General features: G+C 39.2%; 6 protein-coding genes across 10 annotated transcripts in view; 3 read left to right on the top strand and 3 right to left on the bottom strand.

Moving 5' to 3' along the window:
* The window catches only part of acsl3b (acyl-CoA synthetase long chain family member 3b), a 26093-nt gene extending 21762 nt beyond the window's left edge, over window positions 1-4331 (top strand). For all 3 annotated transcript variants that reach the window (XM_028473153.1, XM_028473154.1, XM_028473156.1), the window contains 3 exons: window positions 517-631; window positions 717-874; window positions 969-4331. In XM_028473153.1, coding sequence (XP_028328954.1) covers window positions 517-631; window positions 717-874; window positions 969-1126 — 431 coding nt within the window. In that variant the 3' untranslated portion in view covers window positions 1127-4331. The remainder of the gene's footprint in view (window positions 1-516; window positions 632-716; window positions 875-968) is intronic.
* Window positions 4332-15812: 11481 nt separating this feature from the next.
* On the top strand, window positions 15813-19023 carry scg2b (secretogranin II b). Its single transcript, XM_028472872.1, has 2 exons — window positions 15813-15967; window positions 16451-19023. The coding sequence occupies exon 2, from the start codon at window positions 16471-16473 to the stop codon at window positions 18229-18231; it is 1761 nt and encodes a 586-aa protein (XP_028328673.1). The 5' UTR covers window positions 15813-15967; window positions 16451-16470; the 3' UTR covers window positions 18232-19023.
* Window positions 19024-19269: 246 nt separating this feature from the next.
* Window positions 19270-26657, bottom strand: ap1s3b (adaptor related protein complex 1 subunit sigma 3b). 2 transcript variants are annotated; one of them, XM_028472875.1, is made up of 6 exons: window positions 26499-26657; window positions 22502-22680; window positions 22262-22370; window positions 20463-20600; window positions 19825-19885; window positions 19272-19638 (listed from the first exon to the last, which is right to left on the bottom strand). In XM_028472875.1, the coding sequence occupies exons 1-5, from the start codon at window positions 26499-26501 to the stop codon at window positions 19844-19846; spliced, it is 471 nt and encodes a 156-aa protein (XP_028328676.1). In that variant the 5' UTR covers window positions 26502-26657; the 3' UTR covers window positions 19272-19638; window positions 19825-19843. The 2 variants fall into 2 exon arrangements, with proteins under 2 accessions (XP_028328675.1, XP_028328676.1); XM_028472874.1 differs by lacking the exons at window positions 19825-19885; window positions 26499-26657 and having other exon boundaries at window positions 19270-19638; window positions 22502-22701.
* A 2038-nt stretch (window positions 26658-28695) lies between these two features.
* Window positions 28696-39162, top strand: LOC114479109 (dehydrogenase/reductase SDR family member 12-like). 2 transcript variants are annotated; one of them, XM_028472585.1, is made up of 10 exons: window positions 28696-28821; window positions 31070-31203; window positions 31276-31358; window positions 31443-31538; window positions 32577-32658; window positions 32747-32808; window positions 32911-33015; window positions 37068-37158; window positions 37233-37370; window positions 37448-39162. In XM_028472585.1, the coding sequence occupies exons 1-10, from the start codon at window positions 28766-28768 to the stop codon at window positions 37585-37587; spliced, it is 987 nt and encodes a 328-aa protein (XP_028328386.1). In that variant the 5' UTR covers window positions 28696-28765; the 3' UTR covers window positions 37588-39162. The 2 variants fall into 2 exon arrangements, with proteins under 2 accessions (XP_028328386.1, XP_028328387.1); XM_028472586.1 differs by lacking the exon at window positions 31070-31203 and having other exon boundaries at window positions 28714-28821.
* LOC114479108 (cullin-3-like) lies at window positions 38791-52187 on the bottom strand. The gene is made up of 16 exons (XM_028472583.1): window positions 51899-52187; window positions 47676-47873; window positions 47467-47580; window positions 47079-47239; window positions 46854-46968; window positions 46541-46769; window positions 46292-46440; window positions 46037-46213; window positions 45783-45953; window positions 45560-45667; window positions 45334-45458; window positions 45133-45229; window positions 44919-45053; window positions 40561-40747; window positions 40255-40400; window positions 38791-40164 (listed from the first exon to the last, which is right to left on the bottom strand). The coding sequence occupies exons 1-16, from the start codon at window positions 51953-51955 to the stop codon at window positions 40033-40035; spliced, it is 2301 nt and encodes a 766-aa protein (XP_028328384.1). The 5' UTR covers window positions 51956-52187; the 3' UTR covers window positions 38791-40032.
* A 14227-nt stretch (window positions 52188-66414) lies between these two features.
* Window positions 66415-71291, bottom strand: part of LOC114479688 (mitochondrial ubiquitin ligase activator of nfkb 1-A-like) — an 8184-nt gene continuing 3307 nt past the window's right edge. The window contains exons 3-6 of the mRNA XM_028473506.1: window positions 68677-68764; window positions 68471-68591; window positions 66989-67220; window positions 66415-66909 (exon numbers count right to left, since the gene is read on the bottom strand). Coding sequence (XP_028329307.1) covers window positions 66418-66909; window positions 66989-67220; window positions 68471-68591; window positions 68677-68764 — 933 coding nt within the window. The 3' untranslated portion in view covers window positions 66415-66417. The remainder of the gene's footprint in view (window positions 66910-66988; window positions 67221-68470; window positions 68592-68676; window positions 68765-71291) is intronic.

The raw sequence follows: 71291 nt of genomic DNA, 5'->3' as shown, positions 1-71291 counted from the left end.
AACAAAACTAACGGACTCATGACTCAGCAAAACCTCTTTCAGATTAAAAGGCATCACCCGTCAAGCCAAATGCCGTCAAGTGACACGGCCTTAGGCTTCAAAATAAAAGTAATCAGACTCAATGCCCTCAGTACGTAATGTAACACACGTGGCGTTTTATTTTGAAGGAAACAAGTATAGTTAAACAACATAGTTAAATGAAATGTTAATGTATTCTAACCTTTAAAATTAAATGGAAAATAACAACTTTCAACCTGCTCTCGTATCTGAAGCAGCATGTATCCATGACGTGTATTTCCGGTTTCTTAAAAACATAAGGTTATGCCGTGTCATTTGACAGCGTTTCATCCGGCGGAGGTTTTGCTGAGTCATGAGTCTCTTTGGTCTGATAAATGACAGAGGTTCTCCTGATAACCTGATTCCTCACTCTGAGACATGAGGATGTTCTCAAATGTACACCGTGCTAACCAGTGTAAAGTTGAAGTGTTGAAATTGATGCCTGATCCTATTTTACAGATCGTAAGAAAGACTTGGTGAAGTTGCAGGCAGGTGAATATGTCTCTCTGGGTAAAGTGGAAGCTGTCCTGAAGAACTGCCCTCTTGTTGATAACATCTGTGCCTACGCCAACAGGTATGAGGTACTCCAGGTGTCACTGAACGGGTTCATCCTGGCACGCGTTTCTCTGAAGCCACTTGTGTCCCTGTGCGTTTTGCAGTGATCAGTCGTATGTGATCAGCTTTGTCGTGCCTGATCACAAGCAGCTAACAGTGCTAGCAGAGCAGTTGCGGGTAAACGGCTCGTGGGAAGAGATTTGCAACAACCCACAGATGGAGAAAGAGGTTCTTCGCATCATTACTGAGGCTGCGATCTCTGGTATAGTGTAGCATTCAGTGCCTCTTGTGAGCACACACACACACATCTTTGTATGTGAAAGGCTGACGTGTGATTATCACTCCTTCCCCAACAGCAAAACTGGAGCGATTTGAGATTCCCAAGAAGATCCGACTGAGTGCAGAGCCCTGGACACCAGAGACAGGACTGGTCACGGACGCATTCAAACTGAAGCGGAAGGAGCTGAAGACTCACTACCAGGAGGACATTGAGAGGATGTACGGTGGAAAATAACACCTGAGAACATTCCATAAAGCACACACACACACATACATACACACATACACATGATAGTGGGTCTGACTCAACTACCAGGACTCTTTGCTGAGGAGTTGTTTTTTAGATACAGGTAACCCATGCTCACATTACCGCACACACACAAAGGTTAAAGCAGAGGAAGATCTATTGAAATGGTCTTAATGCTAGCTATGAAGAAGAAGAACAAGAGGAAGAATTAAAGATCCCTCAGAGCCAGCCAGGTACACAAGGTGTGATGCACAAACCCAGTTCGCTTTGATTGATTCAGGCCCTACTGAGGCAGGACACCCAGTGGGACCTTTGCATGACTCAGTGTAACACCCCCCACCCACAGGTCATCTACAGGTTCAGCCTTGGTGCAGATGTTTAACACAGATGTCTGGCATGAGTCAACAATCAGCTGAGAATCTTTGCAGGGATCTTTGTATGTTTTACATTTGTGTTGCAGATTCTTCATGTTTGGTTTTTATCAAATTTAAAACCATTTTTTTCATTGTTTGTTTTGTTCTGTTAGATGTTTTTTCTATTATTATTATTCCATTGAGTGAGGACTTGTTGCAAAAGCCATGTGAGATTGAGCACTAAAGGGTTTGGTTACATTTCATTCTGTTGCTTTATGCCAATTTATTCCAAAGGTGTTTCCACCTTGTTTCTATTGTTGGTTTTTGTTACTCTAAACATTTCTATGTGTTTAGAGGCTTTTTTTTTTTACTTCATGTGTTGCTTATTTCTTTTTCCTGTGTTCCACAGTTTGTGCACGAGTGTGTTTGTTTACTGAGTTGAATGAATAGTTCCCTGTGCGTGAACGTTGGTGGTAAAATAGCGTTTTTGGGTTGGGTTTCTCTGGGATTGGTGAACACACAGCGAGTCTAGAACATTCTTCAGCCGTGACTAATGCACCACACAATTAGGGTTGGGCAATATGGACCAACACTCATGTCTCGTTTTTTTTTCTCAAAATGGTTATAACATATAAATCTGGATAATTTTAATTCAAATTAAGGGTTAAATATGCTGATTCAAAAAGCCACACAGGCTCATTTATTAACAAACAGCTGTGCATAATTTGGCACTTTCAGCTTTTTCTCCTCTAGGGCAGTGGTTCTCAAACTTCTATGGCTCCAGTGCCCCCTTCTCTTATTTCTGAATTCGAGTACCCTCATTGTCCCACGATATTTTGCTTAAACTTATTAAAAGCAACCATAGAGCGTAATGATGGAATGAACGATTAAATACACACATTTTAAATAAACTCATTTTGTAAATAAGTGGAATGAAACCCTATTTAGTGCAGTGGTTCACAACCGTTTTTGGAATTGTTGATCACAGATATATTTTTTTACTGCATTTCATTTGAACTAGATTTATATTTCACACAGTGAAAGTATAAAAATACAGTTTACAGTTTTTTTTTTTTTTAAAGAACAATTTAAAAAACAATCTTAAATGTGTTGAAATTCAGGTGACCACACATGGGGTCCCGACCCTGAGGTTGAAAAACATCTTTAATGGCTAGATTTACTTCAATAGTTTTTATCATTTCCAGACATCTGAAGCCTGGTGACCAAGACTGACACTATTTGTTAATTTCTCTCTCGCTCGCTCTCTCTCTCTTTCTACCCCCTATAGTGTCATCGCGTGCCCCCATTTGAGAACCACCGCTCTAAGGGACAGGTCTGGGTTAGGCCTCGCTCAGAAATCCATCTGACTGCTTTTCATGCTGTTCAGAGAAGTAGAGAAAGCAGCGACTCCTAAAACATGTATTTTGATAGAAAATAAGCTATAAAATATATATATATCGATATTGGCAATATTTCAATTTTCTATATCGCCAAAATAGAAAACTCATATCTTGAATCTCGATATATCGCCCAGTCCTACGCACAATATTTTCAAGAGAATCTGGTTTGTTACAGAAAGAAAGTTACATTATTGACTCTTTATGCATGGCTGTTACTTTTCATTCCAACTGTACCTTTTCTTATTTTTTACTCATAACTCTAAAATGAATGTGCAATATTTATACTCAAATTTTAAACTTAAGTATGTAAAAAGGAAATAATTGCACAGAATGCAGCCCCCGTCATGGTTATTAGTGTCTAGGCTTGTGCTACAGTGCGTTATGACAGGCCAGTAGGAAAACATGGTAGTGAAACACTGATTGGGAAGTGTACCTGTAGCTGTTTGTTCGACATATTGTACTGGACATGTAAATGTAAAAACAAGACTGTAAAGTTGAATAAGTGATAGGCAGCATTGTAGGAAATGTATGAGGAGAGTTGTACGACTGGGACAGAACTCTACACTATGTTTTAGATGAAAACGCACCAGGTTCAGACGGGAACATTTCTACAGACTGGTTGTACATGTGTTGTGTATATTAAGGGTTTGTCCCTCTCATGAGGTTTTGGCGTCTGCCGACTCATGTAAAATATACATGAATTGAAGTATATTTTCCAAAAGACAATCTCTGTATGGCTCCGGCGTGAGTGAGTTTAATTCCTCAGCGTTAAGATTCACTGGATGAAATGGTGAAAGATGGTTAAAAGGGTGACGTCTTTCTTACGTTGTATTTCCTGCTTTCTCTGCTTTGCTTGTCCAAGGACACATTGCATTATTCTAGGTACTCCTAACGCCGCCTCCCAACAGGGGCTTTATCTTATAACGCAGGGGGTTTCTTTTAGCTAGGTAGTGAAAACGGACCACCTTCTTAATTCCTTTTGTTTTTGAAATAAGTCTTATTCTGTTATTTTTGGTAAAAATGTCTTATTGTACACTCTGCTGCTTTTACTTTGCCTGACGAAAGGCGACTTGTTGCCCTTTGACAAGTGAGCTGTCTTCAGGGGTCTTTAAGAATGTGAAACACTCCCCCAGGTCTCATGAGAAACACTCCCTGTTTTTGTTTTCACAATATTGTTAAATTAAAAAAAAAAGGAAAAGGTTCCAAAATCAAACTTCCTTATAATCAATAGCTGTACAGGTTTTAAGCCTCGTGTTTATATATTTAATTATTCTTTCGTATTGATCAGTTTCTTTGGGGAGGGGCTTGGATCTCCTCGTTGTATCGTGTGATGAAGTGGCTTTGCAAGCTGAGCTACTGCAAGTGTTTCCATCCTTTATTTATTTGTGATCTGGCCTTGGAAATGATGTCATGAAATAAACAGACTTGTGTTGTAACCTTTGCAGCGTCGGTGTGTTTTGATGCATGAAAAACATTCAGACTCGATGACGGACAGATGATCAACAGATTGATCCAAATCTTCTGTGGGGTCAGAGTTTCCATGGCAACGAATGACTGTGATACCATGTGTGTGGTGTTTCAACACACTGAACAAGCTGTTCTCTGCACCAACCTTCATTCAGAATAAATGTTAGGTTTTTTTTCCCCTTAGTTGAATAATTACAAGGTAAAAGCAGATCTGAAAGATATTTCATGAAAGAAAGACTTGCTGCTTCTTGCAATGTGCTTTCAACTCTGAAAAACATAATTTCTTTAATTAGAAATTAGCCTTAATGATCAAATAGGATTAGCATTTCTTTTGCATTAAACCAGTGTTTAGATATTCCCTTTTTAAAAAAATTCAAAGAAGTTTTTTTTCATCCTAAGGCCTTAAAGTGATACACAACTCATCACAAGAATGCACTTCAGAATAAATAATGGCTGTATTAATCATAATATAAATAGTTGGTAACACTTTATATTAGGGAACACCTATTAACCAGTTGCTTATTAGCTGCAAATTAGTAACATATTGACTCTTAATTAGTCAATATTAAGGACTTATTAATGCCTTATTCTGCATGGCCTTATTATACAACCAGTAAGCCATTTAACTAAGAGTTTTCCCTCAATAACCTCAGAATTATTACTTATTACTTGTATATGAATCACGAGGGTTAATGTTAACCCTAACCCTGTTTGTACTGCTAGATTAAGGCATTAATAAGTACCTAATAGTGACAAAGAGTCAATATGTTATTAATGCTAATAAGCAACTATTTAATGGTTAATAGGTGTTCCCTAATGTAAAGTGTTACCGAATAGTCTTTGGAGTCTTACCAGCTTTTTCCCTTCAAATGCACGTCATGTCCTTTTATATGTGGGTATTTCATGTTGTCATCACGTCAAATCTCGATTATTTTATTTCTAATGAAGTCTGACCAGATCAAGACAATTCTTGGTTAAATCTGCTGATGCAAAAAGCCACACGGGCTCATTTATTAACAAACAGCTGCACAATTTGTTCCACTTTTGGCTTTTTCACCTCTAAGGGACAGCATGTGTGAGTGAGTTCTGTAGCGTGAGGTCTGGGTTAGGATGCACTCAAGGAATCTATCAAACTGAGATTTACATGCTGTTATAATTATAAATGACCCCCAACCCTGGTCATTACCATGAATAAGGTGTTGTTGTCTAACTTATGACACCTTTGGAGCTATGTTGGCATTTTTTTGGGTTAGGTGGAGAGACCTAACGGGGTTGGGTAGAGTTAGAGTTAGGGTAACTAACTTAATGACAAGGGATGTCCCGATAAAACTTTTTCACTTCCGATATGATACCGATATCACATCCGTGCATATCGGCCGATACCGATCTTGATCCGATACAATATCAGTACAAATCATGCGTACTTTTATTGCTTATTTTGTAGTGTGGAATGTTAGAAAAGGCTTGATCAAGTGATGTTACTCAAACACAGAACAATAGTCATTTTATGGGAGCGCTTATCTGTGATTTTAGATGCAGTCCGATAAAATCCGATATTCGTTTTGAGGCTGATATCGTACCGATATCCGATATCAATATCGGATAGGGACACCTCTATTAATGACAACAGTATAAAACTTCAAGTCAGTGCTAGCATGATGTCTACTGTCTCACCTTACAGTCTGCAATCTCCCTCTACATAACCTAAAACAATTAGCATCAAATATATTCTAGAGCCAACATGGAACAGCTAAACAGTTTTAATATTCAGTCAGTGAACGTTTAGGAAGTGGGGGTGCTAGGGGTGCTGCAGCACCCCCTAGTGGCGAGGGATTTATTTATTTATTTTTTAAACGCAGCCTTTTTTTTTATTTTTTATTTTTAACTGGTATGTTTTATGATACAACATGAACTACTGCACATGAATTATACTTTGTGCACTGCTGGTTAATCAATCATTATTATCTTTTTTATTCTTCTGTTTTCCTTACTAGAAACAGTTACAGAATAAATGCCATAGACCATAGACAAAATGTACAAATCTTATACATTATAATACAGTGTGTGTGTGTGTGTGTGTGTGTGTGTGTGTGTGTGCATACATACATACAGTGCATATACAAAATAAATGAATGAAATAATAATAACAATAATAATGCGTTTTAAAAAATATAGCCAATTAAGAATATTTTGCACAAAATATACAAAATATGAAATATTTTGGGAAATGATTTTACACATGTAGGCTATTATGTGTATTTTGAACTCAATTATCTTCTGCTACTTGACGAAGGCGATTTCCCGCTCGCTACATGCAGCAACATACTGCCATGTCAGCAGCAGACTAGAACATTTACAGTTTAATGACAGAAACAAGGAGGAAATATGTCATTGATTCAAGACGAGGGAGCCGACTCGTATGGATCTGCACCACCAATAAAGTATAACTTATAAAGTATAACAAATATTGTACCCTTTCTTACCGACAACGTCCATCCCTGTATGCCTTTGCATCTATAATGAGTTTGGAGTAGCTTTTCTGTGGTTTATCCATTGCAGTGTTTACCTCCCAGTGCCGCCAACATGGCCGTGCATACGGGTTACTGCCCAGAACGTGACGTCGGTGAAAACCCTCTATAGAGGCGCGTGACGTAACATAGATGGTGCGGTGACTCAGGTTCATGTCAGCTGACCAAATCAGTTATAGCATTACTGTGACGTGTTACTAATAGCACATACAGTACTGTATATTCAGTGTTATAGACCCTGTGTGCACTGAAGTGTATATGACAATTAAGTAGTGAATCTCAATCCATTTATTTATTTTTCAAATGTATTTTAAATAGGTCTAGAGGCTCGTACGTTTTTTCTCCAAATTAACAACCATTTACTTTTCGCAGCACCCCCTGTTCTAAATTACTTCCAGCGGCCCTGCCTTGGGTAGCCGTATAAGGACCTGCGTGCGTCAACGAAGGACGTGGGAGAATTGTTGAGTATCTGGAGAAACTTAATAAAGAATGAATGAAATCAAGTGACTTGGCCTTGAGCTGCACAGAGGAAACCAGCGAGTGATGCCGCTGCAGCATTACACTAAAATGAAAGAGAGAAAACTTGAACAACACAGAGTGTGGCTTATCTTTCTCTCCTCTCCGTCGTTCCAGCCTTGTGGGACGAGTGAATGAGTCAGAGGCGTAACAGCCGACTGATTCTGACGCAGGAATCAAGAATGTCTAACACAAAGACAACAAAACTACAGCAAGGGCGCCATCCATACTGCACAAAAAGCTGTTTCCCCTCTATGTCTTTCCTTCTGCTCTTTAACTTAATATTCTAACTTGTTTCTTCATTTCTTCCAGTCAAACAGTAACTGAAATGTGCACAATGAAAGTATCTGTGGTTTAAACTCCACCCACTGATGTGAACCAATAAATCATACTGGAGTTTACCCACAGATGAGAAAGATGAGCTGCCTCAACCCTCTGGAGTGTTGGTGGGCTGCGTTATGAAGAAATGGAAATAATTATGTCTGAGGCTCAGAGATGTTGGCACAGAGTGTATAAATGACTCTAGAGTCAGGAGTGACTGGATATTTGTTTCTGGGTGTGGATTAGGGGTGAACAAAGAACAGGTGAAAATACTCTTACTCTGGCATGAGAGAAAAGTGTTTCAATGGCAATTAAAGCCATTATCTTACAGGTTCTGCAGGTCATATAATTAGAATATCATAAAAAAAAGTTGATTAATTTAAGTAATTCCATTAAAATAGTGAAATTTGTATAATGTATACATTCCTTTCACATAGATAGACATATTTCAGGTGTTTATTGTTTTTAATGTTGATGATTATAACTGACAACTATTGAAAAACCAAAATTGAGTCTCAGAAAATTTGAATATTGTGGAGAGGTTCAATATTGAAGACACCTGGCGCACCTGCAAAGGCCTTTAAATGGTCTCCAGTCTAGTTCTGTAGGCTACACAATCATGGGGAAAACTGCTGACCTGACAGTTGTCCAAAAGACGACCATTGACACCTTACACATGGAGGGCAAGACACAAAAGGCCATGGCTAAAGAGGCTGGCTGTTCACAGAGCTCTATGTCCAAGCACATTAATAGAGAGGCGAAGAGAAAGAAAAGATGTGGTAGAAAAAAGTGTACAAGCAATAGGAATAACCACACCCTGGAGAGAATTGTGAAACAAAACCCATTCAAAAATGTGGGGGAGATTCACAAAGAGTGGTCTGTAGCTGGAGTCAGTGCTTCAAGAACCACCACGTACAGACGTATGCAAGACATGGGTTTCAGCTGTCGCATTCCTAGTGTTTAGCCTCTCTTGAACTAGAGACAGCGTCAGAAGCGTCTCGCCAGGGCTAAAGACAAAAAGGACTGGAAAGCTATGTTCTCTGATGAAAGTACATTTAGCATGTCCTTTGGAAATCAAGGTCCCAGAGTTTGGGATATACAAGTATACAAGTATACAAATATACAAGTTTCACTTTGCACCCTCTGCACCATTAGCAGCATTAGCATGATAGAGCAGAAAGGGTATACATCAAATATATATTGAACTTGATGTATGGCTATTACCAGAAAGCCAGAAACCATTAAACGTGCAATATATGGAAGAATAAAAATACTTAACATTGCCAAACAATATTGAAACTAATACCTGAACACAACTGATTATGCATTGTATGATTAGAGCAAATATATTAATTTAATAGTTTTAGTAGATCAGGTGTGTCAATATGGACCAGCTTGACCTTAAGTGGGTGGTAGATTTTAGCTGGGGAAAAAAGAACATTTTAACACTTTAAAATTTATTGTGCCCTATTTTTTTATTATCAGTTCAATTCACTTCAAAATTTCTTGAATTTGTTACCTTTTTTTTTTTTTTTTGTGACAAATTGCACGATTTGTCAAAAAATTGAGCGTTTTTTCCACAATTTTTAATGAATAATGACTGCATTTATGTGATATAGACAAAGGAAAAATGCAAGCCCCTAAATCATTTGTGGAGTTGGTGAATTTGAGATTTTTACAACTGGATTATTTGGTAATTTACACAATAATCCATGTTTTCTGTCATTTTCGCTTTCTCCTGCGGGCCAAATTGGATGATCTAAAGCAACGATTCTTAACTGGTGGGTCGGGATGCAAAAGTTGGTCGTGGACAGCTGGTCAACAATAAATAAATACTTAATGTCCCTTGTGTTGGATTTGTCTTTTATTTTGAACGAAACGTTTTCTTTTGGCAGGCATGCTGTGAATTGCATGTTGCACAAGAAAATATATAGATTTATGTTTTTAGAAAAGATTATATATGTGTGTCTTCAACAGCTATTTTTGAAAAACTAAATTTAGTTGGTTGAATACTTAAAAAAAAGTAGGTTGCGATTTAATGACCGTGGCAAAATGTGGGTCCGGGTGAGACCAGTTGAGAACCCCTCTCTAAAGCCCCTGGGCCTTGAGTTTGTGCCGTATAAGTGATGAGAGGAAGCACATGCTGCATTTTACAGTTTTCTATTACAAAGTCAGTGGTTGTATAGGACTGTTATTCTAGATTAGCGATATATTGTCAAAATTGCTGCGTTTTGAGTTGAAGATCATTATGGTAACCTTTGAATTTGCTCTTGGCCGCATTGGGGTCGATGGCGTAGCCCTGTTTGACTGGGTCAGTGTGGTGAAAAGAGGGGAACTGAACGATCTGTTCATGAAGTGAAACAGAGGAAGTAAGAAAAAAAAAATATGGAGAGTGTGGGGTGAGAAAGAGGGAGAGGGAAATTATACGTCTGGGCTATGAGTCACCGGTGCTGGGTATTTATAGCATCAGGATGGAGAAGGGAGGGATGCGTGTGGGTGGAGAAGAGAGAGGGATCATCGCACCGCCAACAGGGAGCGGAGAAGGAAGAGACGGAGACTGCAGAGCTGAAGTATCAGTGATGTGGAGAGGAAGGAAGGAAGGAAGGAAGGAAGGAAGGAAAGAAAGAAAGAAAGAAAGGGATGAAGAAGAGAGAGAGAGGTTAAAAAAACTGTCTCTAAGGAGGATACAGGGACAAAGATGAAAGGATGGGGGACCCAGGGAAAAGACAAGACCAAAATAAAACACTGATTTAAAATTCACACTCTTAAATAATCTTGTGCAATAGCACAAAACCTTATTTTTTAATCAAAGAATCATCATGTTTTGATAGTGTAGTGTGAATAATTGGGTAAACTTCGTCATTATTTATCATAAAAACATTAGAAAAAGAGAGATAGTCCACTGAGGAAGGAGAGAAACACTTTACTTCCACTGTTGCCTGGACACAGTTCAACAAATGGAAACAGAATAACACCAGGACAGATAATTACTTGGATCATGAAGGTCACAATCCAATTAGCATTCAGTCCATTTCAACATATTCATTATATATCGTTTTTCTGAATATACTGTATGTGTTGCTCCATGGAAACTTCAACTAATTAGATCCAGTATATTCAGCCCCTGTTTTGTTTTTTTTGTTTTTTTTAGTTTTAACAATGTTTGAACTCTCTCATTGATAGAGTTTCTTCCTCACTTTTATGATGTCAGCCTGTGCATCACACACCCTGCACCCTGACAGTAGCACAATCCAATCTAACCCTAACCCTTGGTTGAGAAAGAGTGAGTCACAATGGTGCATGTTGGCATTCATTGATATGCAGAATGGAGATGTGATGGAAATGAATGAAAAGCTGCAAATTGAAGTCGGATGAGGTTTGATGGAAAGGAAGAGGAAACTGGAAGTTAAACCTGTTTGAAAGAAAATGTCGCAGAGCTGATTTGATGACTCGCCAGATGAAATGGTTTAGTTTAGCTTTATAGGTTAGCTGTGCTAATTAAATTAAATTCAAGAGTAAAATGATCTGTCATTCCATCAGATGTTGTACATCGCAAGTCCTGATAACAATGTTTCTATGTCACATGAGAAAACTCTTTATTTTGGTCCCAATCCTATAAAATTATACTGGCAGTGGTTCTCAAACTGTTTTGGCTTAAGTACCTAGTTTGTCCGACTAAAACATTTTGTTACGAATCCTGTGAAAAAAATTACACAATGCACAATGATAGAATGAAGGAGTGATAACACGTTTTAAATAATCTCATTGTGTAAATAAGTGGCATGAAACAATATTTAGTGCTACCTAAATAAATGTATTTCTATTGTTTTTATAATTTACGGTCATCTCTTTCCTGATGTGGGACCAAGACTGACCCTTGTGTTTTCAGTTCATGTGTCAAGATCATTTATAGCATCATTTTGTGTGTTTTTGGTGTCATTTTGGGGGTATACAGTACAACAAATCTAGAGTACCTCCTATCGCGCTAACTTCAGGATTTAATCAGTGTGTGCTGGACTACAAAGCTCGCTGGAGCTTAATCACTATGGCAACTAATGCTGAACGGCTAACCTTGCTCTGGATAGAATCTTAGTGAGTACTAAAGCCCCGCCTCCTGCTGCGCGCTGCACTAACAATGTTGCTCTTTGATGTCATCATGGATTTATATTCATTACATTTATTTAAGATGATAAGCTGTTCCTTCATTCATTGTAAAGATGCTCGTTCTGCAAGTTTTCTGCAGGGATTGGTCAGACGCTGCAATCTCCACCCCTTTTATGTGCACGCGCACGAATCGAGGGAGAAATCAAACTTGGCTTGTTTAGATCAACGTTTGTAGTACAGCTCCTGTCTGACAGGGAATGTTTGGTTAGATGAAGCCAGCTAACGGAGATTAATCCAGTCTAGATGTGTAGTATAGGCCCAGAGTGTATTTTGTTGTTGTTTGTCTGTTCTTTTTATTATTCAGTATATTTTCCTCTTACTTTGCGTGTTTTTGTTGTCATTTTTGTGTGTTGTTGCTGTTATTTAAATTATTCTCTCTCAGTGTGTGTGTTTTTGTTGTCATTTCTCTGTTATCTTTGTGTATTTTGTAGTGATCTTGTGTATTTTCCTGTCATTTAGTGAGTCTTTGTTGTCGTTTTGTGAGTTGCTGGTAATATTTAGTATTGTAAATATTATTAACTAAAAAAAACATTATAAAATCCCCATCTTTGTAATGCTTTCATTGGTTAAGTTGATTTTCTCTCTTTTTTAAGTACCTCCTGTAGTGTCATCGCGTACCCCCATTTGAGAAACACTACATTATAGCATTAGCGATCACAGTTGAGTCTTGCTTAGGATGAAACAATTGCCTTATTATTTAAAATCTAGACAAAAAAAAAGTTAAAAATAGAAAAAATTAATTAACCATCTCTGATTTTAGGGAACATAGCTCATCCATCATTTAGAAATGTGCTTGTTACAGCTGTTGTCAGGACTAAACTGTGAAAAGAAAACAAATCTGAATTGAGCCAATTCAACTGTTGCACTTCCTGAATGAAGATTTTGCCACAACTTGTTATAAAGATGCACCAAAATACCAGACTGTGTTATTAGTTAAAGAAAGGAATCCAGAGTGGACCAAGCAGGAGGAATAGCTTTGGTTTTTGCATGTGATCTCATTAACACAGAGGTAATGCTCATGCCACCTCTACAAGCCTTCAGCTGCAATAAGCTGGTATGTGACCTTTGAAAAAGACAGTGTCTGAATTCTCCCCCTCATCCTAACTCGGCTCAAGACACATTTTGTGGCTCTAATCAACCTCGACTATGCGTTTCTTGCGATAACTATGCCTTAATGAGGAAAAGGGGAGATATATACGCTGGATGGAGCCATGAAATGAATGAGCTACCAGAGAAAATGCTACTTTAGAAAAGCAAGAGTGGAAGGATGGAAGGAGACTCGGATGCCAACCTGTTGGAGGAGAAGGAAGTGGACTGCATCACCATGGAGACGTTAGTGCAAAGGAGGGTGCTCCATGACGACAGGCGTGCCGCTCTGCCTGCTATGTGGTGGTGGGGTGTGGAGAAGTGGAAACAAACAACAACAACATCAGAGAGCTGGACAGTGTGTGACTCCATCTCATTCACAGTAATCGTCTGCTTTTGCCTTTCACCCCAACGTGTGCCACAGCACTGTCTCTAAATGAGGAAATCCAAGGCTGAAACCATGATGTGCTTGTTTCTCTGCATCGTGTACTCTCGAGTGAATTTCATCCATGGGATGCTTTTAAAGCATCAAAGCTTGAAATCTGACACCACGACAAAAACTCTAGAGATACATCTGTGGGAGACAGCTTGTGTGTGTGTATTTACAACTGACAGGGCAAATGTGCGTTGTTCCACCCTGGTGGTGACGCATACGAGCCACCATTGGGTTGATATCGTTCAAAGCCTTGGATTTGATCGACATCTGAGCAAAGCAGCTGCTGCATCCTAATTAATTGTGTGAGGTTTCCACACAGAGGGAGGAAGTAAACACAGTAGATGTGACAAATGTAGCATTACTGACTGATTGAAAAGAAGATTAGAGTGTCATACAAAGGAATCATGCACATTCACACGTGACTTTAAAATTCACAACAATATCCAAGTCTTAATAAAAGCACCACATCCAGGACACATCTATTAATATTGTGTGTGATTAAAACCCTATATAGGTTTCGTTACCATCACCCTAACCCCAGAACCTAACCCCACTAGATCCCTCCACCTAATACAAAAAAATGCCAACATAGCTCCAAAGGTGTCATTATTTACCAAACAACACTTAATGACAGCCTTCATGACACCTTATTCATGCTAATGACAGGTGTCATGTCATAATAATTGATATGTGATTACAGAATCTCTCCTGGTCAGTTCTGGTCAAACTGCCCTAAGCCGTACTGATAACATTTGCCAAGGCCTCTTCTCAGAGACTCGGTCATTGTTATGCTTTGCGCTATCAGCAGCATACAAAAACCCTGAGAGCACAGAACAACTACAGATTCCTTGGACACACACTAAAAACTTTGAATCCCGGACCGGTCTGCCCCTAAAAACCCTTTGACCAGATAAACCCTGTGTGTCCACATCTGACCTGCAACCCTTTCAACTCGACTCCGTATTATTTCATTCAAAACCATCACTACAGTTGGGGGCTCGCCTCAAGATCTAAATACATCAGATAATGATTTAAGTGCAGAAGTTTCCTTCTTTAAAATTAGAAGGGAGCAGGGAGGAAAGACTCAAGTATAGGAAATAGAAAGGGTGGGGAATAATAGATTATCCTACAGTGAGAGTGAGATGTGAAGTTGTAGAACATATTGTGCTTATTATGTTGTGCAATCAAACCAGTATAGTGACAAGTGTGAAGCTTAGCTATAATGGTGGTGGCTGTGGACAGGGGGAAGGAGTGAGTGGTAGTACCTAAAGCAGGTATTATGGATTAACGTGTCTAAAGTTAAGCCCAGTATGAGTTTTATCCCACATCCCAAGACGTGCCAGTGCATCGTAGACCAGTATATGTGCAAAAACCGCTACCTCAAACCCAGGTAACTGCCCCGGGGCCGCAGATGCAGCCAGGCCAGCAGAAAGAGTGGGGCAGGGAGTCCCAGGCCCCCCAGACGCCCCCAAGATCCCAGGCCGAGAGGCAGCCACCGCCCCCCACACACACATCCGAGGAAGCCCCAAGCAGCCGAGCACCCAGCGCATCCCGCCACCGACCCCAACCCCCAACCCCAAGGCCCCCCGCCAGCATCCCCCCCCCAGCACACCCAAGCACCCAACCCCCCGAGAGGGCCCAGAAAGCCCCCCGCCCGAGACCCCAGCAGCGGAGCCAAGGCCCACGCCCAGCAGACGGACAGAGCTGTGCAGAATGGGCAGCAGTTTACTTGCTTTAAAAGTATCTGCCATAATAAGAGTGTTCTATGACCATGGAAAACACGTCATTGTGTGATGGTCAGATTCCTGATCTCACTGTGAACTTTGTTACGGCCCTCTTTATCTAGTCAACCCTTGGCACGATGAAGCTTTGGCCTCTGGTCAACAGAAAGGTGTTTATCACCATCTCTGTCAGCGGTGAAAAGAAAAGGAAGAGAGAGAGAAAGAGAGAGAGAGAGAGAGAGAGAGAGAAAGAGAGAGAGAGAGCGCTGAACTGCGACAGCATCTCCACAGTGGTTTTAGCCTGTGAGTCATCGCTGGAGGGTTTAACTCTTCTGTTGCCACACACAAAGTGGTACAGATTGTCCAAATCCATGCACAGATATGGTTAAAAATAGCATTTTTTAGGTACATGAGGATCTTTTCAGATGAAAATGATTTTTTTTATTTTGCTATTGTTTTATGCTTTTTTTTTAATTCAGTAAAAAAAAGGAGATAAAGTCATGTTATCCTCAAAGAAACAATATCTGTATAAATGTGTAGCTTTCAAAGCCTGATGATCATGATTTTTAAGAGACCTGTGGGCTTTCAGTTTGCCAAACGACACACAGCATGGGAGCTATTTTTAACCACACGTCTTTAGTATACCATATGATAAGCTCTGAATCATTGATATGGTTTTTGAGGAGCGGCTATTGCGTGCGTTGTGTGATGACGCGGTGGTCAGGTGTTGCCTCATATAACCAAAGGGAGCTGTCCAAGTGCTGAAAACAGAAGAACAGCACCGCTTCACCAGAGATGCTCCACACCTACACTGCTGCCTGAGCTTCATCTCCAAAGGTAAACACTTTGTTTTATTACACATTGGAACCATCCCCGCGCTCTGGTTAACATATAAACCTATAACCTACAACATAATTGTTTCTTTGTTGTTGTTTTTTAATAGCTGTCTGCGTGTGTAAATTCTGTCATGTATATGTGGTGTTGCTACTGTACCCAAATGTGTCTGTTGTGCGCAGTGTTTACATTCAGATGTGATTTTGACAAAAGTGTAATAAATGTATAGGCTTTTAATAAATCAGAGCTTATAGGTGTAGTCTGGAGGAAATGGGATGCTATGGTTGCCCATAACAACGCAGGGAGTGACTCATCCAGTGATGTGAATGCATCCTTTTACGCACAGCATCGAATTATTCAATTTGCAGCGCCTCGTTTAGACATCGTTTATATTGTAACCTATTTCTGCAACACAGCTTTGACACAGTGTGTTAAAATATCGTCCTCTTTATATTATATTATATTTTTTCTTCTTTTTAATGACAGGTATTAAATCGCCTCCTATAATGCTGCATTTCCACCACAAGTTGCCCACGCTGGGAGCCGTGGTCCTGCTCGCCTTCCTGCTCCACGGATGCTCCGTGCAGACGGCGTCTCTTCCCCGGCACTACCGTCTCCGGGGCGGGGAGGGAGAGAGCCCGCCCGGCTCCGATCTGATGAAAGCCCTGGAGTACATAGAGAACCTGAAACAGCGGAACGGGGGCAGACCTGATCCCGTGGATTATGACGAGGTAGAGAAGTTTAAAGTCCTGCTCCAGCTGGCCACGCAGCAGGACGGGACTCCCGGAGAAAGACAGAGACCGGACATTACCGCAGACCACCTGATGAAGGCGCTGCTCAGGTCCCTCCAGGACCAGATGGATAAAGACGCCAAGCTGATGCCGTCGACGGCGACTCGTAACGACCGCCGCACGCACCGGCACCGCACCAAAGACACCGAGGTGCCCGAGGGCTCACCGGCAGACTACAGTAACTACCCCAGACCTCACAAGAAGTACCCGCTGATGTTTGAGGATGAGGAGAACACAGAAGCCTCCAAACGGGCCACGGAGGACCTGGATGAGCAGTACACACCCCAGAGCCTGGCCAACCTGCGCTCCATCTTTGATGAGCTAGGGAGGATGTCTTCTCTAGGACCGAACAAGAGGGGGGCGTTCGGGGAGGATGATGATGAGGATGATGATGAAGAGGATGGGATGTCCATGAAAAACCCAGCATATGAGGATGTGGCAGGAGGAGAGGATTGGGTACCCATGGAGGAGCGCCAGGAAACAGAAGAGATGGTCAACAGGAGCCACGAAGAAATGGAACGAGCTCTGGAAGAGCAGGAGGATTCAGAGAGGGAGGAGATGCAACGCCAAGCTGACCAGGACCAGGAGGAGGCCGCTGACGACACCAAACTGGTTGATTACTACCTCCTAAAGGTCCTGGAGATGAGCGACCAGACACAGAAGAGGGATCAGACTGGCGAGCAGAGGAAGAGGCTGATCAGGCCTTCCATCGTGGATCCTCGGACTGTGAAGGAATTGCTGGGGCTCTCTTTGAAGCTCCACGTCCCACCACAGGACCTGATCGACATGCTGCTCACCGAGGAGCTCAGAAAGCTTCACCGAGACCCCCAGACCGCATCTCGCTACACCACCGGCCAAACCCCCAAGATCCGTTACTTCAGTCACAGACTGCCTCTGAAGAGCAAGCCTGCGCCTGAAGACATGGACAGAGAGGACTTTTTAGACATCATTGGAGTGGAGACCATCAGTAATCAGTATCCCGTTGTCCAAAGGCCATTGAAGACCCCACAATCATCTGACAGGATCCCAGTGGTTTCCAATGCAGGTGCCAGTCCAGGTCCAGTGAAAATCCCAGCTCCCTCTGGGCGAAGGGAGAACTTGTTTCTGTCTGAGCTCAACAAGATGCCACTGAAACGCCAGGCTGACAGTGCAGATGACGACGAAGGTGATGGTGACGTGGAGGATGAGGTGACCACTTACCTGGCTGCCAAGATCCTCACCGAGTACCCCAACGGCATCTCCAAGAGGGACACCCAGGCCCAGCTGAGGGGCCAGTTCCCCTACGAGCAGTACGAGAGGGCCGTCAAGGACTACCTGGACCAGGCTGACGCCGACAGGAGATCCATGGTGAAGAGGGAGGCAGAGGTGGCAGAGGAGGAGAAAGTGGAGCCTACAGAGATGGCAGCCAAAACATCTGCTCCTCAAACCGTCAACGAAGAGAAAGTCCGTCCTGAAAAAGCTGCAGCTGGGATGTGAGCTGCTGCTTCACACCATGAATATAGTATTTACACTCCTAAATAAACTTTGGTGGACGTGATCTAGTTTACAAATTTCTATTTAAAACACTATAGCTGCGGTATTACTAATATCACCCTAACTAAAATGAACTATAGCAACCTAATAGGTACATAATAGAATTTTAAGTCCCTACTTGCTGCAAGAACATTATGAAAATATATCACGTGTGTGAAGGTGCACCTAATGAAGCAACACAATCCTCATCTTGAACCATTTGTCACTATATTACAAATTGACTAATTTCAATCAAGACTAAATTAAATCTGTCTTGTGAAATATCTATGGAATGTTACAATTGTTTGCATCAATGTTGTTCATAGACAGTCCAATATTTTCAATTATAATCAATCAAGATGTGGTTAAAGAAAATGGCTATTTTACATCTATGTCAAGTATTTACATACATATATGGGAGGAGAAAAAAAACCGTTAATAACAAAGTCTAATGAAAACTGAACTATTGAAGTGTGATGAGTTTTCTGCGCCGAGATCAGAACGAGTGTTGTTGTGACTCGTGATATATTCAGGGTTAGTGGGTTCAATGTTCTTATTATGGGTATATTTTCCAAGTCTAAAATATCAGACTGTCGCCTGCCTTCCAACCCTTTCATACTGCGAAGCTCTGTATTGTTGGCCTAACAGTGATTGTGCAATGTAAGCTCATTTTTAAACCATTTTGTACATGTTCAACAATGTGTGATCAATCACAGATGAATAAAGCATCAGCGCTATTATTTTTCTCCTTGCTGAGCTGTGTAGACTTATTAATAGAAATCTAATAATACACAGAACACAAGGTTAGGTTATTAGATATATTATAGCTATAATGAGGAAAAAAATAATTAGAATAAGTTGTCAAAGAGAGACATTTTATCAAAAATGACCTTTTTTTAATGATAACATAAAATACACAATATAAAAAAAACACACTCAAACAAGTTTTTCTTCTAAAAAAAAATAGTCACACACGCACACACCTTTATGTAAAATCATGAAAAAGAAGAAAAAAAGGGTAATGAATTTGTCACAATCATTGATAAATCAGTTAGTGTCACTCATTTAAAACAACAAAGTGATATTTTCTACTTTACACTAATGATTCATAATTTAACATTGAATGCAATATTATTTACTTTGCAATATATTTATTTCTCTTCACACTTTAATTAATGACTAGTAGTAAAAATGTAAATGAATAAGTAACCAAATACATTTTTTTTAATCTCTGCATTAAAAAAAAAAAAAAAAAAAAAGGGTCGAGCAGACTCATATTAAAACATCTCCTATCCAGAACATCTGGCACGGCGAGTCCTCTGTGCTCCAGTTGTGTTAAAATGCTGGTTTGCTCATATACTCCTCCAGAGTCTGTGGAATGGTAATGTGAGAAATTCATATTTGAGTCAGGGTGTGCGACATTGCAGTAATACAATGAATATTCACTCACACACACACACACACACACACACACACACACACACACACACACACAGAGTCGCATCGCCTGAGCGCACCAACACACTGTAGGTAACTAACATAAGCAGAACATCTAACCTTCTGTCCATATTCAAGGTCATCCAAACAGCTGCACCTCATACCACTCACTGCTGTCATCCTGAAGCGATAACGGTAAAACAATGAACAGAAGGCTACACTGCACAGTGTTCAACTTTAGATCTAAAAGCGTTAGTGCCGGCCCTGCTCCAAAGCGCATAACACACCTGGTTACACTACTTTACCACACAAAGCCATTAGCCTAATTGGTGAGCGGAAACCATGAGCCAAACGCTTAGATTGTCACGAAAAAAAAAAAAAAAATCTGTCTCTCCCTCGCAATAAGACCAGCTGAGAGAGAGAGAGAGAAGAAAGCGAGAGAAGAAAGAGAAGGAGCAATGAGAATCAACAAAAACATAGTACTTCAAAAACAAGAAGCAACAACTAACATGCCTTATAGCTTTAAGATCACACACACCGCTGTTAATTTAACCAACTACATGATGCTGACTAGCTCACACACACACACACACACACACACACAACTGTGCATTTAAATATCACACAATTTAGATTCACTCCCAGCACCACACAACGGTAATTCAATCTAAAATATGTCTAGATACGCTGATTCATGCCACACTCTTGAGTTTGATGCAAATGGCAACTTTTGTTGTGGCAATCTGAGATGGTCTCACCTCCTGTAACATGTCCGAGGCGTCGATGGAGCGGTTCACAATCTGTTTAGAGGTTTCCTGTATCTCTCCGCCCATTAGAAACTCATCCAGGATAAAATAGGCCTTCTCAAAGTTAAAGATTATGTCCAACTCACACACCTGGGGAAGAGGCATGATGTGGTTTCATCAACGAACCTACAGTGTTCACACAGTTTAAACCAATGGTTCTTAAACGGGGGTACGCAATGGCACGAGAGAGAGAGAGAGAGAGAGAGAGAGAGAGAGAGAGAGAGAGAGAGAGAGAGAGAGAGAGAGAGAGAGAGAGAGAGAGAGAGAGAGAGAGAGAGAGAGAGAGAGAGAGAGAGAGAGAGAGAGAGAGAGAGAGAGAGAGAGAGAGAGAGAGAGAAACTACCGTGTGGAGTCGCCTGGAGTTTAAATGGTGTTGCTTGAAATTTCTGAAAAATTTCAATTGATTTTTGCAATGTTTTCATTATTATAAATGTTTTTAAAGGTCCAGTATTATGCTATTTTATTTTCACCCATCTTCATTTGTCAATAGTCCATTGTTTTGTCCAACCACTGCATTGCATTGGGTCATAAACACGTCAGATCATCCCATAAAGGCGATGCAAGGTGGTATAACAGCTACCAAAAGTGGAACTTTAACTGTAATATCAACCTGCTTTATTATGTCTGTTTTAGCTGTGAGGTAGTCTGAGAGGGAGGAGCTCACATTCATATGTAGGGTAGGAGGAGGAGTTTCCACATATGATGTCACAATGCGAGAAAAATACAATTCTCCCGTTTGAAGTTTACTTTTTACAAAATGTTGGCCCTTTGAATGAGGCTAACAGTGTGTATATATATATATATATATATATATATAACTGTAGCAAAACCATTACAAAGGGAATTTTTCATGATACTGTCCCTTTAAAATCAAAACAAAACAAATTTAAAGCTGATATCCTGAGTTTCTGAAAAATCTGTTTATGTTTCATTCTTTTGAAATGCAAAAAAAATAGCTAACTAGTATTTTACTATAATAATAATAATAATAATAATACATTTTATTTGTATAGCGCTTTTACAGTGCTCACAGACGCTTTACAGAGATAAACAATAAGTAAAAAACACAGAGGCATAGACTTAAGTAAATAATAGGTTGACTACAAGATAAAATGGCTATACATTAAAAATGGCTATACATTAAAATGGCTTTACATTAAAATGACTATACATTAAAAGCAGTCCGAAATGTCTACTACTATGGTCTACTGCCGGTAGTCATTCATATACTTTAATGTAAATAAGTCCCTCCTTCGTCCTATGGACCCCTATGCAAATGGAAACAATTGCCGAGTGCGCCCAGCCAATAGGCTTCTACTTCCTGGAGCAAGGACTGTCAATCAAAGTGAATGCGGTAAAACTCTGAGCAGCATAGGAAAAAAAATGTCTTTGGGGTCACCAGAAATTCTTGATATCAAAATGGGGTCATGGTCCAAAAAGGGTGTGGAACCACTGCACTAAATATTTTCTTTTCTTTCCACTTATTTATACAATTATATTCTAATGTGTGTCATCACTGCTTCATTCCATCATTAATGCTCTATAGTTGTTTTTCAATAGTTTTTTAAGCAAAATGTCATAGTCTGACAAATGGGGTACTTGGATTAAGAAATAAGAGAAATGGGGGACTTGAGCCTAAAAAGTTTGAGAACCACTGGTTTAAACCAATCAAAAGATGTCACAAATAAAACAATCGCATCATAACTTGAATTTGAAACAGTTTTAAAATGATGATGAAAGAGTTGAAGTACATTGCCAAAGTATTTGTCCAGCAGCTCCACATAGCGGTGAATAACCTCCAGGGCTAACAGCTCATTTTCCTGGCTCTCTATTGCTAAGCAGAAATAAAGGCTTGCATACCTGAAAAGAAGAGCATCATCAATTTCATTAAATATAAAATACAATTTCATTTTCATACACAATTAATTTCAATACCAAGAAGAAAACAGTCACGTGTAATAATGCAACATACATCTGGGGTAAAGTCCCACCTCTTGTAAATAATCTTCAAGTCTTTCCACTGCATGAAGTTGCAGGTCCGTGGTTGTCGGGACAACACCATAGTGGTCATGTCCCTGATGATCTTCTTCTTCTCTCTGTCCATCATGGGTGTGAACCACTTCTGCAGACGCAGCCTCCCCTGGCGACTGAACAGTAGCAGGAAGCGCATCTGACGGAGCAGACACAACATGGTTGGAGAAGTGAGAGGAAGGCGGGGCCTCAATGAGGACAAGCGCTCACAAGACGCACACACACAACTCAAGCAATCAATGACATATATTAATCCCTCAGTGTCCTGACGACATTAAACATATAATTACAGCAAGATTATTTTAGTCTTCTGTTTGAATAGAATATAATGGTTTCATTTATTCAGTTATTATTGTTCATTTTGACAAGACATTTTTATTTAGTTTTAGTTTTTTGACTAAAATTCTTTTTAGATTTAGCCATCTGATTTGTTTTAATTTTAGTCGACTAAAATTACAAGCAAATACCAAACAAATTTAGTCCACTAAAATACCAAGCAATTTTAGTCGACTAAAATAACAAGCAAATACCAAACAATTTTAGTCCACTAAAATAAACCAAGCAATACAATCTATTGAAAGAGAGACTAAACCCCAAACCACTGTTTGTCTCTGCTAAAAACTAATGTATTTGTGTATGAAGAAATGTTATTGATTGATCCTAGTCCCACTTTTGACATTTTAGTCAAAGTACTAAAATTTGGCATATTTTGTGTGTAAAAATGTAAGAGTGACTGCCCTCTACTGGTTGAAACCCAGCTATTACAATTATATTTTCCTATTGGCTGAGAATGGTGATTTGTGACATTTTAGTGGCTTCCTTCATCACATTACATCATGTTAGCCCCGCCCCTTCAATAGAAACAAGCACCTGTACACTCTTCAATCTGTGGTGAGTCGGTTTGATTGAGAGACTTGTGAACAGACAGGTATAGTGAGTGTGTATTGAATAGCTAGTTAGCATAGCATAGATTGTTCTTTGGAGAAGTTATAGAAGAGACTGGGCGTGTCTTAACTGATCCAGGAGCCCCGCCCATAATCAAGGTGCCTTTTGAATTTCCAGCCAAAACCTCAAGGTTTAGTTACTCTTCAACAAATAGAATTTTATCAGCAATACTTAAAAATTCCAGAGTGAAATTATATAATTGATATAAACAGCACAAATAAATGAATCCTGCATTGCAAACATTGCATTGGAGGTGTTTGGGGCACTTGGTATGAAATGAGCTTTATTTAATCCCTAACCGTGCCTGCGGATTGTTGCTGACCCTGTCCATCCCTTTATGAGCACAAAGTATTGGTCCTTTGACACTTCCTTTTCCCTAATGAATTCACTGTTCTCTAATGACATCTATTTTCAGAATCTTCAATTACATTTCCTTGATTTTGTGATGAAGTTTGATCTATTTTGTGGAAAATACAGCAGAATAGGTTGGGCATATTGCAGACGTTTGATTTTTTTTCTTTTTTTTTTAAGAATTCTTTCCACAATTAAAAATTATTTTATGTGATATAAACACACAAAGTGTGAGGCCTGCACATATTGTAAAGTTTCATTAAATGTGTGTATTTGGAGGTGCTGAGAATTATTTGTAATTTACACACGGGCAACTGGCGGCCCTCAAAGTAAACGTACAAAATGACAGAAAAATACACAAAACAAAAACAAGAAAACATTTTAAAAAAAATACAAAGAATTACGACCTCGCAGAAAAATACAGTAAAAGACAAGAAAAAACTGAAAATAGTCAACATTAATATACAAAATTACTCCAAATAACACACAAAATTACTTAAAAATAGAATGAAAACAAAAGTACACAAAAAGAAAAGAAAAATACACAAAAAAACTACCCAAATCCACAGTACTAACAAACAAGCAAAATGACAACAAAAATACACAATATGACTCAAAAACATACATTTTACAGGAAAATGCACAAAAAGACAACAGAAGTGCACAAAATGCAATCATAACAAGCAAGACAAAAAAAACATACAAAAAATATGGTAAGAAAAACACAAAATGACTATAAAAAACTATTCGTTCTTTTCTGTTTTAAAGCTCAGATTGGTCATTATTCTAAATGCTGACATGAATGTTGTTTATGTGGCCCTTTGGTCAAACAAACATATTTTTGTGGCTCCCCGCTGTGACAGAAGTTGCCCACTTCTGCTCTAAAGGGCCAGATTTGGCCCCCAGGCCTCGAGTTTGACACATGTAATTTGAAGACTAAAGATGACTCAAAAAACAAACAAAACAAAACTCAATACTAAAGAAAAAAATGACTACAAAAACACAGTATGGTAACAAAAAATGCACAAAATATTCCCAAAACACACAATACTAGAAAAATACAGAAAAATATACTAATGACTCCAAAAACACACACAATGAATTCAAAAACTAATGTATGACAACAAAAATGCACAAATTCACTCTCAAACCACACAAGATCACTACAAAAACATGCCAAATAACAACAAAATTACCCCAAAACAACAGACATGCAAAATGAGAGAAAAAAAACACGAAACAAATTTGAAAAGCAAAAACAACAACAAAAACACACAAAATTGTAGAAAAATGTACTAAATGATAACAAAAAGCCTTTGTTCTCTCCTGTGTTAAAGCTCAGACTGGTCATTATTCCAAATGCTGGCATTATGGTTGATAATGTGGCCCTTGGATTCGACCACATATGTCAAATTCATGGCCCGGGGGCCAAATCTGGCCCTTTGGAGCATCCAATTAGGCCCGCAGGAAAGTGCAACAATGACAGAGAAAACATGAATCATTGTGTAAATGAAACTCAACAATATTTGCAGGTGCTCACAGTTTTCTCGGTGCTTATATCACGTGATTGCAGTTGTTTTTAGACTCAGAAAAGATTATATTGCCAAGTACAGTTTTAAAAAACAGCACAGGGAGTTTGACTCGCAGAACAGAAAAAACAAAACAAGCCAGTAACAGTACGAATAATAAAGATAGGTATAAAGGATAAATTAAGGATAGATAGAGGATCAAGATAAAGGATGAATTATTTCTTTTTTTTTTACTTTTATTTTAATGGTAAACGGTTAAAAAAAAATCTTTACATTTTCCTCAAATGACTCATATTTCCCTTAGTTAAATAGAAATTGGTCACAAAATCTAGGAAATGTAAAATGAAGAGCCTGTTAGGACTGATATTTATCCCTTATTGTTAGGACATGGTCGGTTTCTTACTGATTTTGTATTTTATGTTTACGTTGAAATGCAAACTATGGCACGATAATGTTGAAATCACTCATTTTATTGTAGTTTGAGTTTGACACTCCTGGATTAGAAAAATCACATTTCTGTAGACCAATGTACTTTATTATTATTATTATTATTATTATTATTATTATTATTATTATTATCCATATAAGGCCAGAGATTAGATCAAGAAGAAGCTGAGTGCAGTTGTTTGTTTTTAATGTAATATTTAACAGTTTCTTTAGCCTACGGGTGTCTCAGAGAGAACATATCAGACCAGTTTATCCACTGTACTAATAAATACCAAAATTTAAACTAGACTAAGGGAAGTAAAAGCTGTCAATTAACAAAAATGTGAAGCCTTTAAAGAGTATCTTTGCAGGTACTTTCCCAAATTATCACAGGCCATATGCAAAGTGTTGAAGTGCCAGTAAAACGTGACTCAACAGAAAATGACGGAACCTGTTTGACCGTGGAAACAATGCAGCACTCCGTACCTACTTCCGACTGTCCTTCAAAGCAACATTATGCGAATGATAAACGAATTAAAAGCAACACAGAGTAGCTGTGAGAAGCTAACAGCAGTCAACTTGCTCTAAGTGTGTATATGGAGCTTTTGTTCGTGAAATGTGTCCGTTTCTACCTGACAGCTTCGACAGGTGCACCAGGTGAACAGAATATTCTGCTACAGACATGCGCAGTAAAGACAAAACTTACCATTTTCAGGAAGAACCGTAAATTAAAATGAGCTGATGAAAAAAAAAACGCAGGTCTGTGGCCTTTTTATGGGTTAAAAGGTGTAGTTCAAGACATTTCTGTCCTTAGGTGAAACTCGACGGGCGTGAAGTTGGGAGGCTCCGCCCTGCTGGTGCCGTGACGTCACCGCAGCTCCTCCCCTCCTGGTACGGTGTCTGTGTGTGTGTGTGTGGCTGGTTTTACAGCGGAAGAGGAAAACTGCTCCAGGCCTGTTAATGAATGAACCAGTGAAACTTTAACCTCCTCCATCACTTGTTTCACTAGGGAAGCCATAGGCAACTGCAGGCCCGGGGGCCACATGCGGCCCTCGGTATAATTTTGTGTGGCCCCCAAAGTTAATGATCAAGATTACTCCAAACACACACAAAATAAATACCCAAACAGCAAAAATAATTCAAAATAACAAAAAAAAAAAAAAAAAAACAGAAAAAACAGAAAAAATTACAGAAAAAATACGTAAAATGGGACAACAGCAAAAAACACACAAGATGACGAAAAAATAATTAATTAAAAAATATACACAAAACAACTACAAAAATGACTCAGAAACCAACAAAATAACACCAACAAAAGTAACTATACAAAAATGACAGAAAACAATGCAAAACAACAAAAAAGTGCAAAATGAATCTAAAAACAAATAACAAAAATACCTAAATAAAAAAAAAAACAGACAAAATTACAGAAAAATGTGCAAAAAGGACAACAACAAAAAAACACACAAGATAACTACAAATTATTTAATAAACATATAAAACAATGCAAAACGACAACAAAACAAAACAGCAAAAATAACTCCAAAAAACATACAAAATTACAGAAAAATACACAAAAAGGACAAAAGCGACAAACAAACAAGTTGACTACAAATAAATTAATAAAATATATACAAATGACTAGAAACCCACAAAATAACTTATAACAGATCAAGCAACAAAACTATATAGAAAACAATGCAAAACAACAACAACAAAAGTGCAAAATGACTCCAAAAACACATAAAACAACACTAAAAACACACATGACAACAACATTAAAAGACAACATAAATGACAACAAAATATACAAAAATGATAGAAGAGCACACAAAACAACAAAAAATGAGAGAAAAACATACAAAAACAACAGCAAAGACACCCAAACCCTTTGTTTTTTTCTTCATTAATGCTAAGATTGGTCCCCATTCTAAATTATGACATGAATGTTGATAATTTGGCCCTTGGATCACATTAAAAATATTCGTTTATAATGTTTATTTTAGTTAAAAACTAGAATCATACTAAAAATTATCAGCAACTCACAAAACGACAACAAAAACACACCCAATAATAATGAATAATATAAAGAACAGACAAACAATAGCAAAATACAGAAAATGACACATGCACTAAGAGAGAAATATACTAGCAACACACAAAATACACAAAAATAACAGAGAAGCACACAAAAACCACAACAAAAACACACGAAATACGAGAAAAATGTACAGAATGATAGTAGGAACGAACAAACAACAAGAAATTACACAAATTGACACCGAAAACACATTAGAACATGATTAGAACATGAACTGAAAACACAAGGGTCAGTCTTGGTCCCACATAAGGAAAGAGATGACCGTAAATGATTAAAACTTTAGAAATAAATGTATTAAAGAGGCACTAAATACTGTTTAATTCCACTTATTTACAAAATGAGACTATTTAAAATGTGTTATAGAATTGAATAAAATGCCTTTATTGTCACTGTACACATGTACAGTGAGATTAAAAAGCCAACTCCAGTAACAGTGAAAAAACAGTGTAAGGAATAAACAATATTTACAATATAAACATAGGACATACATAGTACAAAAAATGAGGTATTGTCATGGAGAGTATGTACATTTGACATAACAGATAACTACAGTGCTAAATACAGTGTTTAGTGTACATGTGTGTAGCACATTATCTATATACATATTATCACTCATTCATTCCATCATTATGCTCTACAGTTGCTTTGTACAGAACAATAAGGGAAAGGGGGAACTTGAGCCATCAAAGTTTGAGAACCACTGCTCTGGGTGGTGTTAAGAGATGTACTTCACACATTTGATCACTAGAGGGCAGCAATGTTAGCTCGAGCCCAGCCTGCCTCATGTGATGCTAATGTGTCCCAGTGGTAGACAGGGAGTGGGGATACTGGAGCTCTCCCTGTACTGGGAGTATTGTTGACTAGTTGATGACATGTCTCTGTACAGAAATACCGTGTGGTTTTTGAATGGGATTCAACAATACACAAGGTAGGTACATTAACACTTTGATTCACCACTTTTCTATATGCATTTTTTTAGTCATATTTAACCAGTGCTTTGTAGTGTGTCTAAAAAGTAGAACTTATGGTTTAAAAATTGTATTTATCAAAGGTGTTCAAACCTTTATCATCAGACTTGTAAAATGTCTGATCACTGTATGGCACACGCTGCACAGACTGGCTTTTCAAAACGATAAAAACAATGGCCCTATTGACAACAGCTCTATGTGTGCTGAGGATTACATTTGCATCACCTGATTCGCAGAAAAACAATCCAAATGACATTGAGAATCTATTGAAAGTGTAACTAAACCCCAAAACCATCTCTGCTAAAAGCAAACTTATTTGGGTATGAAGTATCATTATTGAATGATCAAAGTACTAAATTTTGGCTTATTTTGAGTGTAAAAATGTAAGAGTGACTGCCCTCTAGGGGGTGAAACCCAGCTATTACAATTATATTTTTCTATTGGCTGAGAAGGGTGATTTTAGTGGCTTCTTACATCACATCCCATCATGTTAGCCCCGCCCCTCCAATAAAAACAAGCACCTTGAGAGACTTGTGAACAGGTATAGTGATTATTGAATAGCTAGTTAGCATAGCATAGATTGTTCTTTGGAGATTTTATAGTATGGACTGGGCGTGTCTTAACCACAGTTGAGGTCAATTATAATTATAATAGCATAATTGATGATCATTTAAAATATAAAAAAATGTGATCTAAATGTTACATCTAAATGCTAAATATTACATCTAAATGCTAAATATTAAATCTAAATGTTACATTTAAATACAAAACTTAAATATAAAAGTGAAATCTAAATCTAATTGCTAAATCTAAATGGTAAATCTAAATGTTAAATGTAAATGTCAAATGTCAAATCTAAATCTAAATGTTAAATCTAAATGTCAAATGTTAAATCTAAATCTAAATGTTGAATCTAAATCTGAATGTTAAATGTAAATTTCAGAATCAGAATTCCTTTATTAATCCCAGGGGGAAATTGCTTAAATTTGTGGGTTAAACTAAATATTTAGCTAATATGCAAATTCACCGTTTAGATTTAGTATTTAACATTATTATTATTATTATTATTATTATTATTATTATTATTATTATTATTAATGCTATAAATCTGGTCAAAATTCACATACATTTTATAAACGTGGTTTGTTGCTAAATATTGCAAAAAGTTGCTGTTTATTTTAGCATGTGCAACTATAGAATCGCCGTCCCATATAAATGTAGCATCAATATATGAACAAATTAAAAGTAATTACCATTGTAATTGTAATTTTAAAAATATGTTGCTGTCATAATCATAATTAAATTGTAATGGAGTTCAGATTATTGACTTTGTAATTGCAATTGCCATGAAAATTCTATAAAATTGTCAATTATAATTTAACGCAAAATTGTTGAACCATGTTACAGTTCTATGTACAATTCTACAAATATTTTAATAATTAACTACATGTTTCATATCAAGGTTTCACACATTTTACCATTTAAGAAAAAAAGCAAAATGAAATCGAGGGGTATACTGTCACAAAAACTCTTTCTTAGGATAAAACAAATGTTTTAATTGTAATTGGAAAAAAATGCTGGTCAGTGTAATCGGAATTGAATTGTAAATGAAAAATATAATTGACACCAACGTTGCTCTTAACTGATCCAGGAGTCCCGCCCATAATCGAGGTGCTTTTTCAATTTTCATTCAAAACTTCAGGGCTTTAGTTATTCTTTAACCACCAGAATTTTATCAGCAATACTTAAAGTTAATGGTTATTTGATCGTGTTGATATAAAACAGCATGAATAAATGAATCCTGCATTGCAAACATGAAGAGTTTGGGCCTGCCATGGAGATGTTTGGAGCACTTTGAAGAAAAATCAGCATTATTTAATCCCTAACCGTGCATGCAGATTTTCAAATTTTGTTTTTCAAAAATAGCTGTTGAAAACACATATACAGTATAATCTTTTTTTTTTGTCTTAAATAAATGTAAATATTTTCATGTCTGCAAAAGAAACATTTCTTTCAAAATAAAAGACCAGTCCAACATGAAAAGCATTAAGTATTTATTTATTTATTTTTGACCAGCTGTCCACAACCCACCAAGTACAGGTCTGTGACCCACGTTTGGGTCCCGACCCACCAGTTGAGAATCGGTGGTTTCAAGCATCTTGAATTTATGGACATATATGTTTAATTGAAGGAATGAATGTTCTTTAGGAAAGGATATGAAGAAGCCTGTAAAAGCTTTGAGCCCAAAGATCTGGAAGTATCTGCCGTGGGAAGACACTTCATGATCACTGGAGCGAACAGCGGCATTGGTAGAGCTACAGCTATGGTTGTAGCTAAGAAAGGTTTGAAATGTGGAGGTTTTTATTTTGTGTCACACTCCACACATATTGAACATATCACAATATGTTCTCTAGGTGGGACGGTCCACATGGTTTGCAGGAACAAAGGCCGAGCAGAAGAGGCAAGAGCAGCTATAGTGAATGAGTCTGGGAACACAGTGAGTATTTAACTCAGCTTAACAATGCAAAGATATTTTACCAGATGAGTGTTCTGAAAATCTTCATAAATTGTGTTTTTCCAGGAAGTGTTCATCCATATCGTTGATCTGTCTCAAACACATAAAGTCTCCCAGTTTGCAGAGAACTTCAAGAAGCAGTTTTCCTCTTTGAATGTGTTGGTAAGTGTCTCTCATCATCCTCAGTAATGTATTTCTGTTTTTTCTTACTTTGTCGTTAACTCCTCCTACAGCCTTTGTCCCATTGTGACAAATATGCTATCAAAAAATTCAGAAGGTTCCAGAGATTTGTGCTTGTACTTTTATCATTTGTAACTGTTAAACTTTTTGACTTATTAAATGTTTTCTTTATTATTCATTTCTATTGGAAATTTCTGCTTTTTCAATTTATTAGCCCTTCATCCCCAGCCATTCAAACTATTCAACCTTTAACATGTTCAGCTACGACCTTCAACACATTTCAACTTTTTCAACCCATTTCAACTTTTTCAACTTTTTCAACCCATTTCAGCTTTTTAAACTTTTTAAACACATTTCAACTTTTTTCAACTTTTTCAACTTTATCTTTTAACTTTTTTTTCAATCCATTTCAACTTTATCTTTTAACTTTTTCTTCAGTCCATTTCAACTTTTTTCAACGTTTTCAACCGATTTAAACTTTATCTTTTAACTTTTTTTTTTCAATCCATTTAAAAAAAAAATTTTTTTTCTCAACCTATTTTAAGCTTTTTCAACCTTATTGTTAATGTTCAGCTATTGCTAAGTTATAGCTTAGCTAATGCTAGCTTAGTGTTAATGCTAGGTTAATGCCAATGCTAGGCTAATGCTATTGTTAGGTTAGTGTTAATGCTAGACTAATGTCAATGCTAGTCGAATGCCATTGCTAGGTTAATAACAATGCTAGGCTAATGTCAATGCTAGTCTAATGTTAATGCTAGGTTAATGCTATTGCTAGGCTAATGCAAAGCTAATTCTAGATAAATCTAATGCTAATGGTAGCTAATGCTAATGCTAGCTCATACTAATGCTAGCAGTAATGTTAGCTAATGCTATCCAATACCAATGTGAATGAAAATGAATGCTAATGCTAAGCTAATGCAGTGCACCTGCATCCAAACTTGCATTTTTTTCAGTTTGATTTAATTCTACTTCAAAACACAGCAAGGCTTTGATATTCTTTTCTTTTAAATGTTGTGACAGATCAACAATGCAGGCTGCATGTTGCACAAGCGAGAGCTCAACGCTGAGGGACTGGAGAAAAATTTTGCAACCAACATTATGGGTGAGAGTCATTTGTAATAGTCACACACAGGGTCACATGAATAAACAGATGATTTGTCCATATTAGTGAATCCTTTCCATCCCTTTAGGCGTATACATCCTCACCCAGACTCTTATTCCACTTCTACAGATGAGCCGGGATCCAAGAGTTGTAAGTTTACATAAACATACACAAAGTCCAGTCATCTGCATCTGGAGGATAACATAATGAGACTTTTGTCCAAGCCTATGCACTCCACTGTGTGCCTGTTAGATCACTGTGTCCTCGGGGGGAATGCTCGTCCAGAAGCTTCGATTTGATGACTTGCAGTCAGAGAAAGGATCTTTTGATGGTTTGATGGTCTATGCACAGAATAAGGTAGGAGGAGACTCAAATGAAGGCCAGCCTCTTGAAATATCACTGTCAAATTCTCATTTCAGCAAAGTAAAAGGTCGATGAACTTGAGTTACAACAAACCCACCATCACAATGTTTGTACTTGTTGCTTAGCTTGGCTAATTATTGTTCTACCATGTGAAATCTGGGTGCAGAAAAACACACTCAATGAACGAACGTATGGGGCGCCAAATGTAAAGTTTCGCATACTAAAATAAGCAGCAACATTTTGAAACAAACCATGTTTAAAAAATGTTTGGCAATATCTTTATGTTGCTTAATATTTGTGAAATTTGTGAAAGTCTAAATATAAAAAATTAAATCTAAATGTTAAATATAAATGCTTAATCTAAATGTAAATGTTCAATTTAAATGTCAAATGTTAAATTTAAATCTAAATGTTAAATTTAAATCTAAATGTTAAATTTAAATCTAAATGTTAAATTTAAATCTAAATGTTAAATCTAAATTTCACGAGTTAAACTAAATATGTAGCTATATGCAAATTCACTGCTTAGATTTAGCATTTAACATTTAGATTTAGATTATTATTATTATTAATGCTATAAATGTGGTCAAAAGTAACATTAAAAATGCACGTATGTTTTTTAAACGTGGCTTGTTGCTAAATATTGCAAAAAGCATTTTATTTTAGCATGCGCAACTTTACAATTGGCGCCCCATATGAACATAAGATCAATATATGAACAACTTAAAAACATTGGAGCCAGCAATCAAAATTCAAAATTTGCAATCAACTTTGAAATTAAATAATATATATGATGCATGCAAGAGCTGAAATTGCGGTTAAAGTTGTTGTGCACTCATGAATTCTCTGGTCTTTGGAGACAGCAGACGTGTTTTCGTTTGCTCCGATAACACGACCTTGGCTACAGCTGGCTACAGCTGAACAGCCTGAACAGCCTGAAAAACTGGGCCCAAGACTGAAGGAAAATGGTGAAAAAACCGCAGGGAGGCCCTTCAGAACCCAATTCGGGTTTGGAAGAGGTCAAGGAGATGATACGCGAGGGTCTACAAAACCTATCTGCCGAGATAAAGTCGTTGGAAAAGACGCTGGAAAACTCACTGGAAAGACTACAAAGCGAAACAAAGGTACTGAAAGAAAAGAATGAAAGAAATGCTGAAGAGATAAAAATGTTGAACGCGAGGGTTGAACAGCTGGAACAAAAGGAAAGAGAGAAAGATGTCATCATCACAGGCCTAAAGATAAAACCCAGGAGTGACGAAGAAACAAAATCGATTGAACAACAGGTCATTGACTACCTGAAGTCGAAGGACATTGTCCTGAACCCTGACAACATCAACTCCTGCCATCTCCTGCCAAAGAAAAATGATAACAGAGCTGTAAAAATAACCTTCACGAATATAAAATTCAAAGGAGAAATAATCAAGCAAGGAAACAAACTCAAGGGAACGAAGGTGTACATCAATGAAAACCTGACGAAACAAAATGCAAGCATTGCATGGAAAGCACGCCAAATAAAAAAAGAAGGAAAGATTGTCAAGACTTGGTCAAAAAATTGCAGGATTTACATCCAGGAAGAAGAGGACGGAAAACCAGTTCTCATCAAAACGATGGACAATTTGGGAAAATACGAAGGATCCACCTAAACAACAACATTACTGATGGTAATCATGGATATGGACCCAGATCTATATAAACACTGGAAACAAAACTCAGACTGTGATTATTTTACGGAGACCGAATTAAATGTGGAAACCAAGAGTAAAAAAGGTCTGTCATTTATTCATTTTAATTGCTAGGTGGTGGGGTGATTAAGGATTACATTAAATTTAAATTCAAAGTGTTTATTGTCATATGTGCAGTTAGAAACACGATTTTTTTTTATATACAATGAAATTACTACCTTGCTTATGAACTAAGATATAATAATGTGTTTATACAAGTTAAATCTAACAGTGGAAAATACAACACTGCCAATAAAACTAACAACAGCAGTTAGAAACACGCTTATGAACTAAGATATATTACATTAAAATACTACTTTGCTTGTGAACTGGGATGTGGTGATGTGTTTATTTGTTTATACAAGTTGGATCTGATCCCATCATCAGACAGTGGAAAATACAACACTGCCAATAGAACTAACAACAGCTGGATTACCCTTGATGTAGAGACAAAACAAGGTGACATTGTGGATGAAAAGGGAAGAACCTTCCAAACACCTTCGAAAGAGGAACTATTCTTGAACTGGAGGAATGCTAACAACGTCTGGCAGGGAACAAGCCAACACAAACAAAGATAGAGGACAACACTGACTACAGATGGACGTTCAGAAGAAATCAAGAATGTTTTGACCAGAGAGACATGTAAACCCATGTAAATCTGCGATGGTAAAACAGGGGACGGGACCCGGATAAGCAAACTGCTTCTCTCGTCTCCTTTTTCGGCATGTACAAAAAATGTAAAAAAAAAAAAAAAAAATGTAATGTAAATGTGAATGTAACCATGTCGGAAATAAACTGAATAAATAAATAAATAAATAAATGAACCGTAGCTTGAGTTGTGACAGTTCTAATAAACATAGTCACAGAGTCACTGACTCCTCCTAGACCGATTTTGACAAATAAGCTATCAAAAAATTCAGAAAGTTCACAAAATTTATGCTTGTACTTTTATGATTTGTATCTTTTAAACATATTAATTTTTTTCTTTCCCATTCATTTCTATTGGAAATTTTAGCTTTTTTTTTTTTTTACATTTTCAACCCATTTCAAACTTTTCAAGCCATTTCAAACTTTAACGTTATTCCTAAAATTGAACTGTTGCTAGGTTAGGGCTAATGCTGGGTTAATTTTATTGCTAGGCTAATACTAAAATTAGGCTAATGCTAACAGTAGGCTAATGCTAATACTAGGCTTATACTAACGCAATGCTAATGCTAGCTAATGCTAGGTCAATACTAACATTAGCCTTATATTAACGCTAGGCTAATACTAATTCTAAACTAATGTTAGGCTAATTCTAATGTTATGTTTAATGTTAGTGCTTGCAAATGTAAATGTTAATGCTAATGATAGTTAATATTAATGCTAGTTATTGCTAATGCTAAGCTAATGCAGTGTGACGCAGGGCAGCAGCTTCATCCTCACTTGCATTTTCTTCAGGAAATATTCTATTGTATTTGTCATAGCTCAGTGGTTCTTACTGAAGGTACTGAACCTCACAAGCTTCATCAGTGCATTCACTGAACCCTTTGTAATTGGATAAATAAAATGTTTCTTCAAATCATTTAGGCATACATTTTTTTTAGACACACATAAGCCTTGGCCAATGTTTGTTTTGTTGAAAGCGCTTCAAATTTTTATTTTTATAAATTGATATTAAAAAATGTAATTGAACAGGCTAACAGCCTGACTGTGCGATGTATTATATCTGACATGGGCAACTGGAGGCCCTCAATCTAATTTTGTGCAGCCCCCAAAACAAATCCCCCAAAAATTATATTTCGAGAAGTTGTAAGGAGCATAAAGCCCAACATAATGCACAAAATAAATCCCAAAACACACAATATGACAGAAAAATGTACAAAAAAAATCCAAAAATATACAAAATGACAACAAAGACAAACACAACAACCACTTAAACAAACAAAATGACTACAAAAACACAAAAAACAACACATTACAGAATAGCGCCAAAAACACACATACTGTCAACAAAATTGCATAACATGACAGGAAAATACAGAAAACAAGAACAAAAATACATAAAGTGACTCCAAAACACACAAATAGACAACAAAAAATTACATCAAGAACACAAAAAAACAACAAAAACACACATATCGACTTCAAAAACACTGACAAAACAGACAAACAAATCCCTTTTTCCCCCTTTATTAATGCTCACATTGGTCATTGTTCTAATGCTGATAATGTGTCCCTCGGATCAGATACATTCACATTTTTGTGGCCCTCGCTGTGATAGAGTTGCCCATCCCTGTGCTAAACACTGCATCAGCATCTAATAGTAGGCATGTGTTGTTTCAGCGACAGCAGGTGGTGCTGACAGAACAGTGGGCCAAAGCCAATCCTCTCATTCACTTCTCAGTCATGCATCCAGGCTGGGTGGATACACCAGGTACCATATGAGTAATAACGAGATATCCTCTTTGTTTCACAGTAAAGCAGATGTTTTCTCTTCCCCGTTTCCAGCCGTCTCTTCATCCATGCCCGAGTTTCACCACATGATGGGGGAGAGGCTGAGGACCGTGGAACAAGGAGCAGACACTGTGGTGTGGTTGGCTTTGAGCAGAGTGGTTTCTAGAATGTGCAGCGGGCAGTTCTTTCAAGGTGAGCAGCAGGAGTCTGATGCTTCAAGAATCACATCGTCACCCTCCACCCCCGCTGACGACTCATTTCCATTGCAGATCGTCAGCCTGTTCCCACCCACCTCCCTCTGGCTTGGACTCACAGTTCTGCTGATGAGATGCAGACTTTTATGAATCGACTTGAGACCATCGCCAGAGCTGTGCAGTCACTGCCCCATTCAAATCCTGATCAGGAATAAATATAACAAAAATCAATCATTTCTTACTGACGTCATCCGTTAAGCTCATCACTTGCTAATATCTATTTAGAATTACTCTCTGTTAATGGGATAGATATTAGAAGTGTTACATGTACTGATAGACATAACTATGTATGAAAAACTACTTTTACAGTAAGCGTATAATAAGTCCTATTACTTTCCAAATCTTAATTGGAAAAATAAATGGCTTTTTGGCCTATGAAATTTCAATTCCAAACAAGATAAAGGAAATGCAATATAAAATAATATATATCCCACTAATTCTTATAATTCAAAGTTTGCTATGATCAGTAACATTTGTGATTTTTGCAAAACAACTGAAGACTGTATACTGCACTTATTTTACGAACTGTTCTGGGAGGATATGGAACATTTTTTTGATGGATAATTTAAAGGTTAGTCAATCTGACAGCAAAAGATAGAATTTTGTTATACGGAAAAAAAAAAACAATTAATCTGATGATCTTTCTTGGTAAATTCCACATCCATAAGTTTAAACAACTCCAACAGACTAACCCACACTTTACAGCATTGAGTGTAAATATTCCATAGAATCCATCAAATTAATCAATCAGATGAAGTCTATCCACACATTCAAATTGATAAATGATTTATTTAAACAATAGAATTCTGACTGCTTTGTAATCTCTTTAATTTAGAATAATCTACCTTACTTTTTACTTCCTTTATACAATACTTTTTTATCTTTCTGTTTTAACTTGCCTCCCTGGTGAGGTGTTCAGGGCATGTTCCTCTGGAAGGAGACCTCAAGGAAGACCCAGGACACTGGAGATTACAGTAGGTGCATCCGAATAGTCCCTCCTATCTCCTTTCCACTGTTTAAGTGGTGGCCATCATAAAGAGCATTCCAATTCCCTTTAAGCTAAGGAAACAAGGCTCAATGCTTCCTTTATAACCTCCTTTAGCCTAGGAAACACTGATGCATCCTTTACCAAAGACGATGAGATAATGCTGACCCACAGTTTCTTGCAGCGACAACATTTAAAGGGACATGCAATTCCGAGTGCAAGGGACGGAGATCATGTAAGTTACCAATGCAATAATAAGCCTTGAACAACTTTAAATAATCGAAGAACCATATGTTATTATATGTAAGACATCAGCTTATAACTGACATAAAACAGAGAACTCAGTCGTTCAAGAAAAAGGGATTAGAGACAGTTTTAGCCACATTATGTTTTATTCAACATAATTCATATTTCTGAGTGGAAGGTGAGTGTGAGTAACCATTCTCAATGTAACCATATTTTAGTGTCACTTCTGTAGCCTGTTTTCCTTTGATTTACCTTCAAACCTTGTGATTTTTGAGATTATATCACTAACCTTCGCTGTCGTCGGATTATTACATCACCTAGTGGAAGTACGTCTGATCGTAAGAATAAATGTGATCGCCTTTTCCTAACACCTTTCCTTAACCCAGTGACGTCATCCACGGGGTTAAGGAACAGTGGATAGGAAAGGAGATAGGAGGGACTATTTGGACGCACCCTATGTCTCTCGGCTGTTCTGGGAACGGCTTGGGAAGAGCTGGAAGAAGTGTCTGGGTAGAGGGAAGTCTGGGCTTCCCTGCTAATGATGCTGCCCCTGCGACCCAACTACGGATAAGCGGGAGAAGATGGAAGGACTTGAATAATACATATTTTCTAGTCATTCATATTTCGTTTCACAGAGAAAATCATAGACCAAAAACTTACCATAAGCTTGTAAAATGCTGCGCATTTAAATTCAAATAAAACTGCAATGATGTATTACTTTGTTTCCAATCAAGTCATTTTGAATTACGTGTGATGCTTTTCTTGTAAATGTTACTTCTTTTCTCTGCCACAGTTATTTATTTGGGTTGATATATATATATATATTTGTATATTTTTCATGTTGAGGATATCTCAGCCTGTGTGTCATTTACCTGCTAATCAAAAGCACAGTGATGAATGATGAGTAGAAATCTGCAGCAGAGAAGTCACTGAAATGCTTTTAGAAACCCTGTGAATTTTTTGTAGAAAAAGTTATATTGACTTGAACTCAAAAATTCTTCAGATTTGAAATTAAATTTTCAGGTAAACATAAACCAAATTAGTGCATCAATATTCAATATATTTATTTTTTGTAACAATCCACTTTGCATTCTTTATCTATATTTTTGTACAGCATTGAAACCAAAAATAATGTGGTGCATTCACATTTTTTCTAGGGACTCTTTCCAAGCGTGATCTCTCTATGAACAGCGACAAAGACTGTGTCATGACCCATTTGATGTGAAAAATTAAATTAAACGAAGACTGTGCCAGAATTTGTGAGATTAGGATCCAGTTCCAAATCTTGGCTTTGAAAAGAAGCTTCCAGTCCAAAGAAATCCAGTTCAATTCCTAATGTCCAGTAACTCCCACCTTCAAAGCTCCTTCCTTATGCAACGTAAGTATACACTTTACGGTCTTCAGGTGTTCTCGCCAAATATTCTCTTTCTATTAGTCCTTCAATGCGCCTTTTAATAACCACAGGGATGGGAAGAAAACGTGCCCGGAGCTGCTGAGTCACCTGAGGGCAAAATGTACACGATCAAACACTGAAGAGTTTCCATTAGTGATGCTAACGTGAAGAAAACTAGCATCAATGTGGTTTTCCTACCTCAGCTACGAGCACATTGTGCTGCATCTTTTTCCTTGACTTCATTATACGGACGATGGCCGCTTCGATTTCATGCTTCCTGTCTTCATCCACTTTCTGCCGGGTCTCCTTTCTCTCTGGGTCAGATTCACCTTGTTTAGCAGCAACTGCACATGTTTGAGACAGATATAGGAAGAGATTTATGTGCGTGTGTGTGTAGGGTGGATGAACTGCTGGTAAAACAAAAACATGTCCTGCTTGATGTGAACAAATTACAAATGATGACAGCCTCCAATTAGATTAATGGTGCGCACAGATAATACTGACCTGTCTGTATTTTGACTCGGTGCAGTTTGGAGGTAAACTGATCATTTACAGTGAACAAGTGGCCATTCTCAATCTCTTTGGACTTTGGCTCTTTCGTTAAAACTCTCTGTGTTGGTTTGCCACAGGCCAAAGACTGCAACGCTCGCACCAGCTCTCGCTCGGGAATATCCGTCTCCTGTTGGATCTCCTAATTAAGTAAACCCATTAAATAAAATTAGGATAAACATTAAAAATCTGTTCTCAAACAGATGCTATAGCGTTATACAACCAAATAATAATAATAATAATAAATCAAATTTATATAGCGCTTTTTTGGGAACTCAAAGCCGCTTTACAAAAGACAAACACAAATAAAGAAAATAGAGAAAGAAATAATAAAAATAAGAGAAAAAGGTCAAGGAAAAGCAAGTTTGAACAGGTGGGTTTTGAGTCTTGTTTTAAAGTTCTTCGACCCCCAAGGTTTGGTTTGGTGCGTAGTGCGGATGATGGGTGTGAGGAGGTTGGCGTAGGCAAAGTGGAGGTGGCGGGTGGGACAGTGTTGTTGGAGGAGGTTGGTGATGTAGGGAGGGGCCAGGTTATGGAGGGACTTGTAGGTGAGGAGGAGGAGCTTGTAATGAATGCGAAATTTCACAAGAACCCAGTAGAGCTGTAGGAGGATGGGGTGATGTGTTCGCTGGAGTGAGTAGGCAGGCAGCAGAGTTATGGATCTATCGTAGTTTGTGTAATTGAGTGGTGGGGAGTCCATTAGGATGGTTATTACAATAGTCGAGTCTGGAGGTGATGAAGTCGTGAAAGAAAACATCAGCTGTGATCTGGGAGAGGTAGGCGATATTCCAGAGGTGAAAGAAGGATGTTATTGTAATGTGGTTGATGTGTGATCGAAATGAGAAAGTGGAGTCCATCACGAAGCAAACATATGGAGGGGGAGGAGGTGACATTGTGGCCATCAATGAGGAGGGTGATGTTCTGAACAGAGGGAAGGGGAGATTTGGGTCCCGTGATGAGGGGTTCTGTTTTATTGCCGTTGAGTTTGAGGAAGTCATTGTCCATCCAGGTTTTGATGTCAGAGATGCAGTTGTTGATGGTGGAGAGGATGACTGATGATAGATTTGTTGGAGATGTAAAGTTGAATGTGAATAAGAGGGGGCCGAGCACTGAACCTTGGGGAACACCGTGGTTGACGGGAGGAGCCAAGTGATTGAAGGTGGCGGAGGAGGGTGGTGTGATCAATGGTGTCGAATGCAGCGGACAGGTCGAGCAGGAGGAGGATGGATAAGGAACCAGTGACAGCGGTGAGGAGGAGATGATTAGTTACTTTAAAGAGTAACTAAACCCTAAACTCACTTTTTTCTGCTGAATACAAATGTATTTGGGTATTAAAGGTGCAGTCTGCAACGCTTATAAAAATGACTTTTTGTCATATTTGCTAAAGCTGTCACTATATAAGGACAGCTTTACATGAAACTGGTAGTTTGTGTGAAAAAACAGGCTCATTGAGTCCCCCCTACAGCCTTTGGCAGATTGCTAGAATGCACCGCGACCGAGCAAAAAGAACCAATCAGAGCCAGAATTGTGCTTGATGGGCTGTCTGACAGCTGTTGCTCACAGTCCCCGCCCCCTTCCCGGTGCTGGAGCGCCATCTTTTTTACAGTGTATGGTCTGGAGGAGTAGAAGATGGAATTGGTGACTTTTCTGTTTGAAAGGTAATTACTGCTGCTTGATTTACATTATGTTTGTAATGTATAATTGTTACACTAGAAATCTGTGGTGCATGTGTTGTTCATGTGCGTGCAGCAGCCTCCGTGTGAGCTGCTGTAAGTGACACTGTGTTGTTGTTGCTGCTGCTGAGGTGTGTGCACATAGAGAGAAAGAAGCGTTGCAGTAATATGCTGTTAACAGAGCATGTTATATTACTGTGATGTTGCTGTCGGACTAACGTTAGCTTGTTAGCTCCTCTGAGGGAGGGACTTTGGAACGTTTGGAGGCAGGGCAGGAAAGCAGCGGGGAGGGAGGGGGAGAGAGGAATCTGAGAGTTGCAGACGGCACCTTTAAGTAGTGCTGTTGCTTGAAACTAGTCCAACTTCTAACATTTTAGTAAAAGTATTTTCATTTTGAGTATTTAGCTGTAAAATGTCAGTTACTGCCCTCTAAGAGTTGAACGCCAGCTATTACAATTTAATTTTGCTATTGGCTGAGACGAATTATTTGGATTTTCATGCATCATCAATTTTGACTGTTGGCACCGCCCCTCCTACAAAAGCAAAAGGATGACAGATGGTTTCCTCCAATCACAGCCCTCAGTGAGTATTGATTGACAGTCCTAATGCAGAACTCCGTGCTTTCCTGCGGTGATGTTTTTGACTCTGTGCTTCTATAAAGAGCAGATTCTGCACTAATCAGAGGGTTTATCAAGCTGTGAGTGTGTGTATCCCCGTCGTCTCTGTGTACGTGCGAACGTTCATGTACTTCTTGCTGTGGTGTGTGTCTTTGTGTGTGTGAGGTAGGAATGGGCGATATTGACAAAAAAAAAAAGATCCCGATAATTTCTGATATTTATCACGTTAACGATAAAAATCACGATAAATAAAAACTATAAATAAAAAAATTCACAACTTAGTGTAAACAGGTTCTTTACAAACACAAATAAATGTGAATACATCAACATTAGACACATTTAAAAAGGCTGCACTAGCTGCTGATTCAGAGTTCATGAGCTGATATTTCATGGAATATATTTGTGCATGTGGGTCACTCTATTAGTGTTATTGTACGTAATTCATTTATTTCCTCATTTGAAATAAAATTATTTTCTAAAAAAAAGCACATGAAAAGCAAAAATAACTCCATTAGTGTTTTTACTGCTGCTGAATCTTGTTTCATTTATCTGATAATGAGTTACATAAAATCATGGTTAATAAATTAATCATTCAGTATATTTAGGTGTAATAATCTCAATAGTTACATTAGTCTAATGGGACCAGCTTTGTATGTGAACACGTGAAATATAATTAAAAAATATTGCGTTTCACAAATTGAGACGGATTAATAGTGACATTATTATTTATGCTAACATGTTAGTTTTTATCCTTCCATAGTAAAGTGTTAAATCTGACCATAAACAAGTCGGTGGCTCTCTGTGGTTTTATGACAGTAAGACGAGTTCTTTTTACTTGGTTTGTTCCTTATTTGGAGTGGTTAGCATTAGCTCGTAGCCCAGTCTGTGTGTCGGTGGGTTCGCTTAACACAGTTAGCTTTAGTTGAGTTTCCAGTTCATAATCGTTGCTACAGGTTCATCTCTGTCCCCGTGTTTGTGGAACTTTGGGTGGATCTGACGGAGGAACTTGAATCTGTTCCCTTTGTTGGATGGTTGTCTGGTTTTAACCAAGTAGCGGGCCGTGATGTATCGCTGCACGGCAGCTTAGACAACGGTGTGTGAAGGAGTCGTGGTGGTGCACGTCAGAGCGTCCATAAACAACGTTCCGCTCCAGAGAATACTAAGTTGACAGCAAACAGGGGCAGTTTTGGCCCGTGGAACACGGTTTTTTTTGGAGCATTCTTAGCTAAATTGAGGGACAAATGGCCCGTGGCCCTCGCTAATTTCCGACATGGGAATTTATCGTTTATATCGTGGGATGACAAATTCTTACAGGTGAGAATGTTTTTGACAATAAATCATAAACGATAAAATATCGCACATTCCTAGTGTGAGGCATGCAGTGTTCTGAGGCTCCTGGCGGGAGTAGAGCAGGAACTTGTTTGTGAGTAATATAGCATCTGTGGGGCTGTGTCTGCTGTGTTTATGCCTGTGGGTTGTGGATTGTGTGTAGTAGTTGACCAGGCAGCGGCCTGTCACTGCCAGCACTGATCAGCTGCCTGACTGGGCGTGTCTTACTGCGTCAGATGTAATGCCTCAAGGCATTTTGTGAATTTCCCATCTAGTGGCAGCTCAGTAGAAAGCAGGGGTTTAGTTACTCTTTAAGGAGGGCCGTTTCTGTGCTGTGGTGGGAGCGGAATCCGGACTGGAGTGTTTCGAAGAGCTGAGAGGAGTGAAGATGTCATTGGAGTTGGGTGATGACAGAGAGTTCCAGGATTTTTGAAAGTAGCAGGAAATTGTAGATGGGTCTGAAATTGTCCAGGTTGTCCAGGTTTTTTTCAGGAGGGGTGTGATGGTGACAAGTTTGAGCAGAGAAGGGACAGGGCCAGCGGTAAGAGAAGTGTTGATGATGCGGGTGATGAGAGGGATGGGTAAGGGCTAGAGAAAGTCATGGTGGAGAGGAGGTTTGGATTTTTGTGTGGAAGGATGACAGACATTATTTTGTAGTCGATACAGATAGTTACATGTCCTCAATTGTTCTCACCTCAAACGTGCACTTTTCCCTGGAGTTGAAGAGCATGAGGATGGTCATTTGGAAGGTGGACACCTGCAGTATGTGCTTCCGAGTGTTGGAGCCTGTCACTTGTGCCCCTCCAACTCCCAAATCTGATCCATCATCCTGCACCCATGATTAGACAGAACAAAATGAGTCCACATCTCAATCAAATTCAGTCAAGTTTATCAACAGCAGTGTCCACCTTTTTAACTGTGCCATAGAAAGTAGCGTTCAGGTCGGCTCCGCCCATGTGATGCTGCAGTGTGAGCTGTCGCCCACTGTGCTTGGCGAGATAAAATCTAAAAAAACAAAAGCAACTTTAATGGACTTTTGAAACCCAACAAATCGACACCGGGATTCTCTTTACATGACAAAAGCTGGAATGTAAAAGTACATGTAGTACCTTCGAAATACTTCAAAGGCATGTCTTGGAGCAGGAGGGATGGAGCATTTAGGCGTTGCAGACTGTGTAGGCCAGTACCCTGTGGTTAAAACTCGTACTGTGAGGTCGACGCCACTTAGGCAAGCCTGAAAGAATCCCATAAGCATTCTTTTAAATTCCTTTCAAATACCTAAAGATACAATCTTTATAAAAATCTGTGTGACGTTTATTTTTTTGACGGCCTCACCGACGTCGACTGTGTGTGCTGCCTGAACTCATCCATGGTTGTATTTGAGATGCTCATGTCTCTGAACATTCCTTCCAGTTTTGAGGTGAACTGGCAGCCACATTCAGTCTGGAAACGACCAACAAAGATAAACTCAATAGTGAGATTGTGAAAAGGGAAAGAACGATTAAAAAGGTTCATAAGGATACACGTGCCAGGTTGGCCATCAATGCGTTGGTTTTACCTTGAGCTTTGAGATCATGTTCTTCTCCGAGTCGTCTGAGACACTTTTGTTGCTGAGCAGCCGGCGGCCCAGATGTTGCTTGTAATACCGCTCAAATACATCCTTCTCCTGCAGGAACCTGAACAACACCATGGCCTTGTCAAGGATTGACTCCACCTCCTGTTCGGTCAGCTGATCACACAAGGAGAAAGAACTTATGTCTATGATTTGGACACAGATGCTCTATATAAGCGTTTTTTTAGAAAGCAACATACCCCTTTGACTCCCTTCTTAAGCTTATCATCAATAAATAGTGACAGGTACTCTGGAGAGCGGGAGTTGAGGTTGAGGAAGTATTCAAAGTCTCCTGCTATGGTTTGTTTAAACAGTCTGTCATTGTTGAAAGACTCGAGGAGGAATCGATCAAAGCGCGTCTTCAGGTCAAGCAAACCCTGTTAAATAGCAGTTACAAAGAGTTACTGCAACCTGCAGGAATCATTTCACAGTACTCGAAGTATCAGGGTCGGTACCTGGATGTAGTCCACAGGGTTCTTGCCTTCTCCTCCATCTTCAGACACCAAAGCTTTTCCTTGCTCCCTCAAATAAAAGCTCATACACTCGCACATGGTTTTCAAGCCATTTGGCACGCGGCTAAACAGCTTGTACATGCAAGCCAGGTCTAGAAGTCAAACATCAAGGGTCAAACACACTTAAACGGTGGATGTACTGATTCTGACTGTGAAAAAACAAAAGCCAAAACTTCAAAATAAAGACTTTACCTTCCGTCTTGCCACTCCTGAGCATGTGGACCAGGCCAGAATTTTCCATCTCCACTATCGTCTTCATGTGTTTCGAGATGAGCTCTCTTTCTACGACCTTGACGATGGGCTCCTCTGTTGTCTTGTCCAGGCAGTGCATGACTCGCTCAATCTCTTCATTGATTCGTGCCTCGACCTTCTTTATGTACACACTAGCACAGTTTTCTGCTAAGAACTTCTGGCTCTCCATCTGAAAAAACAGACACATCGTGTGCCTTTACAAAGAGATTTGCATTTGTTTTAAAAAGCCGTTCATGTTCAACAAACCACTCACCTGGAAGAACTCGGCAGACATATCTAAGAAAGGGCCTTCAAAGTCCTCCTCGTATACAGACCTTCCATCCAGGCCTAGAATCATCAGCATCTGGCATGCATTTCTAATAGCCCCCCTGCAGCAAAGTTAGAAAAACGCAAACTTGCACTTAGCTTTGTTAGCACAAAGACGTGCCAGATGTTCCACGAGCCTCTAATCAAACATTAATGAATAACGCCGTCATACCTGTCAACAACCTCTCCCTTTCGCTCACGTGCAATCATATCCAGCAGCGTCTGTTGCAGGTGGTCTCGTATACAGCCGTAACGCACCACCTGGTCTCTGAATATGATGAGGCCGAGGTTATACACGTTCTCCACGTTGTTTTGCTGCACATAGACCCTGTCCTAAAATATACAACAGAAAGTAACTCTAAGCTGCAAAAGATGAAGAAATATATTTGTAGATAAAAATTCACAATAGCATGTCATTAAAATATGGTACATAAATAATTTGCTAATGTTTAAAGCTAAATCTGTGATGGAACAGCAACCACAAACATTCACTAAAAAACAGGTTTGGTACAAAACAGCATAGCAAAAAGAACAAATGAAACACAGATCAGCATACATACCATGTACATGAGGATGTCTCTGATCATCACCATGGCCGTTTGGTGATCGTTCCAAGCCTGATTCAGTGTTTGCAGAAAGTTATTGTTTAAGGAGTTAAGCACATCTTCCCGCACCTGCAAATATAAACATGTTTTTTTTTTTTTTACAGGCCTACTGAACACACCAGAGAGTATTTTATCGACATTGATAACAGGGTGATGCGTATTACTTTATTGATGAGGTGCTCAGTGACGACTTCCCTGAGGCCTGTGTAGAGCTTCTCCCCGTGCTTGTGCAGCACCATCGTGTAGGCATTCCTGTACAACTCCTCAAAGCTCAGTCCACTGTTGTTCTTCCTCTGGATCTCTTGGATGGCATTCTTCAGAAGGTCCCAAATGTTTTTCACATTTCTCTCATCCATTGTCGTCTAAATCAGACAAGATTGAAAATGGGTCATTCCATCCAACACATTTTCAGAACATCCCACGCACTTCAGTCTAAGAAGATTCTGAATTTTTTACCAATTATTCCTTGATTATTCAATAGGCACACTATAAATGTTTAATTTGATCGGATTAATGCTTTTTGAGATATGGCCAATTTAGTGAGGGGGGTATGTGTCAACATTTCTTCCGTTTTCAGCTTTCGATATCTCAGGAACTACACCACATGGGAAACTGAAAGTTGGTAGAGATATACAGCTTTACCGACTCTCTCAGAATATACAAAAATATCTGCTATACACCCAGTTGGTGGACATGCCAGCCCCTCAAATTTGGAAAAAAGTTTGTGTGTGTTTGGGGATGGAACTTGCTTGGGCCTTAAAGGAGCAGTATTGTGAAAAATTCACTTTGTAATGGTTCTGCTACAGTGATATACATTCCTTTAGCCTCATTCAGAGGACCAAACTTGGAAATGTTCTGTTTCCTCACTCCCTTGCTATTCAACATTATGCAAAAAGTCAGCTCCAAACGGGTGAGTTGTATTTCTTGCCTCCTTATGACTCATAACCCCTGACAATTCTTGCTCCTCCTACCCTACATTAGAATGTGAGCTCCTCCCTCTCAACCTTCCTCACAGATAAAACTAACATGGCGAAAGCAGGTTGATATCACAGTTAGGGGTTTTGAAAAAAATCTATTCGGCGATATATCGCGATATTACGTCGCGCGATTCTCAGATCGATTAAAAATGCATCCTTATCGATTTTTTATTTATTTTTTTATTTTACCTTTATTTAATCAAGAAAGTCTTTTCCATGGCAGAAGACAATGGAACTGCACAAAGAAGTGCTGAAACCTGGGCATGTTGACCAGCTTGTGTTTTTTCAATATAATCTAAAAAGAAAGTACTAACTTTTTGCATTTATTTGTTGTTCTAGGGATATACCTCAGTTAAGTTGCACTAAAGTCATGTTGGTTTAAAAGCCACAGGCAGATTGTATGTTATTTTTATTTTTTTTAATTTTAAGTTGTTGGCACATGGCATTTTAAAGCCAATGTTTTGAGTGTAAAATATGCCAATAAAATGTATTTCATACATAGTGTTCTCATGAAGGCGTACACATTTACAGATTAGTTGTTTCTTAAGTCATATACTGTATATATATTTAAAATTGCAATAATCACCTTATACTTTAATATCAGGATATATCGTATCATGACCTATGTACCGGGATACGAATCGTATCGCCAGATGCCAGGCAATACACACCCCTAATCACAGTTAATATATTTACATTCAGAATATAAATAATCCGAGGCGCAGCATAAGCGTTCACAATCAGTTTAAATTTTTAATCAGCCGTATATCGCCTCGTATTGCCTTTATGAAGAAGGAGGAGGAGAAAGAAGTGACTGTTCATGATTTACTCTGCTGCTGCGATAAATACACATGGTGAAGCAGGATTCACAATCACAATAGCCGCTTAATAAGCCATGTGTTTTACTGTCAGAAAACAACAGCAAGAGTGTGTGGCTAGCAAAAGACAATCGCTATGGTCATCAGCTATATCATTAGTGATGTGAACAAAATCACTAATGATGAAGCTGAAAACATTCAAATGTTTGTATAGTATTTATCATTACTTTAAAGCTTTTTTTTTTGCACTCTAAACTGTTAATTTATTATTTGTTAAAAAGTAATTAAATAAAATATAAATGTTTTATTGAACATGATGAATAATCACAATTAAAATATTGATCCAAATAATTGTGCAGCCCTAGATTAGCATCAGCAGAATGAGCTAGCTGCCTCTTAAATACAGCTTTTTTTTTTTAAATGATCCTTATTTATTGTTATCAGGTGATTTTTTTTCGATCAAGTTATTGAAGGTGGCATTAATTATGTTGTTGTATTGCAAAAGCTGTGAAAAAATAACGTGTTTGATGTTGTATACATATTTAATAACTATTCCTAATGACAGCATATTAATCGTATATGTAAGACAATTGCCATTTTCTAATTCTAATTTAATTTGAAATTATTTCTGCCATGTGGGTGCTGCGTGATTTTAATAAAGGTTAACCTAATAATTTTTTAGGCTTTTAAGTGATGATGTAAGGTTTGGTGAATGTGTAAAAGCTACATTGCAATACTATGCAGACAACCGAAAGAGTGATTCATTTTATTTTAATGACAAATTTAATTAAATTGCAATTTATCAAGTTTACACATACTTTTTGACTTTCCTCCGAATGCAAAATGGCTCCAGCACAGTAAATTGTGCCAGTACATGTTTGACTAATGATCCTCTAAAACAGGGATGGGTAACTATCACAGCGAGGGCCATATTATCAATATCAGAATAATGACAGATTTGAGCATTAATACAGGGGGAAAAAGGTTTTTTTTTCCTTTTTTTTTTGTCTTTGCAGTTTTGCTGTTTCATCAGTTTTTAGTCATTTTGTGTGTTTTTGGAGTCAATATGTGTGTTTTTGTTTTTTTTTTTGTGTTCTTGTGGATCTTGTTGGGTTCTTTCTTTCTTTCGTACTATGGACCATATATTTTAAGCGCGCTGGGATGACTTTGTTGTAATTTGCGCTATATAAATAAAAGTTGAGTTGAGTTGTTGTATTTTTCTGCTTTTTTGTTGTCATATTGTGCATTTTGGCATCACTTTCTGTATTTTCTTTGTTCTTGTTTTCTGTATTTTCTTGTCATTTTGTGCACATTTGTTGACAATTTGTGTGTCTTTGGAGCTATTCTGTAATATTTGTTTTTTTTCCTTTTTGTAGTCATTTTGTTTGTTTAAGTGGTTGTGTCTTTCTTTGTTGTCATTTTGTGTATTTTTGGAATATTTGTGTGTTTTGCATTTTTATTTGGTGTAGGTCGTGGCTACGGGTACGTTGAACGTACCAATAGACTGCCACTCTATGCATACACAGCGCCCCTCATTGGCCAGTTTAGGTTACGTGATAGGTGCACCACGTGACTTAAAGCTCTGTCATTTGTATTTTAGCTCAAATTTATTTTTAGCTACACCGCTAACCCTTTTATTTTAGCCCTAACCCTAACTGTAACCCTTTCCCTAAAATGTTTTTTTTTTCTTCCTGGAAATGTATTTTTAAAGGTAGAATTAGCAGTGTTAAAAATGTTATAATGAAGAAAAAAAAATTGTCAAATGTGGGATTCGAACCCACGTGTGTGAAGATGGTGAGTACAACACCTTAGACCAGTCCCGGGGGCTATGGCTACGTTTAACCTCCAGACACTTTACTTTGTGTATTATGTTGGGCTTTATATTCCTTCCAACTTCTTGAAATATAATATTGGGGGCCGCACAAAATTAGACTGAAGGCCACATGTGGCCCCCGGGCCGCCAGTTGTCAATGCAATTAAGCTAGGGATGATAAACACGCAGTTGTCTAACCTTAGACGTTAACCTTAACCTGTGATGTGGTTCTGTGTGATTTTAAAAGCTGTCGGGTTGACTTGTGACCGATGTGGGTGAATCTATCTGCGCTTATTATCCTTAAAAACAACCCGGCAGTAAAACAGCTTGAGCTTTGGTGAATGTTAGCTATCGTATGTGTAAAAACCTGATAGAAAAAAAACAACGTAAAGTCGCTCAGCGAACTAGGTTAAGCCTACAACAACAACAACAATAACAACAACAACACCCTATAAAGCGCTAGTTACTACGGGCAACCAGAGACGCAGCCGGAAGTCGTTCACCAATAACAGAGGTTACAGGTTAAACTGGAACACCGGCCTGGTTCTTAGTCCTTCCCTGTCTGTTTCCTTACAAAAGCTATTATTTGATAATAGCCCTGAATAGTGCTGTTGTCAAACATAAGCAGAGGAAAAATAGCTAACGGCTAATGTGCTCCTGGTGGGAGAACCGCCGAGACTTTATGAGGTCTGGCAGGTCCACCACACACCTGTCATTCCTCCAAGCTCTAGTGTGACATTTGACGGGCTCTGGTGTCCCACAAGCCGGTTTGTACTCACGGGAAAAGCACGTATCCTCATCTTGTCCTTCCTTGTTCCGCCTCTGATGTTGGACATGGTGAGCGATGGTTTTGCTTGGAGAGGATTTAAAGCCTACATAAAGACAGTTGTTAGTGTGATTTGTACTCCAGATAACTCACAGGCTCCGGGAGGTGGGTTAGTGTGCATGTGTGTTATGTGGTTGTCGAAAATACTTAGTCCTGAGTGTCTACTTTCAGCCTAAAACAGCGATGGCGCCTCATGCACTATTTCTTTTTCTGCTGGTATGACCAGCGCGTCTCTACCAACACTAAAGTAAGCTTAGCGCCATCTATAGGTGAGACACAACAGGTAGGAATGACTAATAATAGAAGCAGCATTGACTGATTGAATTTATCCAAAAAGTATTCAAATGGTTTGAGATCTCGAAAGTTTCTTCCATGTTTTTGCGTATTGTATTGGTGACGTCAAATTAGGATAGGAAGGACCATTAGCTGTTTGTACAAGGGGAGGAATGAGCATGAGATTGTACAAAATGTTTTGGTGTGTAAACCAACACAAAGTAAAGTATATATAAATCAGGACATATTAAGTGGGTGTTGGGTTGGATTGGAGTTTCTCCACAATTGTTTTTAATCAGAATGCTAGTTAATGTATAATATAATATAATATAATATAATATAATATAATATAATATAATATAATATAATATAATATAATATAATATAATATACATTTAGATTTACAATTTATATTTACTTTTTAACATTTAACATTTAGATTTAACTTTGAAATTGTATTTTTACGTAATAAGAAATATCACAAATTTCACAAATCACATGTTTTTTTTAACCGTGGTTTGTTTTTTGTTTTTGCTAAATATTGCAAAAGTTGCTGTTTATTTTAGCATATGCAACTTTACAATCAGCGCCTAATAATACACAGTTAATAATTTAGATGTGTAACAGGATGGGTTTGATAGATGTTCATTAAAAAAAACATGTTTTATTTTTAAATATTATTATTAATATTCAATAATTCATCACCTGCACCATTATCCTAATTATGAAGTTTTCTTGTACCTAAAGAAATGTATTTGGAAAGTGTTCAATAGTACACTTCAACCCATGAATTCATTACATTTAAAGTCATATACCTAAAGCATAATAAATACACGATAAGTGGTTTCACTTTAGCACGTAAGAATACACTAAATACACTTCAAGTTAAACTTTTTTAATAATTTAATGACAATTAAAATATATTTACTACATAAGTAGTTGTTCCTAAATAGGTAATTAATCAGAGACACTTGAAGTATATTGATGATTAGTGTGGCTCCAAGTACACAAAAGTTTGCTACATTTTAGTACACATTTATTTTTCACCAGGGGAGTCATATGACCCACTATGTTAACTTGGCACCCTTCATTCCTAATTTCTAGCATCTTTTTCCATATTTTATTGCTAAATAAAAATGTATGGCTAAAATGTACCTTTTAATTATTTTGTTAATAAGCCTTTTCACACTCTGGAAGTGCGCATGCGCGACCTGCGGGGGTCATAGGTCAAGAGAGATAAAAAAAAATGTCAACACAACGCGGTTCGTGCTATGCGCTGATATTTTCAGTGGACTTTTAAAAGATAGGCCTAATCTATCTGACATTCCAGGTCTGGGTATCATTGGATAATTCCTAATTCATGTGTGAACCAAAATAAAAGAACGTTTTTCTTCCTCTTTTTTTAAAACAAAAAACAAGGAAACCGTTTTACCGTTTTAATTAAAAAAATCATAAAACAAACTAATATTGGCCCGTTTTTCGATTGTCGTGTGATCTGGGTATCATTGGATAATCCCAAATTCATCTGTAAACCAAAATAAAATAACCGTTTTTCTTCCTCTCCTTTTCAAACAAAAAACAAGAAAACCGTGTTATCGTTTTCATCAAAAACTAAGAATAAAAGCATACGGGGAGAGAGAATATAAAGCAGGCACAGGATCTATCACAGAGAGTGATACATCATTAAAAGCCTTACAAAAGCTACATAAAGATCAAGTTTTGGTGTTATTTTAATTTCGACATGAAATTGCTGAGCCTGCCTGTCGTGTTTGAAAAACATAATCCAAAATGACCATCAGAGGTCCCCACGTCCCAACAAACAATATGAGACACCAAATCCCTACTGAAATATGATCAGACTAAGATGAAGTTTACATGGCTCGCAGTGTTTACTTACATTACATGTTTATTCAAACACGCACTGTTATGAACCCATATCAGGATGAGAGTGGTGATGTGGAGAGATGTCTCTAAAAGGTAAAAAAGAGCTGTGTCCACATTGCAGCAATTCTGTACGTGTATTTGTATCCCGAATCAGCCGATCAGTCATTCGTCAAACTCTTTGCACGTTGTGACGGTCTGATGCACTCTCTTCTGAAGGCATCGGCTGTAATTTCTTTCAGCAAGGCTGGATCTTTACACTTCCTGAGACGTAAATCACAATCATGTATATGTTCCCCTCATACACTTCAATAGGCTACAATTAATCAGCTGGTTATCGTGACATATGTATTTCATGGTAGTGTTAGTATGAGTGGTCAAAGATTAAATGATGAAAAGGCAAACACTTTATACTTAATACATTTACTCAATTCATTAGTTAATTCACGTTTTTAGTTTGTCTTTAAAAAAAAAAAAAAAAAAAATAATAATAATAATAAAAAATATATATATATACATATACTGTATGTCGTATTTTTTACTTAATGTATTTTTAACATGTCGTGCATTTAATTAAAAGATGTATGTTAACATTTTCTGAGAATGCTGGTCAATCATCTGTGCTTACGCGTGGTCTCAGGAGGTTCTATTTTAGTTTGTAGAGTAGAATAAATTCAAACAAGAATACATTGATTAATTTCAGATTTGTGCTTTAAATGTTTTTTGCACGGTTTAAGAACAGATTGTGTGTATGTACTGTTAATGACTGAGGCCCATTGTGTCTGACATGACTGATGACTTTGACAGATTTCTATTGTAGATAAAACACAATAATGATCCTAAAATGGACTCATGTGGTACCCCACACTGTATCATAGCACCCTGACTCATACCATTTATGTTGACAGACTTTAGTCTGTTATACAACTGAGCCAGGACATTGATGAGAAAATCCAAGTTAAAATTTTACAACAGCTTTTTCAATAACTCCCTCGTTTTTGCGCTGTGTCCGCTTTCGTTGCTACCCGTCGGCCACAATTGGGTATACTTGCTTTATTTGGCTGATTCCACATGTTGTATCGACGTGAGCCATCGTGGTTGTGGGTAAGAATCTCTTTGAGGGGCTGCTCAGCTAAGCAGAACAAGAGATCGAGTGCACGAGCAGAAATTCGGAAGTGTCTCTTCTATTCTTCTTTTCACTAATGAAATACCAAGGGATGACAACACTTGTGCCATTTTCAATTTTTTATCAGACATTATTGTTGATTCGAAGTAGGCCACTTATTTCACGAGTGGTGTGCAACAGCGGTGAAAACATGTCTTCACTATCACAATAGGCATTTCTAAATCTGTGGACTGATCCGCTCGTGGACTCATGAAATGTATCACGCGCAGCATAAATCCTGTTCCAATTCAAAGTCCACTTCTCAGCAAGTCCGCTGTAAATACCCGGGTGAGAACTTGCTCCGCCAGTTTTACCGAGCATGCATCAGAGGATACCTGTGCGTACTCATCCAGCTATACAGTATTTCCCAGCATGCACTTCGAACACAAGATTTCAAAGATGATGACAGAGGAGGATAAGCCACACGTGTAAATTATTAGACAAGTCGCAACTATAGCATAGAGGAACATAGACATCACCTGAGCAAGTTACTTATTGTGTGTATTCACATCATGCAAAGGTCCCTTACTGTAAATGCTACTTGTCTCTCATTCAAGGCATAAGCCACAATAATAGCAAATTTCAATGTTACTGTCACCAATTGAGACAAATAGTCAAGCAGATGAAGTGAGATTTCAAAAGATGTCATGGTTCGCCCTTTCTAAATTGTATAAATATTTGTCTAATTTCATACTTGTTAGAGTTTAAATCAAGTGTTAGTCAATATATTGAAAAACATACATGCCATCATTCATTTAAGCGGTTGGAGGAACAGAGTAGAGCTGAGGCCACGTTTCCAGGTGCAGACCAAAGCGTATTTATTAATGACTTCCAAGTAGAAAAGTATTTACAAAAAAATAGGCAAAAACAAGGTTTAACATGTGCAGCGCTCCAAACATAGCTCACATCATGCAGCACTCTCCCCCAACAATGCAGCTGAGCAGCTTTTATAGGCCGACAGATGATTAAGCCCCAGCCTATTCTGCAGCACAGGAAAGTTCTTAAAAACAACAATTTTATTCTTCCACACTATACATTACAAATCTAACAATGTAAAAACATTTCATAACCTCTACCAAATATATATGTTTTATTAAGTTAACTGTATCTATATTAAAACAAACATCTAATTTAGCACAACATTTAAATCAAACACCCCTCCTGCTCCTCACACAATGGTCCCTCCTGGAACCTTCTTTAGGTGCTCCGGCTCTCTGGGGAATCTTTTAGCTGGAAAACCTGGGACCAGACCAGAGGTACAAAGTAAGTTCATTTCTCACACAATTATACATTTTACATACTCATACTTTACTCTCTGTTGCAGGTCCACAACCATGGGAAAAGACAATCAATAAACATTTGTTTTAAAAAGATAATATGCATGCGTCTTTTGTAAACAAGTAATTACAGTACAATATGTCAGAATTGAGAATCGCTCCTACCACTAGGGTGTTCTTGTTGTCCCCTCACACAATATGCACATGATGACATGGAGCTTTACTTCCAGGTTCCTTGGGAGAACAATGTCAGAATAATCCTGTCTATAATTCAAAGCCACAATGTTGCAGTGTCCTTTTAGCCTCTTCTGTGTTGTGTTAATGCAGACTTGACTCATATAGTCAATTTCCCATCTGTGAACTTTGACCTAGGTCTTTCACTGAGTTGTTACAGTAAATTAATTTCCCATTTTAAGTCAGTGCAAAAATTCATTTTAAAAGACTGTGTTCATTTCTTTCAGTAGTTTGTTGAACAAACACTCTTCACAACATATAGAACTATTTCCTCTTAACTCATATACTCCAAATTCTGCTGATTCTAATGCTTTTGGTTGGAAAAACACTGAAAAATAAACAACCTGCACTCGGCCACTAACATTTTCTTCGTCCTTTGTATTAATTAAACTAGACAGAAAGTCGGTTTGGAAATACATGACTCTGATTTGGAAGGGAGTACGTTTCAGAAAAAAGAGTTGTCCCCTCATGTATTGAAGAACTTAACTTTAACTCCCATATTGACTATTGTATTGGCTACTATGGTTACTGTTTGTGTTCCTCCCTGTGTTAAGTGTTTATATAATGTGAATACATGTAACAACTGCACAAGCTGGGGACAAGTATTGTATGTTTACTCAACATTTCCTGGACTTCATGAATGGAATACAAATGTCTAATTACTTAACTTAATATCAGAGTACACACACAGAAAAATGATCTTGGCTGTGATGATCTGGTAACTCAATACCAACAAAATTCATACACCACAACACATTTGTCACATTACAAAATGTCACAAACTATCTTCAAGTACAATTACAGTCACAAACCATTTCTCTTCCTGGGAGATCTTGGGCGACCTTAGTTCCTGTGGGTTGTTGCTGCAGTTGACCTGCTTTTGTTTAGCATCATTGTAGGAGGCGTGGTTAGGAGAATTAAGTGTATGACCCAATTTTTACCAGCAAATGTCGCCTTTCGGTTAAGGTGATACTCATTATTGGTAGAAACTTTCAAGAGATGTTTGGTGTGTATCTACGGAGAGCACATAGGCCCTACACCTTTTTGGCTGCTGTACGCCACGTTACGAAGTAATAGATTTCTAATGGTAATATGTGGACTATTAATTGAATACTGTACATATGGCATTAATGAAGACAATCATTGAATGAGAAATAAATATTCTGTAAACAAAGAAGATATTGGACTGTGTTATTTTACAATCTTACGCTCAGGAGAAAGCCGGCATTAATTCAGTAGGAATTTGGTATCTCATATTGTTTGTTGGGACGTGGGGACCTCTGCTGGTCATTTTGGATTATGTTTTTCAAACACGACAGGCCGGCTAAGCGATTTCATGTCGAAATTAAAAAAACACCAAAACTTGATCTTTATGTAGCTTTTGAAAGGCTTTTAATGATGTATCACTCTCTGTGATATATCATGTGCCTGCTTTATATTCTCTCTCCCCATCCATCCATCCATCCATCCATCTTCTTCCGCTTTTATCCGGGGCCTGGTCGCGGAGGCAGCAGTCTCAGCAGAGATGCCCTGACCTCCCGATCCACGCACACCTCCTCCAGCTGTTCTGGGGGGACCCCAAGGTGACACCAGGCCAGCTCAGAGGCATAGTCCCTCCAGCGTGTCCTGGGCCTTCCACGAGGCCTCTTCCCAATAGGAATCGATCTCACGCTCCATCCTACCCTCACTCGTGAACAAGACCCCGAGATACTTGAACTCCTCCACTTGAGGCAAGGACTCTCCACCGACCCAGAGAGGGGAAGCCACTTTTTTCCGGTGGAGAACCATGGCCTCAGATTTGGAGGTGCTGATCCTCATCCCGGCCGCTTCACACTCGGCTGCAAACCACCCCAGTGCACGCTGAAGGTCCTAATTTGAGGAAGCTAACAGAACAACATCATCTGCAAACAGCAGAGATGAAATCCTGAGGTTCCCAAATCGGACCCCCTCCGGTCCCTGGCTGCACCTAGAAATTCTGTCCATAAAAGTAATGAACAGAACCGTTGACAAAGGGCAGCCCTGGCGGAGACCAACATGCACTGGGAACAGGTCTGACTTGCTGCCAGCAATGCGAACCAGGCTCCTGCTGCGGTCATACAGGGAACAGACAGCCCTTAGCAAAGGGCCCCGGACCCCATACTCCCGCAGCACCCCCCACAGGGCACTACGAGCGACACGGTCGAACGCCTTCTCCAGATCCACAAAGCACATGTGGACTGATTGAGCGAACTCCCACAAACCCTCGAGCACCCGATGAAGGGTATAGAGCTGGTCCAGTGTGCCGCGACCGGGACGAAAACCGCATTGTTTCTTCCGAATCCGAGGTTCGACTATCGGCCGGATCCTCCTCTCCAGCACCCTGGAGTATACCTTGCCGGGGAGGCTGAGGAGTGTGATCCCTCTGTAGTTGGAGCACACCCTTCGTTCTCCCCTTCTTAAAGAGAGGGACCACCACCCTGGTCTGCCAATCCAGAGGCACTGTCCCCAACTACAACGCGATGTTGCAGAGACGTGTCAACCAAGACAGTCCTACAACATCCAGAGACTTAAGGTACTCAGGACAAATCTCATCCACCCCCAGAGCCCTGCCTCCGAGGAGTTTTTCAACCACCTCGGTGACTTCAGCCCGGGTGATGGGCGAGTCCGCCTCTGAGTCCCCAGCCTCTGCTTCCTCATCGGAAAACGTGGCAGTGGGAATGAGGAGACCCTCGAAGTACTCCTTCCACCGCCCGACAACATCCCCAGTTAAAGTCAGCAGCTCCCCCCCTGCACTGTAAACAGTGTTGGTGAAGTACTGTTTCCCCCTCCTGAGGTGCCGAACAGTTTGCCAGAATCTCTTCGAGGCCGACCGATTGTCCTCCTCCATGGCTTCTCCGAACTCCTCCCAGACCCAAGTTTTTGCCTCTGCGACCGTGCGGGCTGCAGCACGCTTGGCCTGCCGGTACCTCGAGGCTGCCTCCGGAGTCCTACCAGCCAAAAAGGTCAGGTAGGTCTCCTTCTTCAGCTTGACGGCATCCCTTACTTCCGGGCACCACCACCAGGTTCGGGGATTGCCGCCGCGACAGGCATCAGAGACTTTACGGCCACAGCTGCGAACGGCCGCATCGACAATGGAGGAGGAGAACATGGTTCACTCGGACTCCATGTCTCCCACCTCCCTCTGGGAGAAGCTCATCCGGAGGTGGGAGTTGAAGACCCCACTGACAGAGGGATCCACCAGATGTTCCCAACAGACCCTCACCACATGTTTGGGCCTGCCAGGTCTGACCCGCTTCCTCCCCTGCCAGCGAATCCAGCTCACCACCAGGTGGTGATCTGTTGACAGCTCAGCCCCTCTCTTCACCCGAGTGTCCGAGACACGCGGCCGGAGATCAGGTGATACAACTAGTCAATCATCGACCTCGGGCCTAGAGTGTCCTGGTGCCACGTGCACTTATGGACACCCTTGTGCTTGAACATGGTGTTCGTTATGGACAAATTGTAACTAGCACAGAAGTCAAATAACAAAACACCACTCGGGTTCAGATCGAGGAGGCCGTTCTTCCGAATCACCCCTGTCCAGGTCTCACAGTCGCAGCCCACATGGGCGTTGAAGTCTCCCAGTAGAACAATGGAGTCCCCAGTCGGGACACCGTCTAGTACCCTTCCCAGGGACACCAAGAAGGCCGGGTACTCTGCGCTGATGTTGGGCCCATAGGCCGAAACAACGGTGAAAGACCTGTCCCCAACCCGAAGGCGTAGGGACGTGACCCTCTCATTCACTGGGGTAAACTCCAACACGTGGCGGCTGAGCTGGGGGGCAATAAGCAAGCCCACTCCAGCCCGCCGCCTCTTCCCGTGGGCAACGCAAGAGAAGTGGAGCGTCCAGCCTCTCTCCAGGAGTTGGAATCCAGAGCCCAAGCTGTGCGTGGAGGTGAGCTCGACTATATCTAGCCGGTTCCTCTCAACCTCCCGCACAAGCTCAGGTTCCTTCCCCCCCAGCGAGGTGACGTTCCATGTCCCAACAGCCAGAAGCTGTGGACGCGGACCGGGTCGCCGAGGCAACCGCCCTCGACCACCACCACCACTATGCTTTTATTCTCACACCATCACTTCCGCATGTCGGCTGAAAAAAAAGCCAGACCACGTGACCTCGTTTTTTGTTTCAGAGTTCAGAATGGAAAAAGGAAACAGCTGATTTTCAATTTTCAATTCTAAATGGGGAAAGTTGAATGGAAAACGGAAACTGCTGTTTTTCAATGTTCAATTGTAAAAGGAGAAAAGGACACGCGACAATCGAAAATCAGGCCAATTTGAATTTGTCTTATGGTTTTTTGATGAAAACGGTAAAACGTTTTTTTTGTTTTTTGTTTGAAAAGGAGAGGAAGAAAAATGTTTATTTTATTTTGGTTTACAGATGAATTTGGGATTATCCAATGATACCCAGACCACGGGCCAATATTAATTTGTTTTATGGCTATTTAATTAAAACGATAAAACTTTTTCCTTGTTTTTTTTTTAAAAGGAGAGGAAGAAAAAACGTTATTTTATATTGGTTCACAGATGAATTAGGGATTGTCCAATGACAACCAGACCCTTCCTCCATCTCAGCTTTGAATTGACGTTCGCGAGTTGCAATGTATCGTGGGGCGGTTGAGTGCGCATGTAGTGTGCTCCTCATGTACACTTCAAAAATGTCCGGAAGTAGTGTATATCCGGGTATTCCTGAAATCCATACTCTGTGCAAACAGGTCAAATTGGTGGGTGGCTGGTCCTGCTTGGGCGGTTGGTGGCGTCCTTTCTTGTCGGTAGGGCCGGGGCTGCCTCCCTGTGGAGGGTGCTGTATCGTGGTGCCATGCGTGCCTGTGCTGGCTCTGGTGTGGGCACTGGCCTCTCTCCTGCTCGGCCGCCCCCTGCTTTGGCGGGGCGGGTCGCTCTGGGCCGGCGGGGGATGTGGCTGGTGCCCGGCTGCGCCTGGAGGGTGGGTGGAACCACTGTGCTCTGTGTGGCCGGTATGGTTCAGGGGGTGCCGCAGGGTGGGTCTCCGGCTGTGCTGCTTGGCGCGTCCTTGGGGCTCACAGTGCCGCGTGCCCGTCTGCGCCATCTACCCTCACCGGTGGCCCGCCATGTGGACAGGCCGGGCTCATACCAGACAGGCCTCCTACATGGACACTTCACTTCACTCACTCCCAGCTGGTCTGGCTCACCCACTTGGTGCACCACACACATATACCTAACCCTTGTGGGGCTGGACGGTGGGGTGAGGGGTGGAGGGGGCCGCCACCTGTGCTACTAAGTAGTGGCGCGGGGGCGGCACTCCCACATCTGGCTGCCTTACTAATCCCTCCAATTTTAATTACACCTCAACACACCACCCCCTCGGAGGGTGGGACCACCACTTCTGCCCTCCGGAGCTATTTCACCACAAACCACCACTTCCGGGATGCTAGCGGGGGGCCGTAAGGTTGGGGGTTGGGGCGGGCGGCGGGATGCGCTGGGTGCTCGGCTCCGGGATTGCGTGGGCATCTGGGGGGCTGCTTGAAAGTGGGGGGGTGACCTGGGGCTCCTTGGCCCCCACTCTTTCTGCTGGCCTGGCTGCATATGCGGGCCCGTGGCGGCTCCTGGGTTTGCAGTAGCAGTTTTTGCACATACACTGGTCTACAATGCACTGGAGCACCTTGGGATGTGGGATAAAACTCGTACTGGGCTTAACTTTAGACACATTGATCCCAAATACCAACTTTAGGTACTACCACTCACTCCTTCCCTCTGTCCACAGCCACCACCATTATAGCTAAGCTTCACAATTGTCACCAGACTGGCTTGAATACACAACATAATAAGCACAATATGTTCTACTACAACTTCACATCTCACTCTCACTGTAAGCCATATTCTGTGCACACTATCCAAGTGGGACCACTACGCACTAAATATGAATGGGAATAGTGCGTAGTGCGCCATTTCGGACACAGCCATTGTCTGTCCTCAAGTTTCAGAAAGCACGTCGACACCTCGACGCATGTTGTGTGAGAAAAACACAAGTTAGAGATTGCTCGTCAAAGCCCGCCTTACGTTGCTTCTGATTGGTTTATTATTGTGCGATTGTAATGGGGGTGGGGTGTTGCTGGGGAAGTTTGAATAACAGTGAACTGACCAAAAGTTTATGGAGGGAGAGTAAAGCGACCGGGTGTGAGCACCTCTTAGTTACCAAGGAGGACAGCAACCATGATGTCACAAATTTATTAAAAAGATTAAGGTAAAACAGATTAAAATGCCCACAAATTAAAATCAATGTATGCTAAAATCCATTAACGATGTGGGCTAAGGAACAAATAAAATAGGGGAAAAAGTCACTGTCCACAATAAAGTGCAATGTGCAGCTACGCCCAGGTCCTCCGCTCTCCCTTGTCCCAAGGCGGTAGATCCCACTGGTCACAGGCTCAGGGTCCCCTGAAAATGCAAAACATAGGCCAGCACGGGGGTCCGAGACTACGTCCGAAGGAGGGGTGTTGCCACGTCACTTACAGGGCAAGGCAGAGTTCCCCTCTGCCTCTGCGTGTATGTGGCTCTTAACACTCCAATCAGTCTCGATACTTCCCGCTGGCTCCAGCCCTCCACACGCTGGGACACCTACACAGAACAACTACCGGCAGTCAAACGTCCCACAACAATATCCCCGATCTGACTTTGTCCAACAAGTGTTACTACGGTCCCATAGGGTACTCACACGGAAGGCAGAGTCCTCCTCTGCCCCTGCGTGTATATCGCCTCGCAACACTTGTGATCCCGGCGTGCTTGTGGTCCCCGATGCGTGTGCCGTCCTGTGCCCTGGGAACCTGGAGGGCAGGGTCCTCCTCTGCCCCTGGGAACCTGGGGAGGACCCACAGCTTCCCTGCTGCTCCTTCTCCTGTCTGTGTCGTTTTTCCTCCCCCCTGCTCCTTCTCCTGTCTGCCCCTTTTATTGTGCTCCAGCCACAGGTGCTGATTAACCTCAGGTGTGTTGATTTGCCTCAGGGGTTGGACATAGTCATGTGATGGGGTTGATCAAATTACAGCATGTGACTGGCAAGGTTCATAAAACAAAAGCTAAAATGCACTGCAAACTTAAAACCAATACAAAACACACTAAAAACACAGCACACAATACAAAATAAAATACCATTTCACAGCAGGATCACACGATGCCTGCCGTGGTTGGTTAGATTTAGTCACAAGGAGACATGGATTGGTTACCTCAGTCAGTCAATCAGAGTTACTCGACCTACGGCAGGCCATGAGGACCAAAGTTTATTATCATGAAAAAAACAATAATCTATTGAATGGGGAAATATAAGTGTGAGAAACGTCAAGTGTGGCGTGTGGTGTGAGAATGGGTTAAATTGCGTGACTGTCACACTCAAAACATGAGGCTTGGCAGCTCTGTAACTATCCCAGCAGCTAACTACAACAGCAGCTAACCATCACAGCAGCTAACTACAACAGCAGCTAACTACAATAGCAGCTAACTATCACAGCATTAACTATTACATTGACCTGACACTGACCAAAAAAAAAATGACCAACAAACACAGACCAAACACTGACCAAACAACTTATGAACAAGTTTTTATGATAATAACCTTCAACTGTTAAACATTGTTTTCTTAACCTGGTTATATCTTTTTAACCTGGTTACAGTAGTTTTACAATGTCCAATGATCATTTTAAACCAAAAAATAATAATTTACTCAGTAATGGTTGGGTGTAGAAATGGCTCAAATTACTTATTTTATAAAGTCCTTCAGTACAAGTAAGATTACTGATTTAGAAATAAACTAAAAAAAACAAGAATAAGTATCCATAAATGCAACTCTTTTACAGTAATGTGAATACCTGTAATCCATTACTTTCACATGACTGGATTGTTCACCTACAACCTGAGTTAAATCACTTTGTTTAAGGTTACATCATCCCATTGAATCAGGCTGATTTCTATAAACTTTACTAAATGCTCCACAAGGATGGACAGAAAAAAATAAAAGTATGTTATTGGCTTGTTTCTATTTAAATTTGTACTTTTCATACTAAAGTTTGAGAATGACGTAATTGTGGGACGGAAGTTTACTGGAAAGGACTCATAGTTTACACGGGTTTCAGCACAGAAAATATACACTCGTTGTCCTATTTTTTCTCCTTTTTTCTGTTGATCATCAGGCGAACACGGTAAATATTGTTTATTCAATGCTTATGAGTGGTTTAAATAGTATGTGTGACATTTATATGGTAATTTGTGTCAAACTGTGAATCGTCTTTGTTATTTCAGTTTTCACGGTGCTCCACCCGTCAATTTTTCTGTGAAGATTAAAACTTTGAGTGACATCAGTTTGTCTCGTGAACTTTTTGAAAAACCAACAGTTATATCGCCCCTGCAGTTCTCAGTGCTCTCTCATGCTGTATTTCATATTTTAGGTTTGAAAATCTTTTAATAGATTTGCTGAGTCATCTGGAGCCAGGAGTGATGTCATACCACTTTTCTGCCTGGGCGAACCTCCCAGTGGGGCTGCACAATTAATCACATTGTTATCGTGATCACACTTTAGTTGCCAGTATTAAATTAACCTGATCTTTGGCAATATTTACATTTAAAATGTGTGCTCTGCTGTAGGGGTGTCCCGATCCGATATTGATATCGGATATCGGTTCGATATCAGCCAGAAAACGAATATTGGATTTTATCGGACTGTATCTAAAATCTCCGATATAAGCGCTCCGATTAGTTTTTGATGTTTTTGTCCCCACCCTCAGTTGTTCCCACCATATACTGACAGTAAAAAATAAACTGAAGTGAACTTGAATTGTTGACTATTGTTCTCTGTTTGAGAAACATTACTTGATCAAGCCTTTTCTAACATTCCACACTACAAAATAAGTAATAAAAGTATGTATGATTCGTGCTGATATCGTATTGGATTAATATCGGTTTTGGCCACCACACAAGGCTGCAACATCGTTATCATATCGGAAGTGAAAATGTTGTATTGGGACAGCCCTACTCTGCTGCTTATCTAATCAGGCACTTTCTCAACCATTAGTCAGTGGCAGCTTTCAGTAATTTTGGTGGATTGATGAGAGCTGTGAGCTGCAATTATTTCCAATGAGTTGCATTTTGTGATAGCACTCTGTAGTAGTGTATTTATTCAGTTAACCCTTGGCACATTTTAAATTTGTGGGTTAATATCTTTTTTTTTTTGGTACAATTTTTATTTAAAGCTTCATTTTGCACTGTATACTGTTTTTTTTTTTTTTTTTTTTAAAGTAGTTAAAAAGAAATACAGATTATCCCTAACATGATGAATAATTGTAATTATAATTGTGATTATAATATTGATCAAAATAATCATGATTGTGAGTGTCAAATTCCCCGTTCATAAATAGCAAAAACAACTACTTTGAAGATCTGCTGAGCAGTTAAAAATTTTTAATCCTTCTGATTACACACATACAGTACAACCCTTTCAAAACAGCAAAAGTCTCATCATCAGTGAGCAAAATAAGGCACAGCGAACTGTTTCACTTTGAATATTTTTAACAAATTAATTTCAAGAGCGTAAAAACTTGGCATTTGTTCTTTGAATTCACTTTTATTGGAACAGGGATTGTAAAGCACACCGAGGCCTTGCAATCACGATGTCACCTCAGTCAACAATTGAACCACTCTGATGATGGCCTGTCTGCAGACGGGGCAGCGTGGCTGTGGTAAGGCCTGATAGCATCTGAAACAGCAGCATACATGTCCACAGTACAACAGGACACAGTTACGTGGCTGGTTGAGGCAGATCACGCAGGTATTGTCCGGTTGGTTGTCCTGTCCATCTTTAAGTCCAGTGGCGTTTAGAGCCTCACCCATCAGCCTTTCAAATTCCCTTCGTTCCTGCTCCTGTCTCCTGCGGCGATAGAAGCGAAAACCCACCCAGAAAAGCACTGCCACCCCTGCTAGGGCACAGACACCAAACCCAAACTTCCACCAAAAAGTGGAAGACAAAGCTTTTTCCTTCACATGGGAAAAGTCTCTCAAGCTGAGGAGGTACTCGGCTCCATTGGTAGGAGCTCGGAGGCTCAGGGTTCCATCTTCGTCTATTATTAACTCTCCAACGCCTGTGAGTGTGGTGCCAACCTGGAACAGACAAGTCCAGTACTTTACAACCAAGAATCTATTTGGAAACATTACAATATAAATAACATGAGATTCTGACCTTGAGCATTTTCTCGATCTCCAGGAAACCTTTAGGCTTCACCCCACTGAGGCATTGTCCTATGATGTCACCAAAAGTAGAAACGCTGTGGTAGAACTTCTCATGAACCGTCTCCATGTAATCTCCAGAGGCATGGAAAGGTTCCTGGACCCTGACTGTGGTTTCATCTGAGCCCACCAACACAAATGGTACCATGGAGGCTCTTTGATAGACAACTCGGTCAATGACATCCCTGGAACAAACATATTGAATCAACAGGATTAGGAAACACATTGTTTTTAAAATGTCTAACAATCCCTTAACTTCAATTCCAAAGCAACACTTTGAGGTTTCCAGCAGTTTGAGTTACTCAGTCTACAGACTCAGATTATACATTTCAAAATGTCCCAAATTCTGTTTTATTTCCATTTCATTGGCTTTACCTAACTAAATGTCATTACGGACTATTAAGTTCACTGAAAACATGCCAAACATGCTTAATACGGAAACTGAGTTAATCTATTGTTATTAATTTCATATTTCTCTGCTGTAGAAGTGTGCCTAATTACCTAGTGCGTGTTTTGACATACGTCTGTTTTTGCTACACTTAGTAGACACTGTTTCATATCACCAGATTTCATAGTGACATTTGAAGTTTCCCTCTCTTTACTCAACCATTTCTGTTGGAAAATATCATGTAAATGCATAACCTTGGCCCAAAACATGAAGGTGAGGGTATGGTCTCTGTCATATTGCAATTTCTGCTTCTGGTTTCAGAGTCTGTTAGCGCACGCTTCTCAGAGATCCTCTGGACTTTATCACAACTGTACTTGGTCCACGTTATAACGATACAGAGCTCTGTGTGCTTGGATAATAAATAAAGCTAAGAAGCTGATTTTTATCAAGAATTTCAATGCACTTTGTGTTTTATTGAGAGAACATATTTAATTTGACTCTTTCAGCAGCCCAGTCTGTTAAAGGCCTGTACAATATTATTTAATGTATGAGTGGGGTCAAGTTAAACATTGTATTTAATGTTGTGCATTGTTAGAATGTCAGTGCTAAATATTTTTTTTTTTTTTAATGCAATTGCAATGTTTTAATTTTAGTGAGGTTAGTACACATTCAGAGGCATAAATGCAATTGGACTTAAAAATTGCATAATCATTTATTTCGTTTTTTCGGTTTTCGGTCTTGGTTCCTCATTTTTGGTTTCAGTCAAGAATTTTCATTTCGGTGCATCCCTAGTCTTTTAGACTGGTTTGAAATTCAACATATGATGCCACTTTAAACAAGGCACTAAGAACTGTGAGATTGCTTTCTCTTCCTTAGGAATCTGATATAATATTACTTGACCTTTAATTTAATTAAAGCATTTTAGAAATTCATTCAATTTGACTTTTTTGGAAAGCACACCTATTGAGCTACGTCAAACGGCTGTGCATTATAACTGGAAAACATAGAAACACACTTGTAGTGTAGTTCATTGACTCAGTTTCTCACCATTTGAGTGACAGGCTGGCCCACTGGAGGCGGGGCTCTTGAAGCATAAATCTCTGCAACACGCCTAATGTGTCGTTGAAGAAAAGGCTCCTCAAAGGTTCATCGATTGACTTCACTGTACCTAAAAGAGTGGCAGAAAGGAGGGGAATGGTTAAAATACACTGAAGTGAATTGGTAAATAAACACATCAGCAGAACCACAATTACCTTCAATGACAGCATATTGAAGACTTTCTCCTGGAGTATCAATAATAAGGTTTCTGAGATTTTCATCTATAGGGAGGATTGGGGCTCTCTGAAATGACAAAACACACATTAGAACACATGCTAAAGTAGACAGTAGATCATTTTGGAATAGATTATTATTCATGGTTTCTTTTTGTGTGTAATACTATAATCATATGTCTTTATACTCAATAATCCTGTTAATAAAATACATTCTGAGTCAGGCCAACTTTTTACAAAGCCCCACAGGACAAGGACAAACAGTTTTAGAACATCTGATTTCAACTTCATCTAAATCTAAAAACAGCACAACCATGTACGTAAGCGAAGAGACAAATCAGACATAAACAAGGGAATCAGATTAACACTAAAAGTCAGTTTGACCCAAAGATCACAAAGTCTAAATCATTAACAAAAAATAATAATTATATTTTAAAATAAAACTTTATACACATTAAACAACTCATGTTCATATACTAAAAAAAATCAGACACCATAGACCCCTAAATGATAAAAATAAGGAATAAATCAATGATCTTATACATCATTTGTATTGCTTTAAATCAACAGTAAAATGTCATCTTTAACTAACTATAATAACTGATCATTGGATTTGTAATCGTAAAACATCTTCTCATTGAACAAATACTGTTAGATATAAACTTTAACTTTTGAAAATCTGTGCTTTGACCTATATTCTTTGTGCATGTCTTTATCTTTGATGAGCTCATGTTTGACCCTGACAATCATAAATGTCTTACGTATCACAACAAAAGAAGACACAGATGCAGCCTGCATGTCCCAGCCGAAGGAGGAGAAAACTAGATAACAACATAGAATGAAAATGCTGAGAAATCTTCATTTGAGGCCTAAGGAGTGAGCAGGCCCTGACACCCACAGCTCTAATAAATTGATTGATTCAGCAAAGCAAAACCTTTGACTATGTCTCTCTCTATGCAATCTCAGGTACTGAACATGAGAGTTAGCTCAAAAACTCTCACAATAGCAGAGCTGCCAAGCGTCACCCTTTGAGTGTTACAGTCACGCAAATTGACCCATTCTCACACCACACGCCACACTGGGCATTTCTCACGCTTATATTTCCCCATTCATGATAATGAACTTTGGTCCTCGCTACTTGCCGTAGTTTGAGTAACTCTGATTGACTGACCGAGATAACCAATCCCAGACCAAGCCAAGTCTCATTTGTGCCTAAATCTAACCAACCACGGCAGGCACCACGCAATAATAAACCAATTAGAAGCAACGTAAGGCGGGTCTTGACTAGCCGTCTCTAACTAGTATCTTCCTCACACAACACGCGCCGAGTCGTCGACATGCTTTCAGAAAGAAAGTTTCTAGTTCACTGTTTATATTGCTGTGTGTGTGTTATAGTCAGTGTTTTCTAGTTACTGAAAAAAAGTAACTAGTTACCGTTACTTCATTCACAAAGTAACTCAGTTACTATTTTGACTACTTACACCAAAAAGTAATGCGTTACTGAAAAAAGTAACTTTTGAGTTACTTAGATTTAAAGAATTTGTGTCCATACAGCTTCATATCAGTGCTGTAATAATATAATAATCCACTGTTGTATCAACTGTGTATGAAGATATATATGTTGCAAAATGTGAGAGCTTGTAAAATGTGATGTGAGAGCTTGTAGAATGTGATTTCAGCTTGTGCATAAAAAATCCATTTAAAAAATAAATTTAATGTCACAAATGATGGAAAAAATGTATAGACTGATATTTACACATAAAGTTACAGCTGCAAACTTGTAATCCAACATTTATTCACTTGTTTTTAATTACTTGTGTAAATGATCATTTACAACCACAACTCTCCGGTTACAACTTCTCCAATCTGCCGCTACAGATGCACAAACTACTTTTCTCGTGTGAATCTGCGCTGCTTGAGTTTTGCAACACATTTTGCGAGACGTTTGTAGTTAGGAAAAGGTTCTTAGAGTCATTTATGAACAAAAATAGTCATGGAGAGTGATTCTCCTTGTTTATATTTAGGTGGAGATGAGGATCGAGAGCTGACAGCTGATGGAGTGGCCAAGCAGTTAATGTATTTTACAAAATCTACAATCTGTATAATGTGACGAAGCAATAAAACAATGAACATGTATGTGAACTGTCTCATGAAAATGAAGATTTTGTAAAACACATTAAACGCTTGACCACTGCATTCATAAATGCCTACAGACCTTGAGTCTGCTGCTAAGACATTCATTCAATCAAAAAACACTTGATGTTTTAATATTTTTTACATGATTTGCTTTTTAATGACCTCCTTTCTGTTGCAGACAAGGAGAGCTGAGGTAAAGGTAGCACTGCCTTGGGCCACAGTGTTTTAAGTGGGAGCCCCCTGCCTCTGTCATGAAGGCATCAAAATTTGCGACAAACACCTACAATATGAGACATGTCCCCAGCTAAATGATGAAGTGTTGGTTGAAATGAAATATTGACAAATAAATGTATTTTGTCAAAATTCTTGTTACAGTTTTCATTTCTAATTTCTGGTTGATTAAAACTAGCATTAGGAGGCCACAGTGCAGGGAGAGCTGCTGGCATGGAGGTGAGGACGTC

This window comes from Gouania willdenowi, chromosome 17 (assembly GCF_900634775.1).
Source record: "Gouania willdenowi chromosome 17, fGouWil2.1, whole genome shotgun sequence".
NCBI classification, from domain to species: domain Eukaryota; kingdom Metazoa; phylum Chordata; class Actinopteri; order Blenniiformes; family Gobiesocidae; genus Gouania; species Gouania willdenowi.
Note: the sequence above shows the minus strand (reverse complement) of the source record. Positions and strands in the feature narration are given on the sequence as shown.

What these genes read in the sequence shown, in the direction of transcription:
- scg2b (XM_028472872.1), top strand. Translation starts at nt 16,471, where the DNA reads ATGCTGCATTTCCACCACAAGTTGCCCACGCTGGGAGCCGTGGTCCTG.
- ap1s3b (XM_028472874.1), bottom strand. Translation starts at nt 22,701, where the DNA reads ATGTTGTGTCTGCTCCGTCAGATGCGCTTCCTGCTACTGTTCAGTCGC. An exon ending in TTGAAGATTATTTACAAGAG is followed by an intron (nt 22,371 to 22,501) that starts GTGGGACTTTAC and finishes TCTTCTTTTCAG; the next exon opens with GTATGCAAGCCTTTATTTCT. An exon ending in TGGACAAATACTTTGGCAAT is followed by an intron (nt 20,601 to 22,261) that starts GTACTTCAACTC and finishes CCTCTTCCCCAG; the next exon opens with GTGTGTGAGTTGGACATAAT.
- LOC114479109 (XM_028472585.1), top strand. Translation starts at nt 28,766, where the DNA reads ATGTCTCTGTACAGAAATACCGTGTGGTTTTTGAATGGGATTCAACAA. An exon ending in TTTCCTCTTTGAATGTGTTG is followed by an intron (nt 31,539 to 32,576) that starts GTAAGTGTCTCT and finishes ATGTTGTGACAG; the next exon opens with ATCAACAATGCAGGCTGCAT. An exon ending in TGGTCTATGCACAGAATAAG is followed by an intron (nt 33,016 to 37,067) that starts GTAGGAGGAGAC and finishes GTGTTGTTTCAG; the next exon opens with CGACAGCAGGTGGTGCTGAC.
- LOC114479108 (XM_028472583.1), bottom strand. Translation starts at nt 51,955, where the DNA reads ATGTCCAACATCAGAGGCGGAACAAGGAAGGACAAGATGAGGATACGT. An exon ending in TGTCTGCCGAGTTCTTCCAG is followed by an intron (nt 46,770 to 46,853) that starts GTGAGTGGTTTG and finishes CTGTTTTTTCAG; the next exon opens with ATGGAGAGCCAGAAGTTCTT. An exon ending in GCCTTTGAAGTATTTCGAAG is followed by an intron (nt 45,230 to 45,333) that starts GTACTACATGTA and finishes TTGTTTTTTTAG; the next exon opens with ATTTTATCTCGCCAAGCACA.